Below are 55,137 nucleotides of genomic sequence, written 5' to 3'. Positions count from 1 at the left end.
TATCTTCATTTTTGGGACGACATATCTGTGTGAACAAACTTTTTCCCAGATGAAGTATATCAAATCGAAATACAGGGCAAATTTATCCGATGAACATTTAAAGTCGCTACTTGTGATTAGCGTTTCAAAATTTGAACCTCAATTTAATCATATTTTAAGAATGCAAAAAGAGTTCCATCATTCACATTAATTGTTTTATTATTATTTGTGATGAAAATATGAGCATTTGCTGCTACTGTCTGTTGTCATTAATATACGATAATTTATTCTCACGTACTTTGTATTTAGTTTATGAAATTCTATGCTTTCAATAAAACTCATATACCTAGAGTTATTAATTTCTCATTTTATCCGGCCCGTTGAAAGTGCTGAATTACCTAATGTGGCCCGCGGTTCGAAAAGTTTGGAGACCCCTGGTGTAGACAATTGGGCATTTATGTTGTTTGTAGGTCTTGTTGTAAAGCTTTTTACGTAGTAAGCTCGGTTGTGAAGCCCAGAGACAAGTTCCTATGATGTACGGATTGTGGTGTGTGGATATTGGTATGCTATTCACACAACATGTATCTTTATATAATCATACAATGGAGGAGGTGAGTGAAACCAGAGGTACAGGAGAATACAGGAGGCCGGCATGTGAAGACTTTACGTGTGCTACAGTGCAGTGGAATTGGGAGTGTGTGATTTAGGGAGACTGTTGTACTTCCGGTGTAAAACATAAGTGAGGACTAGCGGAGATAGCCTGAAGAGATCGGTGTGGAGTGACTGTAAATTTCGTAAATCAGAAACAGTCTTATTATTAATGGTAACTGCGACCTGTAGGTTGTTATCAAAAGCAATTACCAATCCAAATGCGCGTCTCAGTCGCCCAAACACGTTACATTACTTTTCGTTATTACGTATATATACACGTACGTGTATTATAGCAAGCTATATGTTTTAGGAGTGGCTTTAAAATACTAATTTGTCCATTGAATTAACTCCCTTCGTTAAGTAAATGATAAATGGCATATAGCTCCCTGTAACAAGCCGTGGAGGCCCATAGGGTGTCAGAGATTGAGGCATCCACATCTTCTAGACAATGAGCTCACAGATGGCGGTAAGGTTGTCAGCCCTACGCACCGGCCGCAAATGGCATAAGATGTATATGTACTGCTTTTCGCAAATCAGCTCTCCTTTATTTTTTGGTCTCCATATATGAAGCGGGATTTAGCGCTAGTAGCTCCTAAGGACTCACCACCCTGACAAATTCAGTAGTTAACACTGGATTAAACATAACCATAAAAATACATTCTATATATTCTTGTTTTAAAGTCATATTTCAGTTATTGGTGGGAAAGCCAGAAGTGAAGACCAAGGCGTAGGTGGGTGGACAATATTAGAATGGACCTTAGAGAGATAGGATGGGATGGGATGGATTGGATAAATCTGGCTCAGGATAGGGACCAGTGGAGGGCTCTTGTGAACACGGTAATGAACCTTCGGGTTCCATGAAATGCTGGGAAATTCTTGAGTAGCTGCAGAATTGGCGGCTCCTCCAGAAGGGCTCAGTTCCATGAGTAAGTAAGTATTATGTACTCGTACTATGAAGACAGAGCCACCGGGTTCCTTTGCAATGCCGTTAAGACCTACGAAACTGCACGGTGTCCTATAGAAAAGAAGGTGCCATATTGCTGGCTGAAGTCAGCTGTGGTTTTGTAGGATTTGACGTTCTCACAGCCGTGGTTATGGAAAATACTATCTTCTGGGATATAACGCTTTGTAGTCCGTTTAAAGTCAGCCGACGTTCCTACGAAACTTCGGCTGACTTTCAACAGACTATACGGCATCATATCCTGGAAGGCAGTACTCTTCAATTGACCTTATGGTTCCATGTGGTTACGTCGCTCCCATATCTAATCTATACGCCTCACCGGAATGCATACTGTTACTTGATACTGCAGATGAGCTGATGCAATACTCCGCAAGGAGCTCTTGCAGCAATTTATTCAATCACGCTGGTCCCTATCACGGATTACTAAATAGGTCCCTATTCACACGTTGTCTTCCCAGGTGCCTGACGCCCTGGGAATGTCCGTAAATGCAATTGTGTGGTCGCGTCGAACTTTCAGCATCTGCAGAAAAGCTATATGTAAACGGTAGCTTCAACAGTCATTTCTTCTAACAGGACTTGAAGCACGGGTGCCGTGCGCGGGGAGGGCGGCGCTACCCCCTCCTCCGCCTTGGATTTTTGGAAAACAATCTAAATTAAAGGAGTATACCGAATACTAACAACAAATGAAAGTACATTATAAAATCTTTTCCTTGATACTCATGGTAATCGGTAAAAATACCCTTAAACAGCTTGAATGTAATTGTGTAAGTAATTTTTCTGTCTGCCCCCACTCCCCTCCCAGAAAAGTTATATCCGCCCCAATATTGCTGAGGGAGAGGGAATTTAGAGTTAAGTCACGTTTTGAGATCACGAGATTTTATAAAGGTAAAGTTGTCCCTGTGCTATGAAGACGTATGGGGAAGTGGATGTATAGGAAAAATTCTTGCCCCCACCGGGACTCTTAACTCCGACCCCTCGGTCTTCCAGCCCGTAGCCAGTCACTATACCGGCTCACCACGAGATTTTAAACATCAGAAATACATGTATTTGTTTTAAGCTTACTTATGTCCCTTTACTGAACCGTTAGCGTTCATAATAAAACGGGAAGTAGTTCGGGAAATATCAGTAATACTCACTCCATGTTGATACCTAACGAACACTACATAAAAATTAATTTACCTCTTCTGAATTCTAGGAAGACAGTGTCTGTTATACGAATGAAAATGTAATACATTCAGACCTTAACGACCAAACGAATGATCTTGTTCTTATCAATACACATCACCTCACATACACCTGACAGATAATACGTACACACATGCACAGCAGACTTGGCACTGTAGCACGTGACTGTCACGAGATCAGTTATGGCCGTTAGGTTTACATACAGCGCCACATGCTCGAAGTGGGCGAGGAGTTGAACAGAAACGTCAAACGAACGCAAAGAAAAACGTACTCCAATATTGTACTACTAATTTAATTAAACCACATTCTTTGTTCTAAATTAAATTTCATTCATCTTCAAGTTCATTTACTCCAAATAAAAATTTCCTGTGCCACAGCCAATCGAACCGCAGGAATTTCGTTAAATATTCATCATGTCAGAACAAATTTTAAAAGAAAATTTTATGTCTTAGTGAGATCCATATTTTATGTCATGTGGACAAAGCTTTATAAAGAATGTTAATAGAGTTTAATGTGGAATTCTTATACAGTAGGATCTGCTTATTGACCAGTATCCCATTACCAAATCCAAATTTGCGCAATACCTTCTATACCAAGACTAAATTCGACAAGTAGTTCCTGATGTAAAACATTCTGACAAATATACATGAACTCGCCATTATGTTCAGTGAACGAATGCATATTAGGACAAACCTCAGTCAGGATATGAGGTTCCCTGGTGAAGATTCTAACCCGTTAACCTACCTGACTAAACTGAAGCGGGGCTACTTAATCACTTATTATACCCGACGTTCGGTCATGAATTAAAAATCTGAGGAATTTGGCAAGAAACGGCAGTGGTCTATTTTTAGTAACTATCCAGGGACTTTCCCAGACCACAAGGGACTGCTATGTTGCCGAATTAACTTAATGATCATGATTGGTGATTTCGTGAGAGGCTGTAGCATTTTACTTGAAGGCACTGATCCGGAATTTCGCTGGGTGAAATAGGAGAAACACGGGAAACTTCAAGCCGCTCAGTTACCCTGCAGGCATATGAGTATAAACGACAGAACTATGATATGTCAGGAGCATATGCAAGCCGCACCACTTGACCCCAAAACTCCAGCTCTTGATTATGTACTTTGTATAAAAGGCACAGAAACGGCGGCCACTCTTACGCAGGTATAGGTAGTGTCATGTGTTCACCACCTGCAAGTTACGCCAACCCCTTGTTTCTAAAATGCATACTCTGAAGATAAAAGTGGAAATGACTTTTCAGAACTAGGTAAACGTTCCAGATCAGTACAACAGCCCAGGAAGAAGACCCACACATAAGGGATTTGTTACAATATAGTCTTGTGAGTTTACTCCTAGACGTATCGTTGTTGGGAACGGTAGTTATGACGTCCCAAGGCACTGGAAAAAAACTTCCTCAAAATAGAGCAGACGGCGTCTACCGGGGTCTACGCCCACTCACAGCCCTGGTTCTTACCATTCAGTTTCTGTACGAACATTCTGAACCAACTGTGAGAGCTAGCAGAACAGATGACTTACCTACCCTGCCCTTGTGCTGATCTCTGGGCAGAGAGACCACATAGCTAATGTTCAAATATTGAGCGGTCCTAGCAGAATACTGGCTTATAAAGGCCACCTGCAACACCAGGAACCCCATTGCTTTGGCTACTTTCGTCAGTTTTCCCGGTTTATTGGCCAATTGGCTGCATTGTCCACTGTTGTCACGTAGATACCCACGCTCCTCGTGACACTAAACCCTTCTATCGATGATCCAACACAAGTTCAAATTTAAGAATCGTTGCGATCGTTTGTTGTCGATCTAATTTCGTTCCAAGATAGTAGAGTCTTTCACGGACAACTCAGCATTTAAAAACAGTCTCGGTATAGTTATTAACGAAGATGAACAGCGCTTTCACCAAGACATTGCCCATAAGGCACCAAGAGAAGTAGAGCGCTAACATCAGAGATGTGCCTGAGACTAGTTACAAACGGAAGTCATAAGCTACAAAAGGTTAAAATAAGTACGTAATTATTATAATGTAATATTGAATTCATATATGAAAGAAGACTTTTAAATTACGTACACCTCCGTAACCGAGTTTATTAGAAATATTCTGAAGTTATATCCGCAAACAGGACTCGGGATAGCTCAGTCAGTACAGCGATGAACTACGGGATGGAGAGCCCGGGCTCGACTCCTGGCAATGCAAAATTCTTCCCTTTTCCACAGGGTGCAGACCGGCTATGGGGCCCATCCAATAGGTACCGGGGGTTCTTTCCCAGAAGGTAAAGCGGCAGGGGCGTGAAGCTGACTACTTACCTCCAACTAGAGCCGGGGTCAAGAACGGTGGAGCTATACTCGTACCTCAACTCCTCCGTATGTCTTGATTGCATGATGCTTAACTAATCAAGCACATGGGACAACTATTTTTTTTTTCCTTGGCACTACAGCCCTAGTGGGCCTAGATCTACCTCCATGAACTTCTCCGTTCACTTCGGTTTTTCTAGTTCTTACACATTCGGTAGGACTCCTTGGGCGGGTGATCAGCTCGTCACAAGGCCTCTACCTGTACACAAACATCCATGCCTTGAGTGGGATTCGAACCCACGATCCCGGCTTCCGAGCGAGCGAAGACAATGGTGCATGCCTTAGACCGCTCGGCTACCGTGACCGGTATGGGACAACTTTACCTTACTTATATCTGCAAACAACATAAAAGAGTCCAGGAAGACGTGTCATACACAAGGATCTTTATAATTATATAAAAGTGTAAGGGCCAGTGTCCTTCTTGAGGAGGGAACTGGGCAAGAAATTCCTTGCCTGTTATGGAATTCCAACGTTCAATAAAGCGTTCACAAGAAACCGCCACTGGACTCTGTCATACACCAATTAAATTCATCTCACATCAAGACCTCTTACTATATACGATCTTTGCAGCCTAGATCTCTCCTTTCAAGGTTTCTAACTAAATTTCTGCAGGAAATTAGCCCTCCCATCTCATTTTCATTCAATTTAGTACTCTGTAAGTATTTAGTTAGGAGTACAGTTTATGAAGAACCTTGTTGTGTAAATTGTAAATTTCTTCGCAACCATATATAATATTTAGACGTTCTTTATAAAGAAAAAGAACGCCTTATGTGAAGATCACGTGTATCCCTCTGGCTGCGGTCTGACGTCGGCGCCTACTTGCGTTCGTGAGTTCTTCAGTTCCCCCAGGAACTTTCTGGAAGAACTGGTCCACGACTTTCTATACATTTCCCAACAATTCACAATTCACAACCCCCCCCCCACTGATCGTCATCATACATGCAAACAGCTGAGTAAGCGTACTTAACATTTCGCAAGCCGCATATGAGAAATTTTGTTTCGGAATATTGGTACTCCTTAGCCCATTGTAGTTGGAGGTTGGAAAGACAAATGAAAGAAGAGTGTTTCGACGGTTAAGGTTAAATGTTCATGACTTTTAAACAACAGAAGATAGCTGGTCCATGCTACGATTATTATTGTCTACAGGGATTTGACGCTGTATAGTCTGGTAGAAAAGTAAAAACTGCTGCCAATGTCCTAAGGGTAGAGGTCTCATATCTTAAACATAGAGGAAGCAGGTTCCTCCGAGACATTGGCATATTTGTACCAGACAGCACGGCGTCACATTGCAGAAGACGGTAATCTTCATATTCGTTGCTGTGAGAAACTCAGATCTCACAAAGTACAGTACCTCACCATGGAAACAGAACCTATTAACTAAAGGAGTTTTTCTACAAATGCCAGTTACATAAGGCAAGTACAAAAACTTTCAAAGCAAATTAAAAAAAGCATCATAAAACAATTGTTATTACAAAATATACAGACATTTACATTGAGATTCAGAATTCCGCATTGAAGCCATACAGTATGGAGTGCGTATACCGGCTGCTTCTGTCATACTCTTCGTTCGAAGGCAGTCGACTAAAGGGGTCGGACAGCTCGTCAGACAACAAGGCGTGGCTCCAGACTGGGGGCGCTGCCCTGGGCCTCCCATCTTCATTCTTCCCAAGCGCGTCTTCCGTTGTCGTCCTCTGGTCCAGCTCGTACTTCTTTCTGTTTTCTGTAAGCGTCTCCAGTTTCGACGTTTTATTAATTTGCGTTTTGGGTACAGCCAACACAGTAGATTTTCCTGCGAACTTTTTTGTTGCTGGGACTGTTTCAAACGGCGGGCTTTCCGCTTTAGAACTGCTCCTTCGAAACTGTGAAGAATCGACGTATGACATCGGTGCAACATCTCCTTTGTTTTCAAGCGTAATGTCGAAATCAGGCTTCAGTCTGTTCAGGGGAGTGTGAAACAGCTGAACTGCGGAAAGAGGCTTTGTGATAGGTTGAATAAAGTTCATGGATTTTCCCCACACTTCCTTCCTTACTTTGGCTTCCGGTGGCAGTGGAGGCAGAAGGATCCCGTCTTCGATTTCTTTACGAATGTCCCTCTCTGGTCCCCAGACCAGGGTCTCACGGATCTCCGCAACTGATGCAGGTCTCACGGATCCGTGGACGGTACACGCAACACCCAGAAGTAGCATCAAACCCAGCAGAAAGAAACTTCCCTGCAATCAAACACATCCCGTTGTTTTAATGCACAGAAAAAGCAAAACGAAGCAGTGAAGAGCAACAGTAACGCAATGTTTTCGTAATTTCGCATTCCTCAATGGCTTTGGTTTGGTGGAGGTCTGGGTTACTTAACGCTTTTCACTTGGCTATGCTGTGTAGCGTTGAGCAGTAGAGAGTGTACCGTTTACAACGCAACGCGGACCAAAACGATTTATGCAAACTAACGAATGACATAAATATAGGATGTCCCGATGAAAGGTATCCAAAATAAAACATTCATATCTCGGAAAATAATTGTCATACACGTATCCGGTTTATATCATCGGAAAGGAAAACCCTGTCTGTGTTCCCCCCCCCCCCATGCCCGGCTTATGCGCTAAAAGTGGATCACCTAGGTCGCCAGTTTTAACCCCACCGAATTTTTCTTGTGGGTTTATGTGAAGAACATTGTCTACCAGGTTAAGATCAACGACCTGGAACACCTGAAAGCCCGCATAAGGGACGCTGTGGCAATGGTAACACCAAACATGCTGGTTCGTCTGGATATTCGTCGTGCCACCAAGGGAGCCCACGTTGAAATTTATTGAAAAAGTTATATACTCAGGAAAAACTTTGATAGTTTCCATCTGTAGTGGTGTAACCCATAAATATGTATAATAAAAGCTTTCTGAGATATAATTATTTTATTTTGGATACCTTTCATCCGGACATTCTGTATTGTTGTCTTATTGGGCAGAAGCAGGCCTCACCAAAATTTCTATATATAAGTCCTGAGATATCTCCACGATGCAATGCGTCACAAGCTGCCACAAATACGAAAATCGCATAGGCAGCAAATTCAGTATATCTGTTCATGCAGCCCAACTTGTGTAGAAATTTGTAGCTAAATACATGTATATTTTCGAGATCCCTAGTCACCAGCTATGGATCACTACTCTTTTCAATTCTTAAATTTCAAAAGGCTCTTCAGAAGCAGAAGATCTGATGTGGACTCAAGCGAACACAATGCAACAGAGGTGCTGCCACTGAGAGTTGCTTCCACCACTGGCAGGAACAATGGAACAACTGGGGGCGCGCTGAAGGACCTCATTTGAAGGGAATTAACCTTACTTCACTTAGTTAAGTCTAGGACAAAGATGTATGCATACGTCATGGTTTGAGGAGGGATGAAGCAGCAACGCAACAGACATTAAGCTGGTTACTTAGCGACACTGTCAGTTTGAGACTGGATGGCATCGTACGGCAGCATCTGCAAGTAAGCGGTTGCGGTCTAATCGAGGTACCGTCCTAGCATTTGTCTCAAGGGACGGACGCAAAAACATAATAAAAACAGTTTGATGAAAAGTAACATTACCACCATACGTATTTGGCAGAAGCTTCCACTGTTTCTACCAGTTTCATTTATCAACGGATCTCACGGCTGCAACGTTGCAAGGGGCACGCGAAAGACAGGTAGCACCCGTTGTACTAGACATTGCTGTAGCGTCTCTCTGTAGCACGTAGAGGGCCGTTGCTAGGTGACGACCGCAAAGATAACAAAGAAACGACACCCGCTGCCGGGCAACAGATTTTAAATAAGCGAATATACTTAGCCGTTACTGAGTAACGCCTTTACAAACAGACATGTTCCTGCGGCAACGAATCTACATGCAACAATACAGCAAATGTTGGAAATGTTTTCTACGCGGTCCGTGCCGAGATGTTATACTCGTAGGTAGGACGCCAAGACACGATGGACTCTCATCAGACACGATGATACATGAGGACTATAATAGCAGGTGTTCAGTTGAAAAATACACCGGCCATGCGTCTCAAGGGGGTTGGCGCCAAGACGAACTGATTGGCTGTAAACCGCCAGTCGCAAAGTTGTCAGTTGTATTAGCCAGCGGGCAACGACGTGAGCACAGACGCTGAAGAATCTCCATTGTTCCAATCCGTTACCAGGAAACGATTAGTGAAAGCAGACTGAGAGGACATACCGTGTGCTTTAATGACTTGTAAAGAGTGTGGAGACTAGCGATTGCATTTTGTGTGTACGTGGTCAATAAATCCAGTCACCAATCAAAACTCCGTCTACAGTCATATCCCATCATGAAACAATATTAAATAGAGAGTTCTCAAATGAGTCTTGTCGTGCTGTATGTTTTGCACCTTTAGTATGAATGCTTCTGATGACATATTACAAGGAGTTCGACCAGTAGGCCTATCATTTGCGACGTTGTCCACTGAGTTTGGGTTTTCTATTTTGACACGGAATTACGAAAATTGAGCCTCTCTCATCTTTTATAAGGCATGCGCAGTTTCCGCTCTGACTGCTCACTGGAGTCCAGCGATCGAGACTGGCTGTTTCTAACTGGCGCAGCTGAATAGAAACCGTTCCCTTTTCGCCGCCTACGACGGAACCAGATCCAGTTTCCAGACCGCCATTTTGACTATAGGCAATGTCCAAACTAACAGTCGTCTTTCTTAGAATCGCGGTTTTCACAGATCTTGCCTCGCACTCTTTGTTTCCTCCTGTAACTACGTCACTGCAATGAATCCGGTCGAGCTGTCTGCTGTAACACACGGTTCTCTTGTGATCAGTGCAAGGTGTGGTCAAGGTGATGTGCTCAAGGTGAGATGCTGATTGCGAAACTGGCGCGCGGACCAAACAATTCCTTGGCCAGGGCGTTTCCACCTGCGTGATAACAATTCATACTAAGTAGGTCTTTCATATTTCCTACGGCTTATTTTGTTCTCTGGACTGTATAGTGCCGAATGGGAGGATGACCGGCGAATAATAAACTACAAAGGATTTTGAAGAAAGAGGCCTAGGCCTAATGGAAGTATTATTCTGGCATTTTACAGGAAGATCTGAGAAAACCCGCGAAATACCTCAGTCAGGATGGCCGGTTTCTCGGCCGAGATTTGAGCCGAGCATCTCCCAAATACAAGTCCACAGTGTTAACGCTATATCAACATTGTATATTTTTTAGTTTTTTGGGGTGGGGTGAGACTGTGTCGCCCTGGTGCGTCAGCCACTAATTATCGTATACTCCAGTCCCGGATGATAGATGATGATGACTGTGGAGCAGTCGGTGGAGAATTGGCAGGGGAAACCAAAGTACTCTGAGAAAACTGGCCCAAGTGCCACTTTGTCCACCACAAATCCCTCCCATATGACCTGACCTGAGCTCGAACCCGGGCAGCAACTGCGGGAAGTAGCGACTAATCTCCTGAGCTACGGCACGGCCTGTACCAACATGGCAGGTCATGCAAAGTGTAATTCGCGTGTAATTTGTGTTGGTACCACAGGCTTTCGAAGAATCGGGCCTTGTAGCTTCAAAGAAACATGAAGTTCTGGGAAGTAATCGCCTACTTTCTTTTGATACGATACGGACCGCACAGAAAACAACTCGTCCAACAGTTAAATTGTTGCGTATATATTCGTTGCTGCGGCAACGTTTTTACCCAGTCGTTACCTAGCAACGATATAGGGATACACATACACACGGACTAATGGGAGGGATTTATGTAGTACATCGTTGAGATGGGCTCAGGTGTCATGATGTACATACCAAGTTTCATAATGATTGGTTCAGGCATTGAAGAGTTGGTGGGGGGTGGAAACAGACAACAGACAGCATGGTGTGTGCATAAGCCTACTTTTATTTTTTTTTAATAGGGAAAGTAGGCTAATAAACAGAAAGGAGGATAACGATCGGTAGGACCAGGAGAAGGTGAACAGATGACAGACACAGCCTACAGGTCCAGCGCGTAAAGCAAAAGAATGCCACGCGAAGGTCACATTTTGTCTGTACTGAATCAGCTGGCCGTAAAGGCAAACGGGAAACGTGAATCTAGAATTCAGCGCATTTCAGACCTTGGCATTAAATGGAGGCTAGCATATCGGTCACAACACTTCATCCCTGAGGAAATAAACCTCGTAATGCGGTATTTGGAGGTTGGCTCAGCCCCAAAGCCGGTATGAATATGCTTACGCGAAGAAAATCCCCCTTACTATCTGGGATCGAACCCCAGTCGTCCATCACGCAGTCAACCAGTATACTGACGGAGCTATCCCGGCTTACACACCTACTGCACGACATTTATTGGCCTCAGCTCGACATTTTCAAATTCAAGTTTCAGTCTGTGCACGACAAACTGTTACGCGAAACACAAGAGACCCGTCAGATTTAAGAGTGGACTGGGTTCTGTACTTTGCTGCGGCGCGTCTCCCGTAGCAACGCAGTTATTGTCTTCTTTGCATGAACAGCTTACGGAATTGGCTTCACTCTTAAATCAAACGCCCTGTATGTAGACTGCACTGAGACACGCATACTTTTCAATCACGTGTGACAGCACAAATTTCAAGTCCACACACTGGACAGGGAGACAGACATATAAGTACTCTAGCTTACGGCATTCCTGTTTATGACGCAGTGCAGTTTGGTAGAGAGATAGAAGCTTTTTGAGAAATCTTCAGGATAGAAGATCCTTGTCGTTATCGGTCGTGAAGGCTACTTCACGACCGATAACGACAAGGATTGTAAACAGATCCAGCAGCATCAGAGGACACACAAGAACAGCGAGACCTCCAAAAAATGAAAGTGCACCAATATAATAAAGTTGAACATTAATGCATGAACTTTTAACCAATGATAATAGTTAAACTAGTTAAAGTGAACTGTACCCAGTGATGAGCGTAAGTAGGAAGAGACTGAAAAGCGAGTGAAAGTGAAAGTATACCAATGACATGCATGAAACTTCAATTCACGAAATTTTAAATTTTAAGTTTTAAATCTTAACTCTTAACATTTGTAATGGTATTTTAACTTGTATTTTTGTAGGAGGAACCTAATATATTATTGAACGTGGACCTGGATAGGATACAGAGTCGAATGAGTGGAAAAAACGAATGTGATTGCGTGTGATTATACAACTGTGTTCGTACACCTGAGGATGACCTCTTGAGGTCGAAATATGTAGTGTGATAGTAATAATAAGAGCGTGTTGTGTAGACGGTAAAATTAACTCTAATATTGATTAAATGCAGTCTTCACGTGGCCGCCATCTTATTTTAGTTCTACAGAAACAAAATGGCCTTAACGAAAATAGCATATTTGTACAGATATTTTACCATACAAAATTTTAATAGCATAGTGTGGAGCTCTTTGCAGAAGTCAGTAAGACTGGCATGTAGTACTGTTGTAATTAAGGAATTGAAATTTTGACGTCTGAAGTCCTATGCTTCGGCAATCGAGTTTTTGAACTCACAGAAATTCGTGATGAGGTGGCACCGAGCTTGTAGCTGCCACAATGTGCCGCCGTGTCTTGTTTTCCTCATACCTAGCCCATTCCTCTTCTTCCTCCGTTTTCAGCCCACTGGCAGACCTCTACTTCCACCAATTCTTATTCTTTACATTCTCCTATATTCCTTTCCAGTTCTACATTTATCGAATGATACGCCGAGGCTGATATGTAATTCCATATCATACGAACAGCACAGGCAAACAGTCGCAGACCGCCATCTTTACAGTATACAGGATGTTTCACGACTTTAGGGCACAACTGCAGGAGGTGATTTCCTAGGTCTTTGTGATCAAAAAAGTTCATATAAACATGTGTCCGATTTTGGACGGTTACTGAGTTATGACCATTTTAAAGTCAGAATAGAAGGTAATGATTACTGACAATAAACGGAACAAAATAATAAACCAGCATATTTTANCGAACCCATGATCCTGGCTTCTGAGCGAGCGAAGACAGTGCATGCCTTAGACCGCTCGGCTACCGTGACCTGCAAACCAGCATAATACATGATACATTTAAAGTATGAATGTAAAGTTAACTTCGTGAAATCATTTAATTTGAATTGGTTGGTGCTTAAAGCTGATTTTCGAAAATGTCACCGCCGGCCGCAACACAGGCTGCCGCTCGGTTGTGAACCGCGCCGGACATACCAACCCACTCCACCTTAGGTACCTCTCAAGTGTCGAGATAATGAGAACGCTCTGTCTGTAGCTGGCTAAAAATAGCGACCCGCCAGCTGACACGCGGTTCACACAAGGGCGTGTACGGGAATGAAAAAACGGTCTTAACTCTGTAACCGTCCAAAATCGGACACATGTTTGTATGAACTTTTTTGATCATAAAGACCTAGGAAATCACCTCCTGCAGTTATGCCCTAAAGTCGTGAAACACCCTGTATTTGTAGTATAATGCACGTTACATATCCATGCGAAAGTGTCACCAGTCTTCAGAGAAAGAGATATTGCTTATCACTTGTGGCCTTCTGCATTAGCTGCGTTCATGGGAACTTGTAAACCCGGCTATATAATACGTATACATGTAGCGATGGACGAAGGCTGTGCTATTATAAATTTTCTGATTGCCATAGCAATGAACTGTAGAGAGTTAACTTGTTACATGAAATAAGTAAATTATGTAAAGGCAAAGTTGTCCCTGTGCTCAGCTAATTAAGCACTATGCCATGAAGCCGTATGGAGGAGTGCGTGTACAGATACATATTTTTTTTTACCTTGGCACTAGCTGGAGGTGAGTGATCAGCTTAACACTCAGGCCGCTTTACCCTCCGGGGAAAGAGTCCCCGGTACCCATTGGATAGGAGGCTGGGTGGGTTCCAGAGCCGATCTTGATGATTTGGAGAAGAGTAAATTCTTGAACCTACCGGGACTTGAACTCCAAACTCTCACTCGTCCAGTCCGTAGCCAGTCGCTATACCGCCTACTCTGAGGGGCCCGTTAGCTCAGGTGATTAAAGCGTCGTGCTGATAACGAGAGGGTCGTGGGTTCGATCCCCACACTGGCCACTTTTAAACAAGTAATTTATGTGAGCAATCTTTTCTTTAGTATCTGGTGTCTGTTCTGTGGTTACTGATAATGTTTTAATGTGGATGTGTGATGTACACGGGACCGTTTGCAATTGACTGTGTGTGCGTTATGCTTGAGAGATGGCGTCAAACTTCGGACTCGACGCATCATTCCATAAATATAGTCCTGGAAAGGAATACGGAAGAAAGCAGGGAGGTTAATAGTACAAAAAAATAAACAATTAACGACAAGACTTCCATTGAATTCTTAATGGGTGTTACAGTACCAAACAAATAAATGTTCTGAAGCATTCTGTCGATGGAACGGCAAGGCAATGCTATTTTCTCACAATACTAAACAATGGGCAAAGTCCTGATCATCAGACTGACCAAATAAATAGTGAAGACGTCTATCTTCTGGCATATAACACCGTAGACTTTGTTGTCAACTGACGTTTCGGAGGCGACATGCTTCCAACAAAACGTCTATTTGACTTTCAACGGGTGACATGGCGTTTTATACCAGAAGAAGGAATTTTTCAGACCTTACACTGTGAGAGCCTCAAAGTTTACACGCTAATGACTTTACCTTCTTATAAAGGGAGGGAATTCTTTGATCAGCTTCAGTGCGATAACAGCGCAAGAACAACTTCTATCGCCTTCGTGCAGATAAGTAAGCCACGAGAGTGCTCGTCGTGGCACATAGTGTACTGCGGACGTTTCCGCATGCTGCCTCATGACGTCAGGATGGCAGGTAAGGGACTCACATACAAACACAGAGGACATGTAAACAAGAGAGAGCGCACTCTCGGAGAGGTCAGACCTTTGTGGCTCAATGCAAGAGAGTTCTAAGTAGGCAAGGACTCAAGAGAGAATGGAAAAGAAAAGTAAGAAAGAAAGAGAAAATTACACGGAAAGACAGAAATAATGAAGGGAGGAGTGAAGAATAATGGGAAAAGGCCGAGAGAAAAAGAGAAAGGGGAAAAAAAGGAAAAGGAACAAAAGAAAAGGAGAGAGAAAGGGGGGAAAAGAAAGATAAGGGAAGTGGGAAAGAAAGAAAGAAAAGAGAATGCTCGAATGAAAGAAAAAGACAGAAAAACACTAAAAAGGAAAAGATGGAAGGAACAGAAGGAAGAAATGAAATATAAATAAAATGGAAATAAAGAAATAAAAAGGAAAGAAGAAGGGACAGAAAGAAGGCGAGTATCGAAGCGAACACTGCGCCTTTCCTGTGCCTGCAGGTACAAGCGTTGAAACTAATTAAGCGACTAATAATTCATGAAGTACACAAGCAATTGCATATACGAAGGGCGTTCCGTAAATAATGCCTCCTATTTTTTTTTTTTNCTGAGATGGATGTTGGTGGTGGTGTAGTAAAGGTTGAACTTTCCCGCCAATGTACTGTTAGTTTGGTTGTCGTGAGACAGATAGCGACAGCAGAGCAGCCTACTGATATGGTGTCTGACATAGAAGTGCGTATGAAACAGAGATGTGTTATTGAATTTCTCACTGCCGAACAAATTGTACCCATTGACATCCATCGACAATTGCTAAAGGTTTACGGAGACAATACAGTGGAGGAGAACAACAACGGAAATGCCAACAATTAATGTAGGTTACTACTTCATTTCGACATTTTCTCCGAGATCCAGGTTCTCTGTGAGACAGACATTCAGAGGCTTTTGTGAATACAGACCATGTAAAAATGTGAAACATGTGAATGTGTTATTCAGTAATGCGTCCAGGCCGTTTCAAGATTAGCGTTATTTGTCAGTACTGAGGGTAACTACGTCTTAGGCGAACTCAAGAAAACATACATAAAACTGATTCTAAGTAAGACGTGGATACAGCCCTTTGAAATTTTACCGGGAAATTATTACGGCTATCAAGATCGGCACTTACATGGGACATGCAATTCTTTTATATAATCATTTCTGTATACGTGTAAAGCGTCGTTGAGTTAAAAATATCCAACCTCATTAAGTTGAAAAGTTCGTGGAAGACACCTATTGAACAATAATATAAATTCAACGGTGTTATTACCTNAGACATGGATGTCTGTGTGTGTTTATTCTGTGTTTGTGCTGTTCTGTGTGGAGGTAGCGGCCATGCGACAGACTGATCCCACGTCCAAGGAGTCCTACCGACTATGTACATATTTCTTTTATTGCTAGTGGGGTGGGTCTAAATCCCTTCTACTGCGGCCACTTCTGGCCTATTGTACCATCCCCAGACAATAGGTGAGGGTGACTGTGGATCAATTGGTGGAATGAAGATTGGCAGGGGAAACCGAAGTACTCGGAGAAAACATGCCCCAGCGCCACTTTGTCCACCTCAAATCCCACTTGATCAGACCCGGGATCGAACCCAGGCCACCGAAGTGGGAAACCAGCGACTAACCGCTTGAGCTATGGCGCAGCCACTTGCTAACATATGGTCATGTGTATGGAATGCGACTGTAGATGAGTTTTTGGATTGATGATCTGGTTTATTAGACTTTTAACACAGCGCGTGACTACACTTTATAGTTCGCTATTACGCATATATACACATACTAATGTCCACATTCACCTCTTTACTAGCCGTTGCCCGGTAGCGGCTTTCATCGGCGGACGTTCTCCTTCCTCTAGGTTCCCAAACTATGTCCGGCCTCAGCTCACAACGACTGTACCGCAGCAGTTCTCTATTTCACTCACTACAATGTCCTGCTTATAACATCTCGGCACGGACCGTACAGAAAACACCTTTCCTCTGCTGCTATTTACGGGCCGTAGTACAGTTGCTAATTTCACGGCTGTTGTCTAGAAACGGGTCAGGTTTACGGCTCTTTGTTTCACATCTGTAAGGTGACTGCTACCTCTCCATGTGAAAGCAGCGAAACATAACGTCAAGCTTGTTAGAATCCGATTGCTGGAGAGCCAGAATTCGTTCATTTCGTCATGACTGAATTCAAGAAGGGTCAACTGTGAACTGTTATGTCTTTGTGACCCGACTCCGGAGGGTGATAATTTGCTATTTTAGGCCAAGAATTCCGAAATAAAAACGCTAGAGTGTATGGTTCCGCTTGCGTGTGATGTAGCAAACCCTAGTTCCAGAGGAAGATACATAGCGCTGCTGTCAGATCTTTCAAATCTAACGTCGAAACGTGCAACCCCAAGCCTACATCAGTCAGGCCATGTAGCATCTAGAATACATTGCGTCTATCGTCGGAAAGAATGGTCATATGAGTAGCAAACCAAGCACTGAACAATGAGCCTGGTAAACACGTGACTGTCGGGCAGTGTTGTTTCCAGGCGGACAGAGCTGAACGCTGGTACGAGAGATCTTAAAATAGCTGTAGAGCTACTGACTGACTTCATGGAGTTGAGCCCTTCTTAAAGAAGCCGCCAGTTGTGCAGTTATTCAAAAATTTCACAGCGGTTATGGAAACCGAAAGTTCATTACCTTGTTCACAAGAGCCCTACAGTGGTCCCTATAATATGTCCAGGTCCGAGGCCCTTTGTGACATTTAGAAACTACCTTATTTTTTACGGTCCCCAAGATGGAGGACCACGGTTTGTCGCCTGTCCGCTACTGTCTGTTAAATATATTCGCAGCCACCCTCCATATCTGGAGGCCGTCTCCTCCATCCGCAACCTGAGGACACGTCATGCTATGTTTACAAACGACCCCACCTGACATGGAAATGAAAGATGCTTATATTTGATAAATGACTCAGCATATTCATCATTATCGCTTTATGTCTGATCTACACTAAATAGTTCCATCTCACTGAGATTCCATCTCTCAATTGATATATAGCTCAGCCCAAATTTAAAACTCTGATGCTGGGTCATAACTCAGGTGGTTAGTCACTGCAACAACCCAGTTTGATCCTAGGTAAGGTCAAATGGCACACTGGGGCAGTATTTCTCACAACACTTCAGTCTCCCTGTCTCGGACAACCACTTCTTCCAAACTCATCTATTATCATCAGCAACTGGAACCAGTATGAGCCGGGATAGCTCAGTCGGAACAGCGACTGGCTACGGGCTGGTCAACCGAGGGGTCGGATTTCGAGTCCCAGTAGGATCAAGAATTTTCTTTTCTCCACGTCGTCCAGACCGGCTATGGGATCCACCCAACCTCCTATCAAATGGGTACTGAGAGATCTTTCCCCGGGGATAAACCGGCCGGGACGTGAAGCTCATCATTCACCTCCAGCTAGTGCCGAGGCCAAGAAAATATGGATCTATACATCCACTCCTCCATACACCTTCATGGTGTAGTGCTTAAATAGTTAAGCGCAGGGACAACTTTATCTTTTTAACTTTAACTGGAGCCAGTACAATGGGCCCAAGAGGGCCCATATCATACGATATCTGAGATCCTCACCCCACCACTTCCACGACAATCAGTCAGCTAATTGTATCAGCGCTAGAATCCCTATGAAATCGGCAGCAAACAGAGACAGAGCTAGGGCGAAATGGCCAATGAATTCCCCGAATGGCAATATTTAGTGGGTAGACTGAGAACATTTTGTAAAAAGGCGTGTCTAGCCTTGAGAATGAAGAATTTTCAGAAACTTTGGAGAAGCAGCTTGTGGGTCACTAACTGCATCAACTGTAGCACAGGTTCTCAAACACTGCGATACTGTGGCCACCTAAATTCACGCAATCCCCCAATGTCTGCTGGCCTGCACGGCGTGGCAGGTCCCACTCAATCACTAACCTACGAAGCTTTATAGTAAGCTATACGATGTTCCTGTAGAGTCACACAAATCACGAAACGTCTTATCGGTTGCAGATACATGAAGTTAAGTCTTCCGGACTTGCCAAAATTGTGCATTCATACAAACCTCATGACTTTTTCTTCCCGTAACGTTGCCTACAAAAGGTATGGCGTCCCCTGATTCGCAGAGTGGATGCTCTCTACCAACACCCATTTTGCCTATTACTATATGCAAAGTCATGCAAATTGTGTAGCATGTAGCCAATGCATCTTCATTCTGAAGTAAGCCGGATTACGCCGTTTGTCAGAAGCCTAAGGCCGTGGAAATAAGTTCCATGGATGGTGGGGATGACGGAGCTTGAGGCGCCCCGCTCTCTGTCTAGTGACGCATTCCCCTCCAGCCACCCCTGGTCTCCGGACTTACCTACGTGGCCTCAGCAAGACTGGATAATCACAAGCATCGAAAATTTATACTCTCAAGGGCTTAAACATAACTAACTAAGTTTGTAGGCAGCTGAAGGTCATGCAGTCGACACCGCGTTAAACTGTTTCAACGTTAACGCATTTCCGTATATGTACTTGTATAAATGTGTTACAGGCATACAAGGTTGATAGCGTGTCTTGAGTGACATTCCGATCGCTGTGTACCTTACAAGCTAACTAACTAAACAAGAAACTCAGTGACTGACAAACTACAGATTAAGTATAGTAGGACAACTAACTAAATTGCGGAATAATTCTTCAAGTAACTCTCATTGTGACATAATTCTGAGCCAGTTCCATCCACCAAAAATTAGCTCAGCTTATCTCTGTAAACCCAGCTTAATGGTACGCTCTCAGTTCCTTCTTGGCCTACTGCCTGATTTTGAATTAGTTTCCCCACCAAAATTCTGTAAAAATTTCTTACCTCGCCCTCCGGACTACATTTCCCGCTACTTGTAAGTAGGTGGTCTGTATTTTGGTGGGTTATTTAACGATGCTGTCAGCACCTGGATTTTAGCGTCGAATGGTAAGATGACTCATGAATTTCAGAAGAAGTCGTCTTGTCTCAGTCGAAGTACTATCCCAGCATTTGTTTGAAGGAACTGATGAAACTCAAGCAAAACCTAAGTCAGTACAGCCGATGTTCCGGCCGAGACTAGAACCGCCCACTCGGCGTGACGTACGCAATTTACGAAGTTCAGAACTATGTAAAAAAAAGTAAAGTTGTCCTTGTGTTTAACTAACTAAGCACTACAGATCCGCCTAGTTTTGAACTGGGCATTAGTTTGGGGTGAGTGGTCAGCTTCATGTCCAGGCTGCTTTATCCCCAGGGAAAGAGCCCCCGATACCCATTGGATAGAAGGCTGGGTGGGCCCCAGAACCGGTCTTGACGACGTGAAGAGGAGATAAATCTTGTTCCTGCAGTATTCTCCATTCCCACTTACGTAATTACGGATGCTGGAGAGAGTTTTTATAAAATTGCGAATATTAACATTCCTGTGGGCGTGTCAAGTACGTAACATGCAAACGGGAACACCGTGGCAAGGAAATCCACACTTGGACCTCGCCCAAAAACCAGCGGTTACGTCATGTGCACAGATACTGTAGAACGTATCCTTACCGAGGACTCTTTGTGGGCGAAGAGAGTGACAATAGAAACTAAGACTATGAGAGTCGATACAACATTTTAACAGGCACATAAAAATTAATAAAAACTTGCGTACATAGTACAAACATAATAATGAAACAGGGGTAGGAAACTGTACTAGGGTGGGCACATATTTCTAAAATGCATTGTTTTGTAACTTCTTGTTACTTATAAGCCTTCAAATCAACAAATTTGCTGTTGTGGAGCCGTGAAACAACGTAGAAACGGCGCCATATTGAGATGTAAAATGGTATTCATATTATAAATATCCAAACATTGTGCTGTAGATCTTAGTAGGTGAGAAAGTACAAGATGTGAAGCTCCTCATTGTGTAATTTGATCTGAGAGGTTCAAGTTTCGAACCTCAGCAGCGACGACAAATATCCTGAGATTTTATCAGGATTTTCTTAAATATTTTGAGATAAACGCTGGGATAAGATCCCGAAAGACACAACTGCTTCCTTCCACACGTTTTCTATATCTTCATTCAATAACCATCCTACCAGTCGGCACTACACAACTTGAGCTACACGAGAACTGCGCTGAATAAACCACAAATACATTTATACAAATCTATGTTGTTGAAGCCGGCCGGTATCAGGCATCAACTGTCTTACCTCGCTCAATCACTGGGGTCGTGGGTTCGAATACCACTTAAGATATGGATGTTTGTCTGAGTTTATTCTGTGTTTGTGTTAACCTGTGTAGGTAACGTCCCTTGCGTCGGCCTGATCCCCCGTCCAAGGCGTCATACCGAATGTCTAAGATGAAGAAACTGCAGTGAAATGGAGCCTTCCACAGATGCCCTATGCTCCCAGTGGGAGTAACAGGAACGGATAGATAGATATTGTTGATAGAAGTTAATTAAATAAATCAACAAACAAAGAATAACGGTCTCAATCCTCAGGGTAAAAGGCACTTTTTTTTTTTCCTTGGCACTACAGCCCCAGTGGGCCTAGGCCTACCTCCATGAACTCCGTTCACAGAAGGCACTTTTACTCTGATAAATTCCAAACGGTTCTGACGATGGTGTATAACACCCAAAATTATCCTTGGAAACGTTAGTATCCACATAAGAACCACATTGTGGTATAACATAGAAGGCCACAATATAAAATAATAATAATAATTCTCTTTATTATTTATATGCCGAGTCAACAGCTACAAGGCCAATTGCAGACACGACACAGTGCAGATACAAGTAATTACATTATGGACAAACACAACATAAAGTCAAAGACAACTTACAGGCAAGCACCGGAGGAAACACATTACTGAAGAGAAGTAAACAAACAAACACACAAAGAAGAGGTTCCCATAGTAATACCGGTCGGAGTGACGATGGCCTGCCTAGTAATGGAGGTACGTCAAGAAGAAGATCTGGCCTCAGCGAACAGGAAACCTGAGGTGGCAGAATTACAAGAGGTACCCGTACAAGACGCCGAAGTAATGCCGGTCGGAGAACCGAAGAAGAAAAGGCGCAGGGACCGACATCGACGAAATATAAAGAATTCGACACGGGATAATTATAATAATAATAATTTCATTAACACGAATGTTGGTATTGAGAATTAAGAAATGTAATATAATAATAGCCGGTCACGGTAGCCGAGCGGTCTAAGGCATGTACTGTCTTCGCTCGCTTGGAAATCGGGATCGTGGGTTCAAATCCCACATAGGGCATGGATGTTTAGTTTATGTGTGTGCGTTTTTCTGTGTTTGTGTACAAGTAGAGGCCTTGCGACGAGCTGATCACCCGCCCAAGGAGTCCTACCGAACGTGTAAGTTCTAGAAAAACCGAAGTGAACGGAGAAGTTCATGGAGGTAGACCTAGGCCCACTGGGGCTGTAGTGTCAAGGAAAAAAATATAATAATAATAATAAGGTAAATGAGGTAACAAGCCATGAAGGCCCGTAGGGTTGTGAGACGTCGAGGATCCCACGTTTTCTCTAGACAGTTGGCTCACATATGACAGTAAGGTTGTCAGCCTTACGTGCCGGCCGCCCTTTACCCCCATGAAGATTCCTGGTATTCATTTCTATTAGAGACTGCGTCGACCATAGTGCGGCTGGAAGGATTAGGTCAATTAAAAAATCCACCTCATTAGGACTCGAATCCGCGGCCTTCCGGCTTGTAGCATAGTGCCTCAACCAACTACGCTACCTCGTATCCCCAATAATAATAAGTAGTACTAGCAGTAGTAGCAGTAGCAGCAGCAGTAGGATTAGTAGTAGTAGTAGTAGTATTGCATGTAACGAGGCTGTCATAACTCAAATGCAGACCTGCTAGGTCGAGCAATACGACAGTCATGCTTCACCTTCGAGGAGCAACAACCTCAATGACAGTTAAGTCACACAGAACATCAAACAAACCTATTTTTGTGTTTGCAGTTTGAGTTTGAAGTTCCTTGTATCAGCAGTGAGTCACTAGACATAAGTTTGGACTTAAGATACACATGAGTTCAAGTCCCCGGTTTGGCTTCTAATCCGAAAGCGAACGTGCTCATCAGAAGCTCTTGTGAACAAAGGCGAAAACAGAAAGACGAACGCAAGGCACCCCAGTCCGTTCGCCTTAAGCTCTGCTCTGGTTTCCACCGCGTATAAGATTTTGCTGTTTCTTCTTAACCATTTGGAGGTCCATACCCTCTTAGTTCTGTTAAAAAATTGCCTCTGGAAGGTATTTCCTTATGGAATATTAGGGCTACCAAGATTTATATTATAATTTGTTTCCAATGCTTATATGTATATTTTCAGGCAATAAAATTGGCGACTTCTATTTCTGACCCCCCCCCCCCCCACCGCGAGAAGAGAACATAACCCTTAACTATACTATCGCACCTACGGGAAACAACAAATCACATTACGAAATTTCGCTTTATGAGTACTCTTTAGGAAGTATAGTTCTATCTTCTGGATAAGTAGCATGACGCAGGTACCATCTCTATTTTTGTTTTGCGGACTGGAAGAAATGGTGTTCATCAAGGAACATAATACCAATAACAGCGCTCACCATGAAAAATAATTTCCAATTCATAAATTTTTCGATAGATATAATTATCGTGGTGGTTAAATCACTTGGCGTCCACCTTTACTAGGCGTCACACCAATCCATTTTTAAATGAGATTTATCACCCTTATTAACACTGTTAATGACATAGTCACCGCATCAGTCACCAAAAGTGCTCATTGTCCTCATTGGACAGATTGTATGAATCTATCTCAAATAAAAAAAAAAAAGATTTATCAAACGTAACGTGTTTCAACCTACGCAACCGGGATGGAGTAGTCGATATAGCGACTGGCTATGGGTTCGACGACCGAGAGAGGGGCCGGAGTTAGAGTCCCGACAGGGTCAAGAATTTCTCTTCTTCACTTCGTCCAGACTGGCTCTGGGGCCCACCCAGCCTCCTGTCCAATGGATATCGGAGGCTACTTCGCCGGGGTAAAGCGGCCGGGGCGTGAAGCTGATCACTCACCTCCAACTAGTGAGTTAAAGAAAAGAGGATCTGTACATCCATTCCCCCATAAGCCTTCACGGCGTAGTGCCTAATTAGTTAAACACAGGGACAACTTTACCTTTGACTTTTTTACTTGTTTCAACCTTTCAAGAAAATTGAAAGAAATAAATAACAGCATAACTGAAGCCAACATACTTTGTCAGACAGGGGAAGTGAGTCAACGGCGACAGGTACCTCCCGTTTTAGATCTGACAGCCACACCGATGCAACTTACAAAAACATTTCTCATTTCGAATATTAAATTTATATTAACCACAATTTAAAACTGTCGGTCAAAGCTACATTTGGACCTATAAAATCCTCAGAATGGGCAACAAATTCTCTAGATTTCAATGCGTTAGACTGCCTTATTCGGGGCAAGGCGAACTTATGCGACCACTTCACAAAAATCAGTCATAACCGCCTCAGTCCATGCAGTTGCTGCCACAAACAACTGAAAGCATGCAAGCATGAAGACATCCGATTAGCCTTCGGCTGATGGAAAATATGAAAGTTCAAGCCGAAAACTATTGAAGCGGTTGAATTCAATTTCAACGTTTACAATTAAAAATATTCCCTTGTCTTATTGAATCAACTGAAATGAATAAATATTTCTAGACACGGGTATAGTCTGCATAACAGATACGAGGTTCCTTCAAGTCCACAGATACTTTTTCGTCACCCGGCGTATTTCAAGGGGGAAAAAATAAAAGTGACATCAGAATGTCTTTGGTATACCGGAAATAAAATCAAGTGAATCAGAATTGCAGGAATTTCTTCCATATTCTTAGACCAGAAATTCGTCCATTCTGTGACACTGAATTAATTGCGAAATGCTGATTCTTTCTAAACGCTAAAAGGACCGTTTAGTTGGGGCATGAGTTCAATATAAAGAAATGACAAACTAACAAACATAAACATATTTTATTTGCAGTTTATATCTATAAGGACTATCTGAAGGCAATAACTCTCAAGCCTTAACTCTACCAAAGCGATCCGTAAGTGCTGTAACTGAACACTTGAAAGAGCTTTGCCTCTCGGGGCTAGAGCTTACCTGGCTAGACTGCATGTTGCTGCTCACGGCGCCTGACCGGCCCAGCACTCCAGCCACTCCAGCTGTGGATCGAGTGGAGACCATAGCACGGCTGGCTCCTGTGATTGACACTGCTCGACAACCGGGTGGCCTTGTCCCCTCCCCCTCACATTTGGCACGGCGCCCAGTGGGCCTGAGCAATGGAATCGAACACATGGTCACTCAGTAAAGATATTTCGTTGCTTGACTTTTTTTTTTATTCATTTCTCATTTATTATTTCTTGCTCTTTTATGTCTTTGAACAGTTCTCTTCCATCTTACTTGATTTGGTTTGATATGGGGGGGGGGTTCTTCACAAGACATATACGTATAGAGGAAAACAAAGGCAAACACTTATTCATTCTTGTTAGTTTGCCGTCTGAAATGCAACTTGCTTTTCAAAACCTTTAAAAGTTTTAAACGTTAAAATCTCTTCTATATCACTGGTGTATGTACACTGCATGTTTCGACCAACTCTGGTCATCTTCAAGTGGCTCTAAGTTCGTTTATGGAACTTCTATCCTTCCGTCCGTAAGTTCAATATTTGGGTTATGCCTTCGTCTATACGCCAATTTATTTCTAACATGTATTAGTACTTCGTGGCCGGTCACGATAGCCGAGCGGTCTAAGGCGTGCACTGTCTTCGCTCGCTCGGAAGCCAGGATCGTGGGTTCAAATCCCACTCACGGCATGGATGTTTGTTTGCGTTTTTCTGTGTTTGTGTACAGGTAGAGGCCTTGCGACGAGCTGATCACCCGCCCAAGGAGTCCTACCGAATGTCTAAGACCTAGAAAAATCGAAGTGAACGGAGAAGTTCATGGATGTAGGCCTAGGCGCACTGGGGCTGTAGTGCCAAGGAAAGAAAAAATTAGTATTTCGTGTACATGTTCTTCTTGTGATATACATGTAATGGTGAGGGGTAGTTCCTCTTACTGTGTTGTGTGCAGCTGTTATGAACTGACAGGAATAAATAAGCGATATGCAGCAGGATCTAGGATACAATATTTATTCATTTTACTTGCTTGCGATTTATTAAACGACATTGCCAGCAGCCAGTAACCAACGAATGAGAGGAAGACAATAGGAAATGATATAGAAAGGGGCGCTCGTGGTCCAGTTTGTGGTACTCTCCTGACATTTTCCTGCAGGAACTGAGAAAACCAGGAAGAATTTTATTAAGAACAGTGGATCTCCTGTGAAAGATCTGAACCCATGACCTTCCGAATACGAAGCGGGAATGTTACTCACTCGACGCAGGCGCATGTAGCCTGGTCGTTATGAGAGCAGACTGCACATGGCTCAGGCAAGTTAAGCCCACAGATGTTTTTGTACTGGGTAACAAGAATTGTTAATCGCTGTGTTGGGATGAGTAGAAATGTTACGCCACCCACTCGGCAGAAGTAGGACGCTAAAGCAGCCGATGTGTGTACAGGAGGTACTTGGTTCTAGCTTCGATTGTAGTACTGGACGTCGCAGAGACGACACCTACACACCGGCATTGTTCTTATCTCTCCAGTTCATCTTCGCTAGATGCTAGGTAACCTCCACAGTTTGATGTTAAGCAGCGGGCGGTACTGGTGGTACGGGCAATAGTGCATAAAATTAAAGAGATATAAAAGAAAGACACCGGGAAGTGGCCCTCCTTTTTTATTTCTATGGCTTGGTACTACGAGGGCCAATGTCACTATTGGATGACTATGAACACCAGTACTGACTAGCCGATAACAGTTGCCGCGCGGTCTAAGGCATGAACCATCTTCGCCCCCTCGAACTCTGGGTTCGTGGTTTCGAATCCCATTCGAGGCATGGATGTCTGTGTCTGTTTCTGTTGTTCTGTGTATAGGTAGAGACCTTGCGATGGCCTGCTCCCCCGTCTAAGAAGTCCTACCAACTGTGTATAGGATTAAGGAACTGAAAAAGCGGCCAAGGTTCAAAGGGCTGCAGAACCACAAGAACAAAGGAAAGAAAAAAAAGAATTGGTAACGGTAATTACCATGCTTGACATAGTCTTCCTTATGTCAGAAGGGCCAATGTCTAGTGTGTTCAGGAGACATTCTCTGACAAACTATTGCCACTGAGGCAACTAGGTATTAATTCAGTTCTGCAGTGGCCAATATCTAAATTGGCGTTCGGTAACAAATTATTTTGTATGGCGATAAGCACCAAAGTCAAAATTAGCTCCTCTCATTGACATTGTGTAACTCTGACTTTGTCCAGTGAAGAATGCTATAAATGTCAGTGAAGTTCGTATACTGGATCTGGCCATATTCTAAAAGGATTACTTTATTACTGTTATGTATTGCTAACCACACTGTGCCCCTCCTATTCAACAAAGATCTTTAACCATGAGTACTCGTAGGTCAGTCGACAGAGTGTGATATAGAACATCAGCTACACATATTGATCAACTACATGTTTCGGCAGGAAAGGCCATCTCCTGGCATCTTGTACACTCAGTATTAACTTTCTACTAAACACGTACATTGGCCAGGCTTTACATTGCCAGATTTCTAACCTGGGTTTGAATGTATGATAAAGTGGAGTATAGAATGGTTTTTAAATGAATGATATGAATACTCGTATATATGAGAGGCAGTCAAATGAAAACGGGGCAGAAGCCAAAACATATTAAAGACAATTTCTTACCTCAAATGTAATCTCCAAAACTGTTAATACATTTATCCCAGCAGGAGATAAGACGCTCAATCCCATCCTTGAAAAACCTTATGGGCTGTCTATGGAACCACAGCTTTACCCAGCCACACACGTCTTCGTCCGATGCAAACCGATGTCCACAAATGTCTCTCGCTTCAGGTCTCCAGAAATGTCAAAATCACATGGGAGAGATCTGGGCTGTAGGGGGGATGTTGAAGCACTTCCCAACCAAATCTCTGTAGCTCCTCACAGAGTTGGCAGTGTGGGGGTGTGCATTATCTTGAAGAAGGGTAATGCCGTTCGATAGCATCCCAGGGCGTTTTGCCTTTATGGCACGTCTCAGTTTCTGCAAAGTGTCTTCATAGTGTTGTCCACTGATTGGGCCCCATGCTCGAGAAATTCGACAAGCAGAGGGCCCTTGCAGTCGAAGAAGAACGTCATCATCGCTTCACCGGAACTTGTGTGTACGGCTTTGGATTTCTTCGGTGGGGGAGAATTGACGCGTGTTTCCACTGTTGGCTCTGCCATTTGCTCTCGGGTTGAAAATGGTGGCACCAAGTTTCGTCCCCGGTGATAATACGGGACAGAAAAGCATGCTCTTCCTCATGGTATCGTTGCAAGTGACCCAGAGATGCAGCCATTCTCTGAGTCTTCTGTTCCTCCGTTAGTTGATGTGGAACCCACTGCGCGCAGATTTTGCGGTACAGCAGGTGTTTTGTCACAATGGCGTGTACAGAACCGTGACTTATTCCCATCAAAAGACTAATTTCTTACACAAAGATCCGTCGGTTTGCCCGGATATGACCACCCAACGCAGCAATAACATCAGGAGTGATGACACGATGAGCCTGTCCTGGGCGAGCATCATATTGCAGTGACACACGTCCCTCTCGGAATCGCTTATGCCACGCCAGCACACGCGAACGTGACATGCTGTGTTCGCCGTAAGCAACAGACATGCAACGATGAACTTCTCGTCCTCATACTTCTTCAGCAGTCAAAAAGCGCACTACACTTCGCTGTTCTTCACCCGCCTCCATTACTGATGTTCGACAAACACACGTAGTGCTAACCTTACTTCCAGCACAATAAATAAACGACTAGTGTGCAAGGGCTCGTTGTCAGATGTTCGTACCGTAAGCAAATTCCAACTTGCGCGTCGTGTGAGTTATGCGTGGTGACCCGTTTAATTTGACTGCCCCTTATAAATTACACAACAAAATGTAATAAAATATAAATGGAACATAATTTAAAATTAGGCTACAATTAATCAGAACCGTTGTAGGCTGAATGTTGTGTTCAGCATAAAAATCATGGTATACTCCTTGTTGTAGGAGGTACTGAATATGAAGTTAAAATAAGAGTCCGGAACGGAATGAATGTTGTGAGGGTTGCATTTCGGCCCTGTATTGCTGCTCTCCTCCGTTGTAAAGTGTTTTCTGTATGTTGCAGAGATCTGGTACTTTTATCCTAGTCGTAGATATCTATATAAGACATATCTTGAAATATAAGGCGGTTCTGCATACGTAGGTTAAATGTTCGTCGAGTAATATGTAAAGAGTTGAAAATGGATGTTCCATACTTGCGCGCTACGTGTGTGACTATTCTGGAGTCTTGTGTGTGCCAATTTCTTAAGCTTATTATCTGAGATACATGTGTAATGATTAATGTATATTATGTCTATTAGTAATTGTGTCAGTGATTATAATTGTGTTCCTTACTTGTTATGCTATGGATATTTTCGTTGCTGAAATTCTTTTCAACTGATATTGTGGCTGCTATGGCGTTAGTGTAATGTTGGGTGGAGACTGATGTTACATTTTGGATATGTGGTTTTACTTGGTGCTGCTATCTGTTGGGGGCAATAGAAATAGAAAACATGTACCCTAATGCACAAAAACACGATACTGTAGAAATAATCAGTAATATGCTAAAAATAAAGCAGGAACCAAAAAAAAAACACAATGAAATATTACACATATTGCAAACAGTGATGGAACAGAACCACTTTCAATTTGGCCAACAGTATTATAAACAAACAGATGGCTAGCCATTGGTGCCCCAACATCAACAATATTAGCAGAAACATACTTATAACACACGGAAAACAAATAATCCTAATAAAACAACAAACAACCGGTTGCTTCAGATATGCTGACGATATCGTTATAATCTATTTCCAAAGCAAAACAAACACAGAACAAATATTGGACGAATTCAACAGACTATAACCCTCTATAAAATTCACCATAGAAAAGGGACTGCAAAACTCCATCAATTTTTGAAACCTCACAAAACGCTGTGAAGACAAAAATGTAAGAATTTAAGATATTTTAATATTTTAATGCATAACAGCTGTCACCCTTATAAACATACATTTTCAAGTATTAGTTACTAGATTGCACACCTATCCTGTAACTAAAGATGCAAACGAAAAAGAAGAATATTATATTTAAGCATCCTGTTGCACTCCATACGATAAATGATATAATGATACAAATTCCGTCCCAAGTGCAAACAATATATTATGTGTCCTTGATCTTGCTCCTCTGCACTACATGTTTCGGCCTCAGACGGCCATCATCAGGTGTATAACACTCACGTTGCTGTCACACTGCACCCAGCCCAAAATTTAACATTTAAACGACTTTCTTTGTTATTATCAACATCTACTTCGTTGATATCAGTCTGGTTTGTAGATTATTTTACACACGTTAATTTTGACGTTCCTGTAGTAGCACTATAAAATCTTTAGTTCTAATTTTAAAATCTTTTAAAATTTTTCTCTAAATTTAATTTAATTTAATTTAGAGAAAAAAATCTTATCGAAAAAGAAAAGACATCAATATAACACCATCCAAATAAAAAAGTCCCATAAAACAAAATATATGTAATGGTTTTCAGTACAAAAAACGGAATGGGTCACCTACATATACAGAGGCAAAGAAGTACGAAAAGTCACGGAACTATTCCAAGACACGCATATAAAAATAGCTTTCCGCACACGAAACACAATACAAAACGTGTTAAAACACATTCACAAACATGTAAATGCTACAGAAGCAACATTTCTCGAATGAAATGCCTAGACTGTCCAATAAAATATTGTGACGTGGATGGCGCAACGGGAAGTATGGATCACGTGAACTCTGGGGTCTCGCGAATGACGTCACATACCCCTATCCCTTCCATTATTACGCAACGCTCGGTAAACACTCCGTCGCCTCCCGCGGTGACGTAACAGCACTTCCCACAGTAACGTAACAGGGGACACTGCGGTTATTACGCAGCAATAAACAACTCTCGGCAGCGTTCCTCAGCAACGCCTTTAAACACGGCGTTTACGCAACAGTGAAGCGATGTGGGTTTTCCGCTGTCAGACTGAGGGTTTATAAGAGTTACTAGAGAGAGAGAGAGAGTAACCAGTCAGTTGCAGTCTAGCATTCGCCGAATCCAGTGAAGTCCAGCAGCCACGAGATGATTTGCATCGAATGATNGGCAGTTTTTTCATATTCAGGGCCGTTGCAAACCTATAAATCTGTAAAAATCTGGAGATCGACGTTTTTCGCCATCACCGTTCTTTCTCGTGCTACTTCTACAGTAGTGATTTGAAGGTCTAGTTTGTGTTGAGATCCGTTGCTAGGAGCCGAGTAGTGAAGACGGAGAATCTTTGTGCAACAGTGAACTGTAAATTGTGTAAATCAGCGATAGCACCGTATTAATTATAATTAAGAGAGAGAGTGTAACCGAAGTGTTAATAAATCCAATCATCCAAACTAGAACCCGTTATTTTCGTCACGCGTACCACAATACACTTGACAATATTTTAACGGAAATTTTAGTTAATTAAATGTGGATTATTATAAGCTGACCGCCTCTGTGGTCTAGTGGTCAGAGTTCCTGGCTACAGATCCAGAGGTCCGGGTTCGATTCCCGGGGCTACCAAATTTTCTGAGAAGTAGTGGGTCTGGAACGGGGTCCACTCAGCCTCATGACGATAATTGAGGAGCTATTTCAAGGAAATAGCGGCTCCGGTCTTGAAAACCGAAAGTAACGGCTGTGGGGATTCGTTGCGCTGACACCCTCTATCTTCTAAAGTTGGCACTAACTTCGCCGGGAAGCGGCGGTCTCTCGGTCGTTATAGTTCGCTTGCGGACTAAAACCATGGAGTCTGTTTTGTTTGGAGTTTGTTTTAGTGTCAACTGAATTTATATTGATATTGTTGCATTAGAGATGTAGACAATTTTAAGTGAGACTTCAATGCAACAGGATGCTAACATATAATACTCATTTAAGATTCACATCAATACTAGCCTTCCATCTATGTCACAGTCTTCCAAGTGATCTGCTTCCTTCAGGTTTTCCTGCCGGCATATATGTGTTGTTCAAGGGGAAACACGTGGCGCTGAAAGCGCTGGTTTAAAACGTAGCAAGAGATGAGACGAGTTAGAAGAGTTAGTTCCAGACGGGTGGATCACATCAAATGAACGTAGCACAGAAAGAATGTGGAGACATGGAGCTGGCGTATATTCTGTAATGACGGTATTCTGAGAACAGTCTTATGGACCAGGCGATTTCCTATCTTCCTGAACAAACAAAACTTTTGCACGAAAATAATACCCATTTCCTCGAACTATCTCGTGAAAATAACTGCGGATTAGTTTAACCGCTTACATCACAGTGATAACTATTCATACAAACTTTAACGTTCAAGATGTGTTCATTTACTCCACACTCGGCATTCATAAGCCCGAAATTTCGTTTGGTCCTATAAATAAAGATTGTTTCCCCACACGGAAACGGCTGTATGGCGTCTTTTCTTGGAGGCATTAACAAAGTTTTAAATTATAAATATACCATCATAGCCCTGTAAGCATTTAAAGGACAGTAGTAGTTACATATGCCACCTGCTTCAACATTAAATTCTATGTATTTTGCGAACGAGAGTATGTGCTGTTTCGGAATACACAACGACCATGTCCCTAACAACACTTGCTGATTGGTGTTTGAAATTGAAATGCAGTGTGTTTTCTGTGAGATAGGAACTGAAGTCTTAAGCATGATGTAGATGAAAGTCACATTTCAGATGGTTAAAGCGTTAAACAGGAGTCAGGGGCACGTTCAGTGGAGAACGGAGTGGGCAAGTAGGGATGAAAGTGTGCGTTAACAGTAGGGCAAATATGGCACCAACCGATCGAGGGAAAACCACTGCGTAGATCGAAACTGCTCATGCCAGACAGGTCACGGCGCACATGTAGGTCAGTTGTGGGGAAAAAAGGTTCCCTCCGGTGACGTCACACCATCGCACAAGAGGATCCGGTATTGACGAATTTACGTATAGCTCCATAGCAGTCCCGCTGTCACTTCGTCCGGTTTGGCGTTCCTTGCGTAGTTGTTTAACGACGATTTTTAGTATACGGCGGTGGATGGTAGAATAATAGATGAATGGTAAAATTGGAAAGGATTCGGAAGGAAGCGATCAGTCTAACCTAGATACTATCCCGGAACTTTGTTGAAGGGATTGGGGAAAACCAAGATAAACCTCAGTAATGGTAGCCGGTGTCCTGTTCGACAATCGAATGGTGCCCCTCCCTAATACAAGTATCGATAGATACCTTTAGACCAATGTTTCTCAAACTTTGTCAGGCCGCAGCCCAGTAAATTCTTTTTTCTACAAGACTAGGGCCCGGCGGTTGAGAAACACTGTTCTAGACTAACCCGCCCGGTGGGTTCGAGTCTCTAAGCGACTAAATACAACGTCCGGTAAGTTCCTACACTTCTTGAACGTGGTCGGTTTGTGTTCAAGTAGAATGATACAGTATTTCTTAAGAAGCTGATAGTCGTCCATCTTATGAAGAAGTCTCACGCCTTACGTGGTCTGGCAATAAAGTTCCTGGGCAGGTATGAGAAAATATAAGAAATAAAAGGAAATATAAAAAATCTAGTCAAAGTAACCCCCGTCCACTTGAACACATTTGTTGAATAGTTTAAATAGTCTTCGGAAACGCTCAGCAGAGACTTCCCAAGGAACAGTGTTCAGTTCGGCAGTCACGTTTTTCATAACGCCTTCAGAATCCTGAAACCCTCTTTCCTTTGAGAGCAGTTTTCACCTTAGGAAAGAGTAAAGGTAACCAAGAACCTGGGACGGTCTTGACAAGTCTGGATGAAGCCTTGGCGTGATGCGAGTCTCCGTTGCTTCTGCTCCTCCGTGAGTCTGTGTGGGACGAACTTTCCGCACATCTTCCTCTCCTGCAAATCTTCAGGAAGGATTTGACGTACCGTCTCCGCATTGATGTTTCATTCATCCGCCATCATTGTGGGAGCCCACTGACGTTCTCGCGTCACCATTTCACGGACATCTGCGACTGTGTCTGCATTTCGAGAAGTTGAAGGACAGTCCTGAAGATCCTCACACCTATCTTTAAACGTTTAAACGATTCAAGTGCCCGGTAACGGCTTGAGGTTACATCACCACAGACAGTCTGCAACGTTTCATAAGTTTCTGTTGGTGTTTTATCCAGTTTAAAACGAAATTCGGTATCCACTCGTTGCTCCATGGTTAAAAAGTGAAAGCAGTTAAAACACAACTAAATCACTGAGCTGGTACTCATGAATTGTCAGTGACTGGACTTGCTGACCACTGCCAATTGTTGGTGAGAGGTAGAACTACACTCAGACGGTAATAGCTCGTTTTACCGCGAACGCTGCGGCACCAGCAAGGGAACCTCATTGTCAGACCACGTGTATGGAACCAGAAGGTCTATTCCCATGTTCATAACAACCCACATCCAACATCAGACCATGTGGTACTAAGACAGGATTTCTCTAAGTGCTTCGGTTTCCCCTGCCAATTCTCATTCCACCAACTCATTGATTAATTATGATATCTTCCTACGTTACATATTCTCGATACTAACAAATTCGTTAAGTAACCAAAATTAAATAATTAAATAACAGTCTACAGCTGGATCATATCTTGGGCCAATAGAATCCACTCCACACTCTCGCAGCCTAGTTTTCAAAGATCTAGTTGAATAGACCTATATAATGTGGTTCTCTGGTTTTAGACATCGTGTAGTCTGTAGGTGGATACCAACGTTTCTGAGGCAACTACTACTTCCATCTTCAATCTTAAGATGCAGGCAATATGTTCCTTCGAAACGTCGAACCCCACCCAAAACATTACACGGTACGCCTGTAACAGCCCAGAAGACTTCTTCACCACCGTGAGAATTTCCCAGTTCAGTATCACTCTTCCGTCTAAGCTACGTCTCCTAAAGCACACAAGGCCCCGAAGTCACATTTGGCTGTATCACGGACATGTCACTGCGAGCAAAATATTTCTTACGTAAGCCATGCACTTGTTATTCTACAAAAGTTGTCGTCACGTGGAGACCGTCGTGGGGAATCCCCGCGTGCACTCACGTAACTCACTTCCTTCGAGGACACAGTCATATGAATGCTGTCACCAAGTAGGGCGGAACAGCAGTGACGTCTAGACTTACATTTGGGAGATGCTCTGCTCTAATCTCAGTTGGAACACCTTGACTGAGGTTCTTCATAGTTTTCCTTTGTCTGTCCAGGCATTTGTCTGAAGAGCAACTTAATTCGGTCAGAATCGCTTTCCCCTAACTTAACATTCACCACCATCGTACCATTCGACGAGGCCGGCAGCGTTGTAAATTAAAGCTGCAAAAAGACGAATTGTTCCCTTAGGGATTTATGACCAAATTTATTGGTTAACATACTGGCAGGTAGTATGAGTGACTACAGGCGGGGTTTTAGATAATTGGATTTATTGATCACTTACAGGCCGTATCTACAAATGACTATAACACTATAGTTGATTTCCAAATTTTACAAATCACTACAGCACAAGCTATGTCTTTTCAAGCTTGCAGTGTTTTCATTGGACGTTTTCTAGTAGCGGCTTCTAATAATGGCTATTCCTCTTCTTCCGTGCTCAAGTCCTATCTGAACGGCGCCTCCCTTCCTACAGTACTATTATTGCTTCACTTGTCCTCCTTATAACGCTATCGCGCAGACCGAGTAGAAGACATCTTTTCCAACAGTACGTCTGTGGTTGCATGCATATTCGTTGCAGTGGGAATGTGTTTACCGAGACGTTGCCTAGAAACGGCTCTACACGCTACAATACTTTTCGATCGCATAGGGATCTATTATTACACGAAGCTCAAATAGTGCCGCTCAGCATTCTCAGGAAACAAAAGGATCATCACAGAAGAAAATAGCACATTACACGGAATATGGGACACGAAAATCTTGCCCTGCTATACATTTGTATATTGGTGTAACACCCATTGAGGATTCAACTGGAAGTCCCATCAATTGTATTACGTATTAACTTCCCCTGCTTTCTTTCGTGTTCCTTTCCAATCCAACATATTATCATGTCTTAGTGACTCGACAAGGGGTTTGGATTTATAATTGGATTTATTGAATACTCAGAACTCGCAACTACAAGTAACTATAACAATTTCACGCATCTACGCACTTAACAAATCACAACAGCACATGCTAAATCTCAGTTTGTTTTCTTCGCTCGCCTTGCTTGGTTACCTTCTTCAGTAGACGTCTCTGGGTTACGGCTTCTAAAAACGGAGATTCTTCACTGCACGTCACTAGGTTACAGCTGTTAACAACGGACATTCTTAACGGCCAATCACGCACTTAATAGCTCTCGAACTGCACACACCAGCTTACGACTCAAAAGTCAACCTCTTCGGTCTGTCGGTTAAATTGCTGCTGGCTTTCGCCAGCACAATCATTCATGAATTCAGTCTCCTCGAGATCCGTGACCAAGAACTTTGTTCTCTCCAAGACAAGTATGTGTTTAGAAATGGGGTCCTCTCTTCGACGAGTGGACAGGTTGGCCTTTCTGTCTAGATACTACGATTGATGCATCGCAGTTTCAGCACGAGTATATCCGCGTTGTCACGGCGTCCAGGTCACTATGGGCTCTGTGTCACTGCACTGCACTGTACTGTACAGGGGTCGGTGTTTCTATGTAGGCGCTACGTTTGTTGCACCGCAGTTTCAGCACGAGTATATCCGCATTGTCACGGCGTCCAGGTCACTATGGGCTCTGTGTCACTGCACTGCACTGTACAGGGGTCTGTGTTTCCATGTAGGCGCTATGTTTGTTGCATCGCAGTTTCAGCACGAGTATATCCGCATTGTCACGGCGTCCAGGTCACTATGGGCTCTGTGTCATTGCACTGCACTGTACTGTACAGGGGTCGGTGTTTCTATGTAGGCGCTTCTTTTGTTGCACCGTAGTTTCAGCACGAGTATATCCGCGTTGTCACGGAGTTCAGGTCACTATGGGCTCTGTGTCACTGCACTGCACTGTACAGGGGTCTGTGTTTCTATGTAGGCGCTATGTTTGTTGCATCGCAGTTTCAGCACGAGTATATCCGCATTGTCACGGCGTCCAGGTCACTATGGACTCTGTGTCACTGCACTGCACTGTACAGGGGTCTGTGTTTCTATGTAGGCGCTATGTTTGTTGCATCGCAGTTTCAGCACGAGTATATCCGCATTGTCACGGCGTCCAGGTCACTATGGACTCTGCGCATACTCTGTCGCTGCACTAAGCAACATTTATACAAAGTATACATAGGTTTCCTGCCAATGCAGGCTTGTGCAGCAGGTTATGCTATGCAACAACTCTGAAACTGCAGTTAGTCTTCTGAATTGCCGTAGGTGTGAGAGCCGCGAAGTTGTTGGCAATTATTGCTCCATCTACATCAACTGCAATTATACTACAATGACTGTGTTTCTGGATAATATTCAGCGCCATATTTTTCTCTCTTCTTGAACACGCAACGTTTCGGAGACTGAATTCTGTCTCCGTCCTGAGGCAAAGGGCTGTCCCCCATAGCTGAATCCCATATGTCCGTATGGGTTTCAGTACTGCTTTGTATAGGAGGAGTTTGCTTTCTACTAATAGTGTTAATTGGTGGAAACACCAAAACTATGGTTAAAATTTGACGTAATTAACGGACAATATTATATTTAAGCATCCTGTTACACTCTACACAATGTATGACACAAACTCCGTCATAAGCACAACAATTTATTGTAGTTCTTCTGTCTTCTTTTCTTCTACACTACATGTTTCGGCCGTAAATGGCCATCATCAGGTGCATACTTTCACGTGGCTGTTACACTGCATATCTTCAATTTAAATTAAAAAATAATGTTTTAAATTAAAAAAAAATTAAATTGAAGATATTAAAAATACCAAAATTAAACAATCAAATTGACGTATGTAAATTAACAAAGATTTTATACATATCTGACAGATATCAGCAGGGGGATTCTGATATATCGGGACGTATTAACAACGGAGAAATGAACAATTAAGAAATCTGGTGTTTTTAAATTTTAAACTACATGTAGTGTAACAGCTACGTGAGAGAAATACACCTGATGATGGCCATTTGCGGCCGAAACATGTAGTGTAGAAGAAAAGAAGACAAGAGAACTGCAATAAATTGTTGCACTTAGGACGGAGTTTGTGTCATACATAATTAACAGACACTTTACATGAACATTTGTCGGAACAATAAATGTTTCGAACGAATACTGTAGAGAGAAAGAAAATATTTGTTTAATGGCCAATATATTTTTTCTTAAACAGTATGGCTGTCGAAATAATTAAACCAGAGGAACGCTAAGTTAAGCTCCTTATCATGTACATGCAATAGAGTGAGACAATATCCGACATTATTAGACAGTGCAATTGCAATGAGTGTGAACAATACCATCGTTTTTATATACTCGTAGCGTACACGTCCTTTTCAACACATGTACTCTAGCTGCCCACAAGCTTCTGTATGCCCTCATAAAATATGTTCTTTGTTGAATGATAAGCCACGCATGAGAAGGTTCCTTCACTCCTTGATCAATGACGAAATGGCGGCCTATCAGAGTGTCTTTGTGTGGATCAAACAGGAGCCAGCTAAGGTTTAGACCTCCAAATTCAGCTGGCTTAGTCTTTCAGCGGTGTGGACGAGAATTGTCGTGCAATAGTTGAGTTCAACTGGCCTCGAAGCATTTCATTATAACTGTTTACTGTTGTTCTCGTCATGTGATATTGTTCCAAAACTGGCCCTTGCAAATCCACCCCCCCAAAATATAAACATCACTTATCCCGCCAATGGTTTGAGTTTTGAACACTTGTTTCACTCGCGATGTCAGATGTTTCCATTTCATACTCTGGCGTTTGTTTTCCGGAGCGTAATAGGGGATCCACGTCTCGTCTCTAGTGACAATACGTCTCAAAATGGCGTCATCGTCGTTATGATATCGGTTCAATCGGCCTTGGCAGATTGCCACACGGTTACTTTTGTGCTCTCCTGTGAGTTGTTCTGGAAAACATAATGCACAAAATTTATGAATCAGTCTTGGATGATTCCATGAGCATAGCCGTGACTGACGCACCCGGAAATCCAGCAGAATGTTTCTGAAAGTGGTTACAGAAATTCAAAGTTGTCTGGGATGTGGCTGAACCATATGAAACCAACAACTGAAAGCAAAGAGTTGCTTGTCCTAAGTGGACACTCTACACATTAAAATACTTCGGCGGCTCTAGAGCTAATTCGAACATTAAGGATCATGCCGTTGCAATTACCGGGCCACACAAACATCGTCTCCAACCTTCAGACGTTGCCACTGTCAAACATTTAAAAACATTCCACGAGCAGATAGATAATCAACACACGGCTCCGTTTCAAGATCAGGCTACCTGTCATTCATCTCCAGGCGTCTTGTTTGCTACCAGAAGCTTACAGCAGCACCATTATTCAAGGCAGGAAATGGTTTTCGGTAATCTTCGCTGTGGCCTCTTGGCCCAAGTGTACTCGTATTTGCAGAAAATTACTTCATTCCCAGTGGAAATCTCATCACATCTAACAACATTCTTAATGGTAAGCATGTTGCAGCAGTGCATCCCAGGCTGGAGCAGATCAACTGCGGGAAGTACAAAGCAATGCAGCTCGCACTACAGACTGTTCTGTCTCGATCGATAATACATCGCGGGTTCCACAACCTGCAGCACACTACGGACACATTGGAGGGGGGGACTGGAGCTCGAAAAGCTCGAAAAGCCTGTATAATGATTACCTCAAGCATTCAAATGGAAAGCAAAACACGCAAGAATTAGAACGATAGGAAAAGCACTCGAAGAGGCGCACGCTTTCTACATATGAAGTTTAAAATGAAGTTGTAACTGAAGTGAATCATGATGAGAGTACTTGTATCTGTGTCAGAAAGCAATGGTATTAGGTACGGTGTGTTGTCAGCACTGTGGGAAGTGGGCGCATGCGCCATATTCCGGATAATGCAAGAAGAGTTCTGACTCATTTGTAATTTTTCTGTTCTATATATAAGTTCTAATGCTTGGAGCAGACATCACATGCTCTCATGACTCCATATTCGTACTGTTGGAGGGTATGCATATCACCTATTCACTTGTAAAGCGTTTCACCATTACCTGTATAACAAGGGGGATTTGTGCCTCGTTCGGCAAAAATAAACAGTGTTTTAAACCGCCCCTTTTCTATTTGTTTTTTCATCGTTTTGACCTCACTGAATTGGAGTCACATAATATTTGAAAGAAAAAACAATGAAGTTTTAAAAATATCTGAAAATGTTCCTTAAGACCATCTGCAAACGTACCAATTGTGTGAACAAATCTGTGAAGAACAGAGCGGCATCTGTAACTAATGAACACAAGAACTGAGGAAATCCCACCGCGTAAGTTCGCCCTGTAATCGCCTCCATATTTTCAATTCGAGAATCGTAACTTCTGATGCTCTTTTATATATAGCGTGAAACAAGAGAGGGGGACACTCAAAGCCCCCAGTCGGGGGNGGGGGGGGGGGGCGACCAATGTAATATTTGACCGGACTCAACCCAGCAGTTACGTGATATCATAGAATGGCGTATATTAAGCTGCATCAAAATCCGCAAGACTTGCTTGAAAAAGTGAACTGACCATAAATATGAGTGCATAAATAATGTATCTTCACAGCTTTTGTTCGAAATAATTTTTCTCTCCATTAAATGCGTGTTTAGCGAGCTGCGCTCGAGATGCGCACAGTGTACGTTACTATTGATCGAATTCAACCAAATTTAGAAATTGTCCGGAAATTTTAGTAAAACTCCCCCGTATCAAATTTCACGAAAATCTGTTCAACGTCACTCGATTTGTTTCAAACAGACGGGCAGACGCACTTGACAAAGCTCATACTTTCGTTGCGAACATGCCAAAACGCAGTGAGATACACAAAAGCGTGGGGAGTCCCGTACTCATCCCTTAATGATATGACTTCGGCTTTTCAGAGGAAAGCTTATTACCTGTTGACAAAGGCAAAAAGTTGGAGTTCTCCCTTTGCCTAGTTAAGTATCACACCATGAAGACGTAGTGGGAGGAGGAGTGAGGGTATACCTCCACATACTCCCAACCTCGCCTCTAGATGGAGGCGAGTAGCCAGCTTTACAACCAGGCCGCTTCCTCCAACACCCTTCAGTGCAAAGAGCCACTCCATATGCATTGGCTAGGAAGCCGCGTCTGCCTTGCGGCCCGTCTGAACGCTCCTGCCTGGAATAGAACTCGGATTCTTCAGTGACTATATCGATGGAACTATGCCAGTTCCTATTGTGTACAGAGAAGAACTGTTTAGTAATATACGTTAAGGGCAAAACGGTAAAGTTTTCCCTGTAACAGGCCGTGGAAACCCATAGGGTTGTGAAACGTCGCATCACATGTGTCGGTGAGGTTGTCACCCTTACGCGCCTGCAGCCCTTTACTCCACCAGGAAGATTCAAGGTACTCATTTCTTTTAGAGGCTGAGTCGACCCAGGGCCATAGTTCAACTGGAAGGATTAGGCAAATTGAAAAATCCAGTGACTTCATGGGGAATCTAATCTGACACCTTCCAGCTTGCAGCACGGTACCTGAACCAACTACGCTACAGCGTGCCGCCCTAGTATACACGTTACATGACGCATACAGTCGAAATCTGGTAATATATTTAAACATTACAAACGTGGACTGGTGGACGGAGTGAGAAAACTCTCCCATATTATGCACTTCGTACTGGGCACGAAATATTTTGCTGTACACCCCTGTAGGGCCACACCTCCCCACTCACTGTCACGAACAGAAGCATGAAGCTTTTCCAAGGCCACGGAGGTCCCGCCTATCCCTGAGGCGGCAAGTGTTCTCTGCCAAGGATACCTCACTGTCAAGTGTGCGTGCCTCAAATGGGGAGGTTCCCAACACTTTATTCCATTAGTCTGTCAAGCATTGCTCGTAGATAAGGTTACATTATTCGGCGATATGACACCGTGAACCTTTTTAGAGAAGTGACGACGTTTCGGAGTAACTTGTCCACCAGACTACACCGTGTCATATCGCCGAATACTGTAACCTTAATCTATGAGCAGTACGACTGGCTACGGGCTGGACGACGAAGGGGTCGGAGTTCGAGTCCCGGTAGGGTCAAGAATTTTCTCTTCTCCATGTTCAGACCGGCTCTGGGGTCCGTTCAACCTCCTATCCAATGGGTACCGGGGGTAAAGCGGCCGGGGACTGAAGCTGGCCACTCAACTGCAACTAGTGCCTAAGACAAGAAAATGTGGAACTATATATCCACTCCCCCATACGTCTTCATGGCGCAGTGCTCAATGAGTTAAGCACAGGGACAACTTTACCTTACCTTTTACTATTCACTGCCGTGAGAACCTCAACTCTAATAAGCTAACAGAACTACAGAATCTACTCCAGGAAGCCGGGACCTTTTGAAGCAACCGGTCACTCCGCTACTCCAATGACCGCCTGAAATTTCGGGGAAGTGCAAGTACTTCATGAAACAGTGACGACAGTCTGAATCAAATGGCCAGCAAGCTAATTTCTGGAACGTTTCCTGTTTTCTTTACTGGATTTCTAAAGATTGTGTAAAACAAGAAGAGACGGCAAAGACGTGCGGGCACTAGTATTAAAAAATCTTCTTCTTCTTCTTCTTATCTGGCGCTACAGCCCTTTGTGAGCCTTGGTCTCCTTGATAACAGCCTCCCAGCTCTCCCCGTCCTGTGCCTTCTTACCCCAAGCTGTCACTTTTAAAATTCTGAGATCATGCAGCCATCTTAATTTATCATTAATTTATTTAAAAAATCTATAAATATGAAATGCAAATAGCAAATACACCTACAAAATTAATAATGTTTGCAGTAATACTCGAGATGCCTATACACTGATGGGGAGGGGGGCACAGTCTGGTACCCCCTCCCACACACCGTACGAAAGTCTCTGTCTGAGAGTATTGTCTGACAACCTCACCGCCCTCTGTGAGCCGATTGTCTAGACGTCTCACAACACTACGGGCCTCCATGGCCTGTTACAGAGATAGCTTTACCTGAAGAGTGGATAGCACTACGCCTGAGAATCTGTACGTTTCTTCTAACAGGCTTTTTGTTAGGGCGATAAATCTGGGAACCACATAGCGCATGTGCGGGAATGGTTATTCGTATTCAGTTACGGCTCGACATTCTCATGTTCAGAATCGACTTTGGAGTCCACTATGCCTAAATCAGCTAATAATATTAAAACGAGATTTAGAGAAACAGGTGCGAAGATTTACTCAGAATTCAGCTTTCTCAGAGAACGGGTTAACTGCGGGCTTTTGTGATCACTGTAATGAGCTTTCGCGTAACAAAAGAACAGGAAATTTTCTCATTGTTTTATGTACCTTTGTAAAAGGTAAATTTGTCCCTGTGCTTAATTAATTAAGCACTAAGCCATGAAAACGTACGGGGGAGTGGATGTATAGATCCACGTAATCTTGGCCTCGGCAGTAGTTAGAGGTGAGTGCTCAGCCTCACGCCTCGTCCGCTTTACCACGTAGGAAATAGTCCCGGTACCCACTGGATAGGAGGCTGGGTGGGACCCAGAATCGGTCTGGACGACGCGAAGAAGAGAAAAATCTTGCCCCTACTGGGACTCGAATCCGACCCCTCGGCCGTCCAGCCTGTAGCAAGACGCTCCACCCAGTGCGGCAACCCGGCTCTTGACGTAGTAATCCATGGTAAATTTGAACAACCGGTCACGGTAGCCGAGCGGTCTAAGGCATGTACTGTCTTCGCTCGCTTGGAAACCGGGATCGTGGGTTCGAATCCCACTCAGGGCATGGATGTTTAGTTTGTGTGCGTGCGTTGTTCTGTGTTTGTGTACAGGTAGAGGCCTTGCGACGAGCTGATCACCCGTCCAAGGAGTCCTACCGAATGTGTAAGATCAAGAAAAAACCGAAGTGAACGGAGAAGTTCATGGAGGTAGACCTCGGCCCACTGGGGCTGTAGTGCCAAGGGGGGGGGGGGATTTGAACAATTTGTCAAGGTTCCGTCAAATTGCAAAATGACATGTTATTTACTTACTTGCTTTAACATAACTGATAAACCGACGTTTCGACATCAGGATGCCACAATTAAGGGCATTCCACCAATCATCGGCGAAGTTGCTCACGGTTCTTTCAACACGATTTGCCTATTTTCTAAAAACTTACACAAAGCTCGTAAAAGAGTGACGTAACGTGCTGTGATATAGACTAAGTTTTAAAAATTCTTTCATGTTGTTCGAAGACCTCAATTTTTTTCAATTTCAAGTATAAAAAGGAATTTATAGACTACATCCCATAGTGTAACGCTTGTTGTATTTAATTACTATACTTCGCCAGTCGCTGTTTCAGATACCAACGCTAGTCGTACATATTGGCAACGCACCAGCCTGTTTACGGAAGAAACTCAGTTTTACTTAAATCTCAAAAACTGGCACCACTGTCTCTGAGCTGCCGAAGCCTCCGTTGCCGGTTTTGGCGTCCAATACTCGTATCAACTAAACCGGTTCACAGAATAACCGGAGAAGAGCTAGGTCTTTTTGCTGTATTCTTGAAGGAAAATGCCGATGTACCGACAGGTGTACCTCTCAACGGTACTGATATTCACCGACGTCAAAGGTGTTGGTGTGGCTGGCCGTTAGAAGCTATGTTTGTGGCGTGTGCCTGCATTTTAGTTCATATATAATTAATGTTTATTTTCTCTTATTTGTGTTAGTTTAGATTCTTGGTTACATATACGAGTTTAGTTCTTGCGAAATTACCATTTTTTCACCATATCTGTGGTGCAACCTATGTTATGCTGTCTAAATTAATAGACGCGGGTACGGTGGCTCATCGGAGGCCTCGGGGACCGCAACAGGCGATTGTAACTTTACTTCCAATCACGACTGGCGACGTTTACGGCAAGTTTCTTGGGCAACCCAGCATAATGTGTGGATACTACCTTGAAACAGGGTACAGTCCGTTGCATAATGTTACATCATAACTAACTACATGAAATGCGGTCCCTCTCGTGCAGCCTCCAGTCGCTTAGCTACTCAAGAATTTCCCAACATTTTACAGAATCCGAAATTTCATTACTCTGTTCACAAGCCCCAGCCACTAGTCCCTAACCTAAGCCAGGAAAATCCATCCCACAACACCATATTCTATATCTCTAAGATCCATTTTAGTATTATCCCCCATCTAAGTCTAGGACTTCCAACTGGCCTCCTTCCTTCTGTCTTTACCACGAAGATCCTATATCCATTCCCCTTCTTCCCTCTGCGCACTATATTCCTTGTCAATCTCATCATCCTTGACTTCATCACTCTGATTATAATCGGTGAAAAGTACAAGTTACGAAGTTCCTCATTTTCAAGTTTTCCCCAACCTCCTATTATTTAATAACCCGTTCGTTCAAATATTACCCTCAGCACAATGTGCTCAAACACCCTCAGTCTATGTTCTTCCCTTAATGTCAGAGACGAAGTATAACATCCATACAAAACCACAGGAAAATTCGTTTTTGTATATTTTAATTTTTATATTTTTAGACAGCAGATGAGATGGCAGAAGGTTCTGGACAGAATATAATTTACGAGTACTATTAATTTCATTGTGAATCAAATCCTGCTTCGTTACTCTTGTCCCCAAATATCTGAGCCGTGCCACATTTTCCAAACCATCTGTTAGCTGTCTTTATTTTATTTTTCCCTGCATTCTGGTGACGAGACATCTCTGCATTTACTTGTAGACCAAGCTCCTCAGTAGCGTCATTTAAGAGTTTATGTGTTCTTATTGGTATTTATGCTATATTCCGTAGCTTTACATCATTAGCAGAGACCAGAAGCTTATGTGCCTCATTAAATTTCCGTCTCACTGGAGGTTTCTGTACCTTCCTAATGGCGTAATCTAATGCAAAGTTTAAAACAATGGCAATAAAGAATTTCCTTGTTTTAGATAATTTTGAACAGGAAACGTATGAGACCAATGTTTTTTTTTCTTTCTTTTTTTCTGCGGCGCTACAGCCCCAATTTGGGCCTAGGCCTACCTCCATGAAACTATCGTTTCACTTCGGTTTACTAGATCTTACACATTCGGTAGGACTCCTTGGGCGAGTGATCAGCTCGTCGCAAGGTCTCTACCTGTAGACAAACACAGAAAAACGCACACAAACATCCATGCCCTGAGTGGGATTAGAACCCACGATCCCGGCTTCCGAGCGAGCGAAGACAGTGCATGCCTTAGACCGCTCGGCTACCGTGACCGGCATGAGACCAATGTTACCTATACGGAATATACTACATTTTTAATTTAATCAATTTTAATCAGCCTAATTAGTCTCATGGTTATACCAAACTCAATGAGAATATCGTACAGCACTTCTCTCCTAACTGAATCACTGGTTTTCTGCAAGTTTATGAACAGCTGTTGTACTGTCTCATTATTCCCCAATCTTTTCTTCAGTGTCTGACGAATGTAAAAACTCTGAAAGTAGTTGATCGGTTACGTCAAAACCCACACTGATGATACCTAATATTTCGACTGCATATGAATCTAACTTTGAGAGAAAGATACTGGATAAGATTTTGTATCATTACAAAAGACAAGTCCGTCCAATGTGATTATTTCAGTTTTCTCACTTGATGATTCACTAGGCTTACTTTTTTCGATCCATTTGGATCATCTTCAGAGGCACCAAACACTTTTTAGAAACCACTATCACCACAGTTGTCATATCAAATACACATTTAATGTCCAAGTACACAATGTGAGTGATAGATGGAACATTGTGTACTTGGACATTACATGTGTATTTGTATGACAACTGTGGTGATAGTGGTTTCTAAAAAGTGTTTGGTGCCTCTGAAGATGATCCAAATGGATCGAAAAAAGTAAGCCTAGTGAATCATCAAGTGAGAAAACTGAAATAGTCACATTGGACGGACTTGTCTTTTGTAATTGTAACAGTTAGTGTGACGGACCAAAATGAAACAAATCAAACTTTGTATCATGTTGATAACACTTATATTCCTCGATAATAACTACAGTCAGTTTTATTGCCCTTACAGTAAACTGGTATAATAATAGACTCCTTCCACTGATCAGGAAATTCATCCTTATTCCAAATAGTAATAATCAGTTTATGTATCTCAGGATGTAATATTTGATCTCCCGCATGAATCAGTTCTGCCGGAATTTGATCATTACCTGGAGATTTGTATTTTCCAACTCTGTAATAGCAATTTCAGCTGCAAAAGGACAGGGCTGAGATACTACCGCCTAGGCTGTATGTATGTATGCCTAATATCACTGACCCACACTTACACTCAATGGCTGAGAGAAGCAATTCTTCCACCTACTGAAAATATTTTGGAATCTACAAGCGTATCACCATTCTCGTCCTCTACAAAGTCAGTTTTAGGTTGTTAGCCCTTCTTAAATTCACTTATACAGGGAGTTTTTTTTTAGTAACATGCAGAGTTCACGGTTCTGCGCTTCACGGGACCCAGTGCGCCTCTTATTGCGAGGCGTGTACAAATTTTGCCGATGAATCAGCCGATAACGTTTGGAATGAAGGGAAACAATTAACTTGCAGACCGCTTGATGTTATTATGTTTCACGGCACGCAGTGCGGTTCATGTGTGAGTTTGTTTACGATTTGCCAGCAGTAGGCGGCAGTTATCAGCTCCATTAGTCATCTGTTCTCATTTACAGTTAGTGACCGTCACGGTCCGGTATACTTCAAAGCAACGTGTATTTCTGGATGACACCTATGTGAAATACGGACTTGCTAGGAGGTATCGGCAAGGATTTCGACGTAAATTTCGTGATGAAAGAGTTCCCAGCAGACAAGCACTCCACAATTTGGTGAATAAATTTAGAACAACTGGGCTCTTAATAGACAAGAAACAAAACATAAGCGCCGAGTGCTTACTGAGATGTCAGATGACACAGGGGTCAGACTTGAACATACACCTAGAAAATCACTGAAACGTCTAACTTATGAGACTGGAGTGTCAATGACTAGTGCAAGAACGGCAACACAACTGTTGAAGCCATCCAGTGAAAGTCGATGCCTAGTGTGCGTAAGTGCAAGAAGGATTATTGTACCTGTGTTTTTTAATGAAACAGTTTATTGCGAAAAATATCTACGTGTAGAGAGGACATCATTTTCAACACTTCTTGTGATCTGTGAATTTAACTACTTCATTGCATACGTTATCGACCGTGATGCATCCTGATCCAACGGCAAAATTCGCATGCACCTTGGCACGCGGTAGTGTAGTTGGTTGAGGCACTATGCTACAAACCGGAAGGTCGCGGGATCGAATCCTGATGAGTTGGATTTTTTCAATTTACCTAATCCTTCCAGCCGCACTATGGCCCTGGGTTCGACTCAGCCTCTAACAGAAATGAGTACCAGTAATATTTCTGGGGGTAAAGGGCGGCCGGCGCGTAGGGCTGACAACCTTACCGCCACCTGTGAGCCGATTATCTAGAAAATGAGGGAACCTCAACATCTCACAACCCTATGGGCCTCACGGGCTGTTACACGGCTACCTTTACTTTTTTTTAATTAGTTACCACGATATTTAAGATACTATGACATTCTGGGATTTCTTATTGCTAGTGGGGTGGGACTAAGTCCATTGTACTGCGGCCACTTCTGGCCTACTGTACCAGCCCCAGGTGATAGGTGAGGGTGATTGTGGAGCAATTGGTGGAATGAAAATTGGCAGGGGAAACCGAAGTACTCTGAGATAACCTGCCCCAGCGCCACTTTGTCCAGCATAAATCCCACTTGACCAGACCCGGGCTCGAACCCGGGCCGCCGCGATGGGAAGCCAGCGACTAACCGCTTGAGCTACCCGCGGCCATTTCTAGGAATTACAATCAACTCAATTTTGTTAGCCAACTTTCCCAGAATATTCCGCGCCCCGTACTGAACGAAATAGTGGGGTTCCCCCCACCCCCCACTCCAAATAGAGGGCGTAGACTACGCTTTGTGAATCAGTAGCTTAGCTGGTCAAGCTTATGATTATCGAATTCACATGTCCATTACGACGTTCACATAATCCTATATTTAGGTGCTATCCTGAAGTCTTACAAGCTGTACTAAAGGAATTTCAGTTCTGGTGTGATGGTTCCAAGGATGCTGATCGCGAATCTCATTTTACAAAGTAAATGGTCTTAATTCGCCATATAATGGTCAGCTGACTGCTAATGGGACGGGTCAAATTGGTGAATGAAAGGAAGGAGAAGGAAACTCGGCGAAAATGCAGTTTCAGGCAGAAGTGAGCTTATTATGATTTTCAAGGAATTTGCCTTTCAACTAAACACAGAGGGAGTAGAGATAGCGAAGGGCTACGGGTTGGGACTGTTTGGGTTCGATTCCCGGCAGCGGCAAGAGATTTCTCTCTACTCCATAGGTGCAGACCGGCTCTAAAGCCCATCCTGTCTCCTATAAAATTGGTACTATTGACCCTTTCCCAGGGGACAAGGCGCTCTGGGCATGAAGTTGACCACTCACTTCCATCCAGGACAGGACAGAGGTCAAAAATGGTAGAACTATACCTCCAGTCCCCCATATGTCTTCGTGGCAGAGTGCTTAATTAAGCACAGCTATCCCTGTAGCAGGCCGTGAAGGACCATAGGGTTGTGAGAGGTCGAGGCTCCCATATTTTCTAGACAATCGGCTCACAGATGGAGGTAAGGTTGTCAGCCTTACGCGCCGGCCGTACTTTAAGCCCCAGGAAGATTCGTGGTACTCATTTCTGTTAAGAGGCTGAGTAGACCCCAGGGCCACAGTGCGGCTGGAAGGATTAGGTCAATTGAAAAAAAACCTACCTCGTCGGGACTCGAACCCACGACAGCACAGGGAAAACTCTACCTTATTTTAACTTTACTAAACACATAAAATACTAGAGGGTGTAAAAAAGGTAAAGTAATCGCTGTAAGAGGCCGATAGGATTGTGAGACTTCGACGTTCCCACATTTTCTAGACAATCGGTACACAGATAATGGTGAGGCTGTCAGCTTTACGCGCCGGCCCCTCTTTAACCGCAGGAAGATTCCCGGTACTCATTTCTGTTAGAGGCTGAGAAGACACCAGGACCATAGTGTGGCTGGAAGGATTAAGTCAACTGAAAAATCATTGACCTCATCGGGAATCAGACCCGCGACCTCCCTAATTGTGCATAGTGCCTCAAGTATATTATAGTGAATTTCTACTATGCTACTAAAATAATTCTTTTGCTGATATCTCTGTTCAGTTGAAAGGAAAAAATTAGTTTATCTCAGGACCTTTCGGCACATACTACGTACAAATATATCGTTACTTATACGCGAGCTTCTACATCGTCTTCCTCACGTGTTTCTTCTAAGGACGTTCCTGCCCAATAATTTGCCAACTAAGTAGAAATTATTTGTACTTCAGTCTTGAAGTACAAAGTACAAGTCCTGCAGCTTGTACACTTGAAACAAATTGAATAATGCACAACTGATTAGCTAAAGCACAACATTTTCGCTCCATTTTATGATTTCTTTAGGCTAGGACAGCCTCTGTGGTCTAGTGATCAGAGTTCCTGCCTACAGATCCAGAGGTCCCGGATTCGATTCCCGGAGCTACCAGATTTTCTGAGAGGTAGTGGGCCTGGAAAGGGGTCCACTTAGCCTCATGGCGATAGTTGAGCTATTTCAAGGAAATAATGGCTCCGATCTAGAAAACCGAAATTAACGGTCGTGAGGATTCGTTACAAAACCACGCGACGCCCTCTATCCACTAAAGATGACTTTAACTTCGCCGACAAGTGGCGGTCGCTCGGTCGGTACAGTTCGTTTGCGAACTACAGGTCACAGAGATTTTTTTTTTTTTTGGTACAATATGATAAATACTGGTCTGCTCTGTCAACGCCCTTCATGAACTTGTACTGAATTAGAGAAGTTGGCTATTTGTCCTTTCTCTAAATTTGTTGGTGACGACTCCAGTGGTACCATTTTGTACTGTACTAATCATGTGAACCTCCCTCTTACCTTTCCAGATGTGCAGAAGAACGTCTCCTCCTGACGACAGTTTTCAGAGGAGTGAGGCAATGACTCTGGAATCCATCTATTGGCCTGATTCTTATGCAACCTCCTGTCTTCCATAGGGGTAGCTTCTTTGCAATTTCAACACTATTGTAATAGTTATTATCCTGATAAACATGCTGCCATAGGTCGAGGTAAGTTTCCATGATAGAAAATACGGTCCCTTCCAACTTTGTGCCACTGAAGTATATATTTCCATATTGCCAATATAGCCTGTAGTGGCCTCACGCATCACACGTACCAGTATTCTGTACTCTACAAGTTTACCAGGATTACATGCCCTGAACCCAACTAGCCTATCTGAAATTAGCCTGATTTTGTATAGTCTATCTGCTTCAGCATCCAGGCTGGAATTGTCACTGTAATGTCAAAAATTCCATATTTGCTCAAATCTGCTTCTGCTCATTAACTTACCAGAAATTGGAGTTTCAATTAACTTTTTGGTACTCCAGTAATCTCTAGTTTCAATTTTTTGACATGACCCATAAAAATGATTATTGCAAGAAACTTCTTCATAGATTTAATGCTAACATCTTTCCATGCTAAAGCCTTTGAGAAGTTTTTGTATTTGTACCTATTCTGAACATGATATAAATTTGACTGCTGTACAAGGATTTCATGAAAATCATTCCGAAGAAAGTGGTTCACTACTCAAGAAACACTGCTAGAGTCATCGGGTGTAAATGTGACACCGGTTAACCAAAATTTGTTCTAAATTTCTTAAATCTTCATTTTTTTTTCAACCATTATCAACGTCGCCGCCGTCATCATCATCATCATCATCATCATCATCATCATCAAAGTTTATATCTGAATCACTCACCTCTAACCTCACCCTTCTTCCGCCATTCCGTGACGTTGAGGGCCCAAAATCATTGTCATCATCATCATTACTACTTTTATCACTTTCACAATCACTTGAAACATCTGACAATCGTTATGCATGTACTTCTTGCATAAATTCATCGTCTAAAAAGCTTTCACCACCACACCTTTGAACTAGATTTGACGGGAACTAGAACAGCAAGGACCACAACGTTTTGCTAAAAATAAATAGAACACTGTGAAAAACAATGTATACATAGACATCTAGAGTAATTCCAATCAACGTCTACGTAGTTAGAAGTTCAATGAATCTCCGTTAGATGGTAGAGTACTGCAGGTAACTACGGCGCTGCGAAGAAAAAAAAATCGTAGCCCGCCTTCATGCACGGAGGTGGAACTGCGGTGATTCACGTAGTTCGACAATAATGTATTAACGTTGTTTCATTAGTACGTTGATATTGTTTTCATACTAAGGCTCCAAACAACGGTTCGTTTTTCAACCCAGAGTCCATGAAAATGGCAGAAGAAGGGTGTTACTTGTCCAAGTGTGTATTTAATGTTGACGAGATCGGACCCTGGTCCACCACTTCAAATTTGACTATCGGTGAATACAATATATCATACTAAATGTTAAATATACTCGTACATTACTGTAGTTTATAATTGCGTGTGTTTATAGCCAAGTGTATACAAGTAGATACTATAGGGTTCTGACGATGGTGTATAACACACAGAGATACTGGTTTTTCGGACTTTATCCATCGTCCGGATTTTAATCACGTTCACATTTTCTGTATTATAGTGCATGTTTCAGAGGCGAAGTAAGGTTGAGGGAAGACCGCGCCGTAGCTCAAGCGGATAGTCTCTGGCTTCCCACCGTGGCGGCCCGGTTTCGATCCCGGGTCTGGTCAAGTAGGATTTGTGGTGGACAAAGTGGAGCTGGGGCAGGTTTTCTCCGAGTACTTCGGTTTCCCCTGCCAATCTTCATTCCACCAATTGCTCCACAATCACCTTCACCTATCATGTGGGGCTGGTACAATAGGCCAGAAGTGGCCGCAGTACAAGTGATTTAGTCCCACCCCACTAGCAATAAAAAGAAAAGTTGAGGAACGTAATAAAGTCATTCCTTAAGTTTCTTTTGGTAAAAATCATCCACTTGACGTCGTTTCATATAATGTAGCAATTTACAAGGACGTGTCCACGTCGTTAAATAATGACCTTCTCTTTAGTAATCTGATGATGATGATGGCGCATACTCAAGGATGTTTTACACACAGATTCGACAATATGCTTTCGAATCCTGGTCTTCTGGGTTGCAATATCTTGCGGTCTTGTAGTCGGTACTGAAGTCAAGGCGTGGGGATGACCCATAAGGGAAATGACGGCTCGAGCTCAATGCTAACAAAACGAACACGGATAGTAAATCCTCCCTGAGCATATCCTGGAAACTTCTCATCCATTCTGAAGGAAAAAAAAAGAAAGTTCCTCCTAAACTGTAGTCCTCCAGCCAGGCTCTGCTAAAAAAGACTATTTTCTCATTTTCCACTTTTCATCTGAAGGGTCCCTGATAAGGACCCCTCTTCCAGACTCTTATGTTCATATTTTACTCACGTGAGAAAAACGTATAGGGGGCCCAAAAAAGAGCCGTGTTTGTCCCCCATTTGCTCACATTTCCACGTTTCCTTGTGAAAACAGTACTGTGTCTCACTATTCCACTTCCTGTCTGCCGATAAAGAGCGTGTCACTTAAAAGGGACGTTTACTTACATCCCATTGAACCGGATCGGGTGTAGCAGTTAAAATTAGGATGGGCTGTAATTAATATGATCCCATTAGATACTCTGATGTTCGTACATTCAGAATGCAGTTAATTAAGCTGCGAGAGGCTTAGTCCCACTTTGGGTGTAAGGAGGCAACTTACAACAAACCGTGAATTTGGCTGAGACAGGAAACCAGTCCAAGTTAACTGGAAAAAAGGAAACTAGGCTAGGCATCGGCATTGCTTTCGAAATTCTAAATTATAAATCCCGCAGCGCATAAATTAGATTATATTTAGGATTTTATAATCAAATAATACGTTTAGGGAAATGTACCGACTTGATTCATGACAGTGCACAACAGCGCGGCATTTACTCCAGAAATTTTAGTGCACAGGCCGAAACTTGTTGTGCAATAGATGTGTTAAATAAAGACGGACAACTTGAAACAATGGAGAGTTTTAAATTTTGAACTTTAAACTTTTAGTGAGAGTTGCAATGAATAAGTGAATAAAAAGCAGACACAGTAAAACAGGAAACTACAATACGACATTCTTAATCTGGGGAGTAAAGCGCGGCCGGCGCGTAAGGCTGACAATCTTACCGCCATCTTTGAGCCGATTGTCTATATAATGTGGGACCCTCAACGTCTCACAATCCTATGGGCCTTCATGGCCTGTTACAGGGATAGCTTTACTTTTTTTTTACTTACTCATTTCTGTCAGAGGCTGAGTCGACCCCAGGGCCATAGTGCGGCTGGAAGGGCGAGGTCAATTGAAAAAATCGAATTTCCTCATCGGGACTTGAACCTGCGATCTTCCGGCTTGTAGCACGGTGCCTCAACCAACAACGCTACCGCAATAAATGGTACAGGAAGGAAAGAGATGCTTAAATACAGCGGAGAAATCATCTTTTTTTTTTTCATCATTTATTAGCAATCTGAATTTACATTATATGAGCTAATTTGCTGTCATGTACAATAATTATTCTATTGTACGAAGTTGGCTTGAAGAGCTGTAATCCATCGATTACACCTCAGTTTTCCTGGAGATCGTTTGGCCAAGTTCGTCTTAGTCTTCTGTATTGTGTAGGTTGAAGGAGAGCTTCTATTGCGTTGTTGGGGTGAGATTCCAGTTTCTGATAATGTTTTTGGATTCTGTCTGTGATTACGGTTCTTACATATGGGATCTTGAGGTCGGTGTGAAGAGTTTGGTTTGACACGTACCAAGGTGCGTCAACTATGGCTCTAAGTATTTTGGATTGACTTCGCTGGATGATTTCTATGTTGGACCTGCTGGCGCATCCCCAGAGCTCAATGCCGTATGTCCATATGGG

The 55,137-nt window shown here is 43.0% G+C and overlaps 1 protein-coding gene and 1 non-coding gene across 2 annotated transcripts; one reads left to right on the top strand and one right to left on the bottom strand.

The window, feature by feature from the left end:
- Positions 1 to 6,580: 6,580 nt before the first annotated feature.
- Positions 6,581 to 35,251, bottom strand: LOC111862555. Its single transcript, XM_033750717.1, has 3 exons — positions 35,235 to 35,251; positions 25,057 to 25,228; positions 6,581 to 7,351 (listed from the first exon to the last, which is right to left on the bottom strand). Coding segments are annotated over exons 1-3 (885 nt in total). The 5' UTR covers positions 35,237 to 35,251; the 3' UTR covers positions 6,581 to 6,640.
- Trnai-gau lies at positions 14,093 to 14,166 on the top strand. Its single transcript has one exon. It is a non-coding gene; the product is annotated as a tRNA-Ile (tRNA).
- Positions 35,252 to 55,137: the final 19,886 nt, after the last annotated feature.

Source organism: Cryptotermes secundus, unplaced genomic scaffold, assembly GCF_002891405.2.
Source record: "Cryptotermes secundus unplaced genomic scaffold, Csec_1.0 scaffold1293, whole genome shotgun sequence".
Taxonomy (NCBI): Eukaryota; Metazoa; Arthropoda; class Insecta; order Blattodea; family Kalotermitidae; genus Cryptotermes; species Cryptotermes secundus.
The sequence above is the reverse complement of the archived record's forward strand: the minus strand, read 5'-3'. Positions and strand labels throughout refer to the sequence as shown.

Coding starts and splice junctions, on each gene's coding strand:
- LOC111862555 (XM_033750717.1), bottom strand. Junction 7,352..25,056: donor GCAACATGCAGTCTAGCCAG/GTAAGCTCTAGC, acceptor GTTTGATTGCAG/GGAAGTTTCTTTCTGCTGGG.